We start from the raw sequence: 72,089 nt of genomic DNA on the forward strand, positions 1-72,089 counted from the left end.
CTTGATGTAAAAATTAATCTATCCCCGACCCTGATAATAATTGGCTGTGACGAGAAACTAAACATAAGTATCGAGGCTGAAGCCTTAGTCTTTATCTCTGTAGCAGTTTTTAGGATTCTAATTAGCGCAGCCTGGAAGGATACAGAAGCCCCTACTTTTCAAATGTGGTTGTGCAGATTGTTGGGTATACATAATATCGAGGAGGCATTATATGATTTAAAGGGAGCAAAGTTAAGGGATGTGGGTAAGCGACTCTGGGCCCCAGTGGCTACATGGAGGACAGCAAAATTAACCACAAACGAATGATATATTGGCTGCATTGTTATTTAATATGCTAATTTAATTTGTTTATTACTCTGTCTGTTTTTACTTTGGATAAGGGTATAATGCAATGTTCCATCATATTTGATTTTATGTATCTATGTATCCATTCAGTAATATGTATTGGCCGATACGATCTCTCAAATAAATATAATAAAAATAATTAAAAAAAAAGAATAAAGTATACCCGCAATGCTCCTGCAATTGCATTCCTAATAGTAGGACAGAGGGGGGAGCGATAGACGCTTCCTCCCTATGTCTAGATACTCAGCCACCTCTCAACCTACATGCTGTACCGCAGGCAGCGCCTGCTAATATATTTAACCCACCCCTATTACAACATGATGCCAGGCCTATTGATAACCAGCATTCAGCTTTTAATATCACAGGAATGGCTCCACCTGCCAAAGATAGTGTCAATGGAAGGCTGGAACAAAAGGGAGATAAGGGAGAGGCACTTAGGCTTACCCCGAGACTTGATTTGCCCCCGGAAGCAAGCCCCTATTTGGTTGTCCTTACGGGGGTACCTGAATTTAGTGACACTAGTAGTGAGGGTTTCACTTCCCTAAAGAAGAAGACAATACAATGGCTTAGTATTCATAGGCCTTTGCCCCCTCACGTCAGAAGCGAGATCAATATGGTCAGAAGGGTGGGCTGGGTAGGGCGCACTCCTAAAACTCTTAATGACGATTGCGTCATAGTCAACTTTAGGGACCCAAGGACAGCAGACTATATCTGTAAGTGGGGATCTCCCCGCTCAGATACAAAAATAGGAGTACGTCTACTTATCTTCTTTTACCCTAGCGAATCTCTGATGCCACAGGAAAATGGCTGGACCCATATACCATATCTACGCTGGGGAGGAGGCGGGAAGTCAAGGCGAGATGCCCAGGCTCTGACACGGTCCTACATCCCCTGTTCAAATAGGTTTTGTTACCTCGACCAGGTCGATTGACTGGCCAGGTCTAACCAAGAAATTCATGAGAAATATGAGAGTGAGATCATGGCCCACGAGACAAGCGAGGCAACAAGGGAAAGTAATCTGCCATCTCGCAAACGGGAGACCTTCTCCTATTCTGCAGGGACTAGTACTGCTTCCCCTCTAGAGAGAATCAACTGTACCACTAGTGAGCACCACCCTCCAGCAAATCTAGACAGTATTAGCATTGTCTTATCGCGGTCTACTGATATACAACAACAGGGCTGTCTATCCCATCCACTAGACCCCCTACCCCACACCCCGAGTCATTCTGAGCACATGATCATTACATCTTGGAATGTGGCGGGTTTGAATAGCAAGTTAGAGTGCCCAGAATGGGGTACCTTTGTCGACTCTTCTGATGTGATCTTATTCCAGGAGACCTGGGCTAGGGAGGAAGCTCACAGATTGGGGTTTGTGGCTTTCAATATCATGGCTCGCTGGGGAGGAAAAGGCCGCCCTTCTGGTGGCCTGACAACGTGGGTCGGTATACACCTGGGCTGTAAGGTGGAATCGATCCAGACCAACTCGGACGACATTCTATGCATCCTTATGACATGGCCCTCCCTGTATAAATTAGCAGTAATTAATGTCTACTCTCGTCCAACTGTACTGGCAAAGGAATCTAACACCATCGGGGAATTATCAGTCTTTCTTGATTCTCTAAACCGGGACATCCAGTTTGTGATTGCAGGTGATTTTAATTGCCATTATGAGCCCCTGCAAGGGCTGAATGAGGGGGTACTGATGGGAGAGGATGAGTTTTGGGGAATCCCTCCCTGTAAGTCCACTCCCGCAAAGGCATGGACACCACTGGCCATGCAGATTATGACCCTAACTTTTCATAACTCGGTCAGGGCGGTCAATGGTAGGAAGCCCTCAGATATCCCCTCCAAGTGTACTTACAATAGAAAAGATCATGAATCCCACCTAGACTATGTTATGGTCGAGACTAGGTTGTGGCCAAAGATAGTGGATCTGGAGGTACTGTCTAGAACGGATAGTGACCACAACACCCTGATTATGAAGATGGAATTCCCCAACATTCCAAAAAACCTTACCGAAGTGTCTGACCCCGGCCTTGTCATCTCCAACAATAGGCGGCGGGTCAAATGGGGGAACTTGCGTGAGAGGAGGGATGCATTCTCCAGCTTATACACACTTATCCTCCCACTCCTCACTCTGGCAAGTGATATTTGGGCTCAAGGGTTGCGCATAGGTGCATCTGAGAACCTGCTTACTGTTCACCAGGATCTGGTGGACACTTTAGCAGATATTTTCAATCCAATTGTCCCATCTAATAAGACTAGAGTGCCCGCCCATCTTCTTGGTATAATGGCACCTGTAGGAGGTCAAAAACCGACGTGATAAATGCCATTAAAGATGGCACTGACAGGTCGACTATTCGCGCTCTTAGGTACTCCTATAAAGAAGTAATGAAACAGGCAAAAATAGATTGGGATTGGGAGAGATGGCAGAACTTAGCCTCCGCACTTGCTAATAAGGAACCGTGGAGATTTTGGGCCATCGTGAACTCAGGGTGCGCTGAACCGCGCAACGCGATTGAAGCTAACTTAGATGCGGGGGTGTGGGAATCCCATTTTAAATCCCTTTACGCAGCTACCTCTGAATTAGATCTTTTGCCCCTGCATACACCTATATCTGGGGACGCCGAGGTTTTGGAGTTCTCCATTGAGGATGTTAATATTGTCCTGGGGAAATTGATGAGTGGCAAAGCACCAGGTATTGATAAACTCCCTGGAGATATGTTTAAAGAACAACCAAAAATTTGGGCACCGTATCTGTGTGCTCTATACAATACCATATTGCGTGGTGCAGAGGTCCCGGGCACGTGGTTGGGAGCAGAGATTGTACCAATCTTTAAAAAGGGCTCGCCTTTGCTCCCAGCAAATTACAGGCCCATCAGTCTCATTGATGTCCCCCAAAAAATATTTGCACGACTTATTTTAGATCGTTTGCAGGAGTGGATCAATGAGAATGAAATTCTTTCCCCCTACCAGGCCGGTTTCAGGAGCAAAACATCCACCATGGATCAGATCTTCCGTTTAGTTATGCTGTATTGGAAGACTGTGCTAATAGAGGGTGGCAGCCTCTACATGGTGTTTGTTGACCTCCGTTCAGCTTTTGACACTGTGCCCAGGGGGAAACTCTGGGCTGTCCTTCGGGATTTGGGAGTCCCTAGTACATTACTGGAGATATTAGTGAGGTTGCACACTCTGAATTTTGCACAAGTTAGGTGTGCGAGAGGAGGAGTATTGTCTGCTAGGTTCCCGGTAAACAAGGGAGTTAGGCAAGGGTGTGTCCTCGCCCGACCTTGTTCTGTTTATATGTAAATGGGATGATATCTTACTTGGATGCAGTGCCAAACAATGATGCACCTAGGTTGGCAGGCAAGAAAGTCGCGGCCATAATGTTTGCCGACGACACTCTTTTATTATCTAAGTCACCCATGGGGATACAGCGCATATTGAACGGCTTTAACAACTTTTGCTGTGAACATGGCTTACAGATTAACGTAGACAAAACCAAATTCATGATATTTAATTCCTCATCGCACACCAGACCTCCACCTATCTTGGATTCAGTTTCACTGGAGAGAGTCCAGACATTCCAATATCTAGGTGTTACACTGAGCGAAAACCTTTTCTGGGGCCCTCATCTTGCCAAATCCCAACTTAAATTGACCCAAACAGCGGGGGGAATATTAAAAATGACTAATGCCTCAACATTTAGGCCCATAAGCCCAGGGCTTGAAATATATAAATCTAAGGCAAGAGCAGCGGCTTTGTATGGCGGGGAATTATGGGGGCATGCCGCCAGACCTGAAATCACCAAAGCTGAGAACAGATTCCTGAGGCAGCTGCTGTTGCTTCCCCAAAGTACACCCCTTTTACCGCTAAGGCTCGATTTGGGTTTACTCCCCATCCAGGAGGAATTATCCATTAAACCCCTCAGGTTTTGGAGGAGGATATGGACAACTCCCGAACTCCTACAGTACAGAATTGAATTACAGGAAATACTGAGCTCAAGTAAGGCAGTGCATATCCCCTGGCTCTCATATATCAAACAAGAACTATTGACAATGGGCCTTGTAGATATGTGGCATAAACCGGTAATTGCCTGCAGTGAGATCTCAGGGAAAACATTCACTGAGTGCTACAGATTACCATGTTGCAGTGCATGGCTGCATGATTCGCAGAATGGCACTTTGGTAAAATCATTCCTAGAGATTAAATCTGCATATCTCTCTGAAGACTATTTGAATGTGATTTATCCTGCACTGGCCAGGAAGCTTTATATTCAATTGAGGTTCGGTTCTCTTCCATTAGCGAGCCTCACCAGCAAATGGTCTATGTCTGGGGACTCTCATTGTCCAGGCTGTGGTGCTGACAAAGAGAATGAATGTCATATTTTATTTTTCTGCCCTCTGTATAGTAGAGCCCGGAAGCATTGGATAATACCAATTTGTAGAAACTTGGGCTTCCGGAAATGCTCAGATGCATTTAGAATCTTTAAATCTGACACTGCAGGACACATTGTGTTTGCTCTTTCCAAGTATCTGCATGCTCTCTGGGTAAAAAGGAGTTTCTTAATTTCAAATAGAGCTTAGAATCACTGGTTTTTCATTAGATTCTGAAATTCCAGCTACTGTTTCAATGCTGAATGTTTTTATTGTATTATGAATTAACTGTATCTTTTATGGCTGAAATACTGCTGAAATAAAGAATTATTGATTGATTGATTGATTGAATACAGGTCTAATTTTTAGTTTGGGATGGGAAAATGCTATTTATCAAAAATTCTAGTTTACTGAATATGATAGAGGTTTTATAATATTAGTGTAAATGCATATTTTAAAATACATATTTTGCGGTGTCCAGGCATCCGCAAGTCCTAAACAATTCAAATATTTCAATTCAAGTATTTATTAAGATTTGGAACTCATATGAGGTCCACATAAAAGTGCATACAATTGATACAAGAAAGAATTAAATATAACAAACTCATTTCACAAACAGCAAATGGGATAAAGTGGCAAGGCGTATCCTAAGAAATACAAAAATGTACGAGGAGCAGTAACTAGCAACAAGTTCAAGTACAGAATAAAATCCAGAATTCATCCTCAGCAGAATGTTCGGTTTGAGCATCAAAAAAGGAATTACAAAGCATATCCTAACCTGTGCAAAAAACAATTAAATAGCAGCAGTACATGTGCAAAAACGCAATCTAAAATCTCACTTTGGCTGAGTTTTTAACTTAACAGCAGAACAAAAGATGGGAAATGAACACAGCATCTCTCTCTTGTGCAAACAGCGGCAGAAAACAGCAATTAAAATATATACATAAACTCCTTAAACTAATTAAATAATTACAAAGTTTTATACACACTGCTTCATTTTTTGGACAAAATAGAAAATCGAGGGCTGAAGCTACATTTTTATCACTATTTAGTAAGAACATTAGGCAAAGCCATCGACGACGGCTCAAGGCCAATGCTGGACATGGAAATAAGACATGATTCAGGGTCTGAAAGCTCAGTTTGCAAAGGTTGCAGGTTTTTCCATTTCTCAAATTCTGGGACCAGTTTGCTGTTAGATCGTTTAAAGGTAGAAGATTCATGCGACATAGTGTGAGAAATCGTCGGGTTCCATGCTGTAAATTCCAGTATACATATTTTTGGAAAGTTTTGGGTGTGTTTGTCCTTGCGATTAACTCTAGTCTCTTTTTGGAATTACAGAATTCAATGTCTCTATTAAAGATAATCTTACCACTAGAGGTTTTTAAGAAAGATTTAAATTATGATGGAAGAAGAGTAGTCACTTGTACAGAGAAGTCTTTTGGTGCAAATAAAAAATTGTGAAAGAAGGAATAATTACTTGCCTGAACAACGAATATTTCTTGACACATGATCCCTATTAATGAGTCTTGCTCGCTATTTTTTAAAAGGTATCCTAAACAAGCTCTACTCACCTTCCTTCCCTCCAGTGGCATAAATTAGCATCCTGAGGAGATGTGAAAAGGTGCTTTGCCAGAAAACAATAGAGAAACTTTTAAACGCAGAAAGATTGGACTGGGGCACTCACTGAACACTTAACTTGGATGTTCTGTTTTGGAGTGGGCAGTAACAGATTAAGGGCCAGATGTACAATGTGCAAAATTGTGCCTCAAAAATTGCGGCTCTTTTGCGAGTCGCAATTTGTGAGGCACAATTAGGTATGCACAACAGTGTGTTTAACACTGTTTGCGATTCCCAATGGGGTGGCAAATTGCGAGGCTCATTAATACTAATGAGCCTCTCGCAATTTGCGAGCCCATTGGGAGTGACAGGCCCTCCCAGGATTGGTGGCCTTCTGGGTTCAGCAGACCACCTTGTCTGGGACTGCTTTTAAATAAAGCAGTTTTTTTTTTAAATGCAGGCCGTTTTCCTTAAAGGAAAATGGGATTCATTTAAGAAAAAAAAAAAATTAAACGTTTTCGTTTCATTTTTCCACATTGTGACTGCATTACCACCCTTTTTAAGAGGGTGGTAATTTGCAAGTGTTTTGCCACCGCAATTGCAGTCGCAAAACATTCCTACATGTCTATGGAGTCGCTATTTGGAAGGGAACGCCCCTTCCAAATACCGAGTAGCAAAACAGTATTTTGTGAGCCACAATTTATTTGCGACTGGCATAATAATGTTTGTACATGGGCCCATGGTTTTTAGCGTGGCCAAACGGGTCTAAGACCCTATTGCGCGCACTAAAAACCATCGTACATCTGGCCCTCTAGCAGAAAGGGCCCAAGGCATAAACCTAGCTGTTGACATAAATATATCTGAGAACTCCAGATGTGTAAGAACCTTTTCATCATGGAAGCCCCTTAGATATTTGTCTCTGCTCCTACTAGAGTACGATGCTGTGAGTATAGGGACTATGAACTCTGGAGAGGGGAGCCTAACACGTGCCATTTTGGACATGGTGAGGGGCAGACCATTGTTTTAACTCCTTCACTACTAGGCATGCTCCCTACACCCATGCTAAGCCTTTTTTTTGGCTATTTGGGGTTGTTTGAGAATAGGCCCCTGTATTTTTCTGTCCGCATAACGTAACCATGCTAAATTTGTATCCTTTTTGTCCAACATCTTGAGAATTCTCAAGGTACCCAGGGTTTGTGGATTTCCTTGGAGGGAACAGCAAAATTGGCCAAAATACTGCTAATTTTTGTTTTTTTTCTTGAAAAAGGGACAAAGTGCTGCAGAAGAAAGTGAGTTTTTTCCCTGCAAATGGTATCAAATGGTATCAACAAAGGGTTTTTGGTGCTAAAATGATCATCTTCTCAGCATTCAAGAACTGGCAGACTTTTGTCAGAAAACCAAAATGTTCTATATAGTTTTGACATGTTAATGGGACATAGCCTATTTTTCCTATTTTTTGTGCTTTCAAACTCCTTCCAGTTAGTGGTTCAAATGGGTGTAAAAGCAGTAATGGATCCCGGAAAACTATATATTTCTGAAAATTAGACACAATCAGTAAGGCACCATTTGAGTAGATCCTTCAAGGTGTTTGTATAGAGCTGCGGTCCCAAATCCACAGCTAGGCACATTGAAAAAAAGGATACAATTTCTGTGGAAAATTGTCATGTGTACTTGTTGTGTTTTGGGCCATTTCCTGCCGGGGTATCTTTGACCCACCCACACAAGTGAGGTACCATTTTTATTGGGCGACCCAGGGGAACACTAAGTAGTAGGAAATTTGCATCAGCCCGTTGAGCCCACAACTTTCCCACACAGAAATGTGAGCAAAATGATATTTGTTCAGCTAAATTCCAGGTTTGCAGGGGAAAACATTGTGGATCCATCTCTTGACTCCCCTGACTTTCTAGTTTTCAGAAATATCTGGGTTGGGTAGGTTTCCCTAGATGGCTGCTGACCCGGTACCAAAAGAGCAGGTAACTCCCCTTGCAAAAACAAGTCGTTTTGTGATAGGTAATTTTAAAGTCTTCACAATAGGTTTTGGGACCTTTCCTGCCGCGGGTACTTGGGTCACCCACATAAGTGAGGTACCCTTTTTATCGGGAGACCTGGCGAAACACTGGAAAGTAGGAAAGTTGTGTCAGCCCCATAATCCCACAACTTTCCCACACAAAAAATAGATTTGTTCAGCTAAATTTTAGGTTTTAGGGGATTCTAGTTAGAAATGCATGGATGGTTCAGTGTATATAATGTTGTCAACAAGAGATTTCACACACATGAAATGCACTGTTAATAATTGAAAGGTCTAAAAAAGACACTACTGACTCATTGCTCATGAGCTGTAAATCCACATCAAGGCCCCAACTGCTTAACAGGCCATTCACACACATTTTGTACGTGATACGCACAAGACCATTGACACCGCCAGGTGGGGAACCAACACATTACAACATTCACAAAAAGGGACAAAGTACACCCTGCCAGAGAAAGACAGAAAAGTCTAATATTACTGCACAACCATCTATTCATCCTGTTCACACACATACTGGTTGATTTGGCAAGAGGGTTGGTGATGGTTCACTATATAAAATTTAATTAACAAGGGATTTCACAAAAATGAAATGCACTATTAATAATTGAAAGGACAAAAAACAGAACCAGTGACTCAAATTCAAATTCAAAATAACTTTTATTCGATTTAAACAAGTAAATCATAAAAGCACAGAACATAAAATACCAGTGACTCACAGCTCGTAAGCTGTAAAGGCACGACAATGCACCAACCTCTTTACCGGCTATTCCTACACTGTTCATACAATTCATATTCATAAAGGGCCCTTTTGGTGTGTGAGGGGTATTTAAAGAACACTATGTGCATCCCACCATTGTAGGAGACACATCCCTTTTCCAGACCTTGTTATACAGTCTTTTCACCTATCTTACATGGGTGGATTCTCTTTGTTTATTAACTGTAACTGGCGAGATTGAATCCGCCCTGTGTGTCTGTGTAGACAAGTTCCCTCTCCACTCCCTCTTTTGATATATATAGTCCATGCACAAAGCCAGCCAAGCGCCAGTCCACACACATCACCAGCCAAGCGCCAGTCCACACACACCGCCAGCCAAGCACCAGTCCACACACACTGTAAGCCATGTGCCAGTCCACACATACTGCCAGCCATTTTTTTTTTCTAATACAGAAAGAAAATACAAACACATTGTAAGTAGATACAAAACTGCAAACGCAAAAGTTGAAACTAAATATGTCACACTAATTCCAACCTTGAAACTGAACAAAAAATATAAAAACAATACAGACTAGGCAGTTCACTTTACCACTCACGGATGCTCCCAAAAATTATTTTGCATGTGGAACATTCTAAAATACCCAGGCACACAAAGTGCAGGGTTAGAAGGACACTCGGGGCAGTACATATGAGTCTCCTTCCACAAACCTCTTCGCCAACAGACTCTACGTCTCCTACTGGGAAAGTCTTTTGTGGGTGTGGGTGTGGGAGGAATGTGATCAGGAAAGTGGCAATCTTTCAATCTAGCCACATTCTTCACCACTCCAACTCAAGGAACACATGCCTGTTACACTACTACAAGGCTGTCCATCACAGACTCCTGAAACTTAACAAAAGTCATTGTTGACTAATGAGAACAATCCTTAAATACATCAAAAGGATGAGAAGTGGAAAAGATAGATAGCCAACTTATTTTACAAAATGTAAGCCTTCCGAAGAGCAGTGTAAGGTTCTGACTCTATCAACACCACCCATGTGCCTATTATAGTCTAAAATGCACACAGGTTTGTGCACTTCAACAACCTGACACCAAACAGTCACCTGCGAAGTACTATCATCATGGATGGTAGTCAGCATGTAAACATCTCTCCTGTCCTCAAACTTCACAGCTAGAAGTGCCTCACTATGCAACACACTTCAATGTCCCTGCTCAAGCTTTTGACAAACAAGTTCTTTTGGGAAACCTTTACGGTTAGAATGGATTGTGCTGAAAGCAACAGTGTCCACTTTGGCCAATTCCCTGAACAACTGCATACCAGTGTAGAAGTTATCTACTTATAAATGGTGACCTTTGTTAACAAGTCCTCTACCAAATTCCCACACAATTTTGTCACTCACTACGAAAGTCGACGGACAAACAGGGAAGTCAATCCTGGAAGCCTACCGGTGTACATCCTGAAATTAGAGACATATCCAGTGCTACTGTCAAACAGCAAGAAATAAAACAATTAATATTATACCACGCTATGTCACTGCCCAAATGGCCAATCTGCCACCAACGGTGATTGAAAAAGATCTGATGATTCCCCTCGGATAGAACATTTACTGCCACAATCTTCCACTCCCTCCTCTGCCTCAAATGCAGATGCAGACTAAGTCAGAGTTCAGAGGAAGACTCGAAAAGCATACCAACATCCTTCGACTAGTCATAATCCTTCCTAAGAAAGGAGACTTCAGAAACAAGTCAACAACCAACAGAATAAGTAATAAACAAAGTGTGGCTTTATCACAAAGATCCATATACTCAAAAACTATACGACTCCCTTGCCAGAGACAGCTACACTCACCAGCACTTACTCTGCAGATACACACCAAAAACTAACGATATCTCACTAGAAAGAAAAAAACAAAACAAATTACTCACAAGACAATAAAATATCAAATAACAAATAGAGCACAAATGCAAAAAGATTTTAAAATAAAAAAACAGTAGCTAAACATACCATTTAGAGTAAATCGTACAAAAAATGTTTTCTTACCAAACATATACAACTACACAAAATGCAGAACCACGAGAGATGAAACCACAACCTGGAACATCAGTCTAAAGAACAAAAGCCTTGAACGAGAATAAAAGGAGAAATAAAACATTACAATTGTAATTGACAAGAAATAACACAATTAACATTATAACACACTATGTCACTACCCAAATGACCAATCTGCCACTAAGGGGGACAGAAAAAGAGCCAAAAGTAAATAATAACCAATGGCCCATCCCACTGGGGCAATGCTTACCCAAGGAGCCACAACAAAACATAAATATTTACAAATACCTAGTGATAGTGGGTTGTGTGCCCCCCTCCCGAGGACAGATGGGCCTCAAAATAGGGCCAATATGGCCAACAGTAATTTATAAAACTGATTTGTGCCAATAGGGGCGACCATTACCAAAGGGGCCACCCTGAAACATACATATATACATATCCCTGGTACCAATGAGTTTTTGAACCCACCCCCGGGCAGATGGGCCTTCAAATAGGGCAGAAAATGGGCACAAGCATCAAAAGAAACAATTAAGGGGCGATTCTTGCCCAATGGATTGTCCCCATGCACAAACATTATAAATCCCTTGTGCTAGTGGTGTTTTCTGCCCTTGGACCTCAAAATTGGCCCAATCTGTCCCCGGGGCAGAAAACAGCCGATACAAAATTGACTCATTTGTAAATTACCCTTGCCCAATGGGTCGCTTTTATTTACAAAAACCCCCCAAAAACCTGGTTTTAGTGAGTTTTCTACCCCCTCTCCCTGAGGGCAGATGGCCCTTCAAAAGGGTCGATCCGTCCCCGGGGGGGGGACAGTAAACAGCCACAAGTATAAAATAGAAAATTGTGGTTGATCCTTGCAGAAAACAGCCACAAGTATAAAAGTGTAAAAAAAATGCGATCCTTGACCAAGGGATCACCCCCATGCACTTTTAAAAAAAATCCCTGGGTCTAGTGGCGTTTTCTGCCCCCTTTGGGGGAAGAAAGGCCAAACAAACAGGCGGATCAATCCCCAGAGGGGTGGGGGCACAAAACAGCAATCATACATTAGCCCACTTGGAAGTGACTCTTGCCTAAGGGGCGCTTGGCAAAACAAAAATCCCTGGTGCTTGTGTGGGCATTCCTGCTGCACGATTGTGACCCCATGCACAATCCTGCAGCATGAATGCCTTGCACAGAGACATCAGGGGAAAGGAACAATTCACTGACATCATGGGATTGATGAGATGGGTTTGGGGGTGGTAGCAGAATCTCTTCCCGCTGCCATCCCTGTTTGGGGGGTAAATGGGCTGCCTATGGGGGGCGCCAGCGTTTCCCCCATGGGTGGGTGCCATGATGGAACTGTTCCGTCCTGAGCACATGTCCACCATGGATCATGACGGAACCGGTTCATCGTGAGCATGGAAGGGGTTAATGAAAGATCAAGTAACTAAACATCAACTGTATGGTTTTATATTGGTCTGCCTATTGGGGAAAACGAGGAAGTACAACCCAAACTGGCAAACTTTCAAGCAGTTGTTGCTCTACATTTAATCATGTGAAGGATTGAGCCCCTAGGCCATGACTGTAAAGAATAATAATCTATGTATATTCTTTTACACCAACAAGCAATGTGGTGACACGTAGACAAGCATAACTTACAACACCCTGTGGTCAATAATGATTTAAGTGATTTTTACTGGGAATTATTGTATAGAATGACATTGTTTAAAGATTTTTGATGCATATAACAACTAATATAAAATTATTCTACCTAGGACAACAGCATATTTTTAAGGTTATCACAAAGAACACTCAATACTAACATTTAGTGTGTTCTGCTGCACTTTGGCTAGGCTTGCACTATAAAAATACCAGATACATATATGGTGACCCGCGCTCTCCAGGTCATTAGGGGAAACTCTTTCCAGTCCTGTACTCTTGCGTAACAGCCTTCTGGGTATTGCAGCTTTGCTTTGAGTCCATTGAACTAATTAGACTAACACACCTTAGATCAATGATTTGTATGTGAAAAGTTCAGGACTAGAGACAGTGTCTGTAATAACCTGGAGTGAAGTGGTCAACTTCCCTACTTTGATACAACAATGATTATTAGTGCTTGAAGCATTAATCTATGTGCACATACACCTGCAGGGCACGTGAGACATGTAAGTTATTTCCTAGTTGTGTTTCACAAATAGTTCTACTTCACTTTTAATACTTAATTACTAGTGATGTATAGTATTTAAAGCTCATGTGACCATGAACCTTATGTGCAAAGGAAATTCTCTACACCAGCATGAAAGTGCTTGTTGTTAGTAGTGGAAACAATATCTTTTGTGTTAAATATACACACACATATATACATATTTTTGTGTGTTTTATATTTGTTATAGAATAATTGCTAAATACATTTTGTATTTTTGTATCCTACTTTATTTCCTGATTCCTTAAACTCCATTAACCCCATTGCTATTTTTTATAGTAACTTATTTTAAATATTAATTTATCCCTATTGGCTTATCAAGTATATACAGTTAAATAACTTCTATGATTATAAACTAAAACCTAAAGTTCCAATTTTTGGTTCATTTTCAAAACCATTGTTGGACGATATCTGGCATACAAACTCTAAATTCTGTGCACACAGGTCAAACATCATCCTTGTTGTAAGAAATTACATCACAAAAAATATATTTACATCATTAGTGACTTGTTATCTGTATAATATAACATAGATACTTTCCTATACTTACTTGGTATATTGGTGAACAATATAATAATATCTGATGCGAGAGATCAAGTCAATATAGTAGCATGGTGATACAAGGGAGGAAAAATAGTTGGAGTACAAAACTTGCAGTTCTGCTTAAAAAGTACATTTGGCCTCGATATCCTAAGGAAACACAGAATACCTACTCAATAAATGAGCACTCTATCAAGGCATTATTTTCTGAATGTTAAATTAAGTTAGTTTTGAAATATATAAGAGTAACACCACAGATGTATAAAGCTTTCATTAAAAAACAAAAGGCTGAGACCACATTGATAACAACCTCTATAATTCAGCAATATTGTTGGTGCATGTTCGAATAGTGCTTGTAGAATTGATCCAAATATCATATAGAATAGTACACAAATCAATAACTAAAGGACTTGGAAGTCCAGATATGTTCAATGTGAACTCAGTGTAGGTGTGGACCTCCCACCCCATTGCATTTATTAGTTTCACTAACCTGCATTGGAGATCGCAAGGGTGAGGAGACAGGCAGGGGTGGACCTGCAGCCTAGAGATGGGGCCGCGGTTATGGCCTTTTTTGTTCCCTCATCTAGCCATCTATGGTGGAGGTGTGACCTCCCACTGTGCATCTGGCCCACCCGGATAGGTCAGTCTGAGGCCCCAGCTCTCACCCAGGTCAGCTGCAGCACCACCATCATCTCTGCACTCCCCTACGCGCCACAGAGCACAGGAATAGATCTGTCTAGCACACTGGAATGCTGCTTGCCTGTAGACAGAGCCTACAGATGCCACCTGTGACCCTTAATGGACAGTCCCTATGCTTGGCCGTTGGGTGTCAAGCTACCCCATGGGATTATGAGAACTTTGCCACAATTTAATATGCCTCCTTCACAGTCTTCTCTGCCTCACTCGCCCTACCGCGGCCAGCCATCGGAGGCCTCAGACGATGCCTTTTCATTGCTTCATTTAGCTGCCTGCTGGCCTTCTCCTGCTTGGTTGGTGGTGGCAGGCGAGGGGTCCCAAACTCACCCTGTTATGAGAAATATAGCTGTTGCCCTACCACCACTGCCTCTCATTGCCTGCAGGCTCCCTTTGCTTGGTTGGCCGTGGAAGAGGAGCTGGAATAAACACAAGGATCCACACTTATCAAGATCAAGGAAAATTCAAAAAAGTGTCCTTCCAGATTGTGTGTCACTCCTAACCTCTGGGGGAGCACACAGCTTTGTTAAAATAAACCTCACCCACTAAAAGGACCCTTGGTGGCATGCTTCATCATCGGGTTCTTCCCGCTCCACTGCGGGACGGGCGTGCCATGACTTACAAAGAGTTACAACAAACAAATGATGGACGGAATGCTGACAATGCATACATTCTCCCCCAGTCAAGAGATCTGGGTTAAATCCATCGTTCTTTTGCCCACTACACCACCCCAGTTTAGACATGGCCATATGCAAATCCGTCTTGACCCTGTGCCTCATGGGAGCAGTCCAGCCCGAACTGCCAAGCCATGTCTTCCCTGGACCGGAATCAAGCATCCTAGGACCGGTTTCTGGCTATCAGCCGTCATCAGCCAGGATAGCTTGACTCCAGTGGCGTAGTGAGCACGGGTCCCACGTCTGGGAATACCCATCCCATTTAGGGCGAAAAGCGTTACAACAAACAAATGATGGACGGAATGCTGACAATGCATACATTCTCCCCCAGTCAAGAGATCTGGGTTAAATCCATCGTTCTTTTGCCCACTACACCACCCCAGTTTAGACATGGCCATATGCAAATCAGTCTTGACCCTGTGCCTCATGGGAACAGTCCAGCCCGAACTGCCAAGCCATGTCTTCCCTGGACCGGAATCAAGCATCCTAGGACCGGTTTCTGGCTATCAGCCGTCATCAGCCAGGATAGCTTGACTCCAGTGGCGTAGTGAGCACGGGTCCCACGTCTGGGAATACCCATCCCACTTAGGGCGAAAAGCGTTACAACAAACAAATGATGGACGGAATGCTGACAATGCATACATTCTCCCCCAGTCAAGAGATCTGGGTTAAATCCATCGTTCTTTTGCCCACTACACCACCCCAGTTTAGACATGGCCATATGCAAATCAGTCTTGACCCTGTGCCTCATCGGAACAGTCCAGCCCGAACTGCCAAGCCATGTCTTCCCTGGACCGGAATCAAGCATCCTAGGACCGGTTTCTGGCTATCAGCCGTCATCAGCCAGGATAGCTTGACTCCAGTGGCGTAGTGAGCACGGGTCCCACGTCTGGGAATACCCATCCCACTTAGGGCGAAAAGCGTTACAACAAACAAATGATGGACGGAATGCTGACAATGCATACATTCTCCCCCAGTCAAGAGATCTGGGTTAAATCCATCGTTCTTTTGCCCACTACACCACCCCAGTTTAGACATGGCCATATGCAAATCAGTCTTGACCCTGTGCCTCATGGGAACAGTCCAGCCCGAACTGCCAAGCCATGTCTTCCCTGGACCGGAATCAAGCATCCTAGGACCGGTTTCTGGCTATCAGCCGTCATCAGCCAGGATAGCTTGACTCCAGTGGCGTAGTGAGCACGGGTCCCACGTCTGGGAATACCCATCCCACTTAGGGCGAAAAGCGTTACAACAAACAAATGATGGACGGAATGCTGACAATGCATACTTTCTCCCCCAGTCAAGAGATCTGGGTTAAATCCATCGTTTTTTGCCCACTACACCACCCCAGTTTAGACATGGCCATATACAAATCAGTCTTGACCCTGTGCCTCATGGGAACAGTCCAGCCCGAACTGCCAAGCCATGTTTCCCTGGACCGGAATCAAGCATCCTAGGACCGGTTTCTGGCTATCAGCCGTCATCAGCCAGGATAGCTTGACTCCAGTGGCGTAGTGAGCACGGGTCCCACGTCTGGGAATACCCATCCCACTTAGGGCGAAAAGCGTTACAACAAACAAATGATGGACGGAATGCTGACAATGCATACATTCTCCCCCAGTCAAGAGATCTGGGTTAAATCCATCGTTCTTTTGCCCACTACACCACCCCAGTTTAGACATGGCCATATGCAAATCAGTCTTGACCCTGTGCCTCATGGGAACAGTCCAGCCCGAACTGCCAAGCCATGTCTTCCCTGGACCGGATTCTGGTCCAGGGAAGACATGGCTTGGCAGTTCGGGCTGGACTGTTCCCATGAGGCACAGGGTCAAGACTGATTTGCATATGGCCATGTCTAAACTGGGGTGGCGTAGTGGGCAAAAGAACAATGGATTTAACCAAGATCTCTTGACTGGGGGAGAATGTCTGCATTGTCAGCATTCCGACCATCATTTGTTTGTTGTAATGCTTTTCGCCCTAAGTGGGATGGGTATTCCCAGACATGGGACCCGTGCTCACTACGCCACTGGAGTCAAGCTATCCTGGCTGATGACGGCTGATAGCCAGAAACCGGTCCTAGGATGCTTGATTCTGGTCCAGGGAAGACATGGCTTGGCAGTTCGGGCTGGACTGTTCCCATGAGGCACAGGGTCAAGACTGATTTGCATATGGCCTTGTCTAAACTGGGGTGGCGTAGTGGGCAAAAGAACGATGGATTTAACCCAGATCTCTTGACTGGGGGAGAATGTCTGCATTGTCAGCATTCCGTCCATCGTTTGTTTGTTGTAATGCTTTTCGCCCTAAGTGGAATGGGTATTCCCAGACGTGGGACCCGTGCTCACTACGCCACTGGAGTCAAGCTATCCTGGCTGATGACGGCTAATAGCCAGAAGCCGGTCCTAGGATGCTTGATTCTGGTCCAGGGAAGACATGGCTTGGCAGTTCGGGCTGGACTGTTCCCATGAGGCACAGGGTCAAGACTGATTTGCATATGGCCATGTCTAAACTGGGGTGGCGTAGTGGTCAAAAGAACGATGGATTTAACCCAGATCTCTTGACTGGGGGAGAATGTCTGCATTGTCAGCAGTCCGTCCATCATTTGTTTGTTGTAATGCTTTTCGCCCTAAGTGGGATGGGTATTCCCAGACGTGGGACCCGTGCTCACTACGCCACTGGAGTCAAGCTATCCTGGCTGATGACAGCTGATAGCCAGAAACCGGTCCTAGGATGCTTGATTCTGGTCCAGGGAAGACATGGCTTGGCAGTTCGGGCTGGACTGTTCCCATGAGGCACAGGGTCAAGACTGATTTGCATATGGCCATGTCTAAACTGGGGTGGCGTAGTGGGCAAAAGAACGATGGATTTAACCCAGATCTCTTGACTGGGGGAGAATGTCTGCATTGTCAGCATTCCGTCCATCATTTGTTTGTTGTGATGCTTTTCGCCCTAAGTGGGATGGGTATTCCCAGACGTGGGACCCGTGCTCACTACGCCACTGGAGTCAAGCTATCCTGGCTGATGACGGCTGATAGCCAGAAACCGGTCCTAGGATGCTTGATTCTGGTCCAGGGAAGACATGGCTTGGCAGTTCGGGCTGGACTGTTCCCATGAGGCACAGGGTCAAGACTGATTTGCATATGGCCATGTCTAAACTGGGGTGGCGTAGTGGGCAAAAGAATGATGGATTTAACCCAGATCTCTTGACTGGGGGAGAATGTCTGCATTGTCAGCATTCCGTCCATCATTTGTTTGTTGTAATGCTTTTCGCCCTAAGTGGGATGGGTATTCCCAGACGTGGGACCCGTGCTCACTACGCCACTGGAGTCAAGCTATCCTGGCTGATGACGGCTGATAGCCAGAAACCGGTCCTAGGATGCTTGATTCTGGTCCAGGGAAGACATGGCTTGGCAGTTCGGGCTGGACTGTTCCCATGAGGCACAGGGTCAAGACTGATTTGCATATGGCCATGTCTAAACTGGGGTGGCGTAGTGGGCAAAAGAACGATGGATTTAACCCAGATCTCTTGACTGGGGGAGAATGTCTGCATTGTCAGCATTCCGTCCATCATTTGTTTGTTGTAATGCTTTTCGCCCTAAGTGGGATGGGTATTCCCAGACGTGGGACCCGTGCTCACTACGCCACTGGAGTCAAGCTATCCTGGCTGATGACGGCTGATAGCCAGAAACCGGTCCTAGGTTGCTTGATTCTGGTCCAGGGAAGACATGGCTTGGCAGTTCGGGCTGGACTGTTCCCATGAGGCACAGGGTCAAGACTGATTTGCATATGGCCATGTCTAAACTGGGGTGGCGTAGTGGGCAAAAGAACGATGGATTTAACCCAGATCTCTTGACTGGGGGAGAATGCCTGCATTGTCAGCATTCCGTCCATCATTTGTTTGTTGTAATGCTTTTCGCCCTAAGTGGGATGGGTATTCCCAGACGTGGGACCCGTGCTCACTACGCCACTGGAGTCAAGCTATCCTGGCTGATGACGGCTGATAGCCAGAAACTGGTCCTAGGATGCTTGATTCTGGTCCAGGGAAGACATGGCTTGGCAGTTCGGGCTGGACTGTTCCCATGAGGCACAGGGTCAAGACTGATTTGCATATGGCCATGTCTAAACTGGGGTGGCGTAGTGGGCAAAAGAACGATGGATTTAACCCAGATCTTTTGACTGGGGGAGAATGTCTGCATTGTCAGCATTCCGTCCATCATTTGTTTGTTGTAATGCTTTTCGCCCTAAGTGGGATGGGTATTCCCAGACGTGGGACCCGTGCTCACTACGCCCTGGAGTCAAGCTATCCTGGCTGATGACGGCTGATAGCCAGAAACCGGTCCTAGGATGCTTGATTCTGGTCCAGGGAAGACATGGCTTGGCAGTTCGGGCTGGACTGTTCCCATGAGGCACAGGGTCAAGACTGATTTGCATATGGCCATGTCTAAACTGGGGTGGCGTAGTGGGCAAAAGAACGATGGATTTAACCCAGATCTCTTGACTGGGGGAGAATGTCTGCATTGTCAGCATTCCGTCCATCATTTGTTTGTTGTAATGACTTACAAAGAAGCGGGAGCACTGAATAGTGGATACTATGTGTGATGTAGGATTGCGAGTGGAAGGGTCAGATGTGAATTAGTGAAGTAAGTGGAATAAATAAAAAATACCTGGCTATGTCGAAAAGTAAAATTTAATGTTCCTGCTAGCTGGTATCATTAAAAATGGGGAGAAAGCGGAGGTACTATGCTATTATGGGCGGCACTTCCTTAGTTGACATGTTTCGAAGCCTTCCCCTGGCTTCTCATCAGGACCTATGCAGATCCCTTCATCACTCTTAATGTTAGTGATCAATAATTAAAATCTAACAGTGAAATTATTTAGTATGCATATCGCATTCAACATGCACATGACACTGTACCCTATTAGGCATGATTCTCGTTTTAGGTCTGGAAGAACAAAAACAACATTAGGTATTAAAAACCAGAAGCAGTTACCCTATACACCCTGTGGTGGCATTATGTAAAAAAGAGTGATACATTTATATGATGGGTGATATATTTCTCTAGGTAACTTTACATGTTGTACATAGTACCGTGCTGTACTACATATGTGAACGAAACATGACGTCACAACACATATCATCAATCACCCACTCAGACCCTGCCGACAGCCACCGACACCCCAGACTCACCAGCCCCCAGTCACACCGGGCGCCTTATCTCCTAGAACCTCGTCAACGTCGAAACACCGTGAAAACCATGAACACCATCCACTCCGGCTCACTATCAGACCCCTGCCCCCACCACATCTTCAACAAAGCGAGCTCCATCATCGCACCTCAACTCCGTAAGATCTTCAACAGCTCATTCGAGACCGCAACCTTCCCGGAAAGCTGGAAAAATCGCAGAGATCAGCGCCCTACTCAAAAACCCAAGGCAGACCCAAAGGACCTCAAGAACTTCAGGCCCATCTCCCTGCTCCCGTTCCCGGCGAAGGTCATCAAGAAGATTGTCAACAGACAACTAACACAATTCCTCAAAGAGAACAACACCCTAGACTCATCCCAATTCGGATTCCGCAGCAACCATAGCACCGAAACCGCCCTCATCACCGCCACCGACGACATCAGGGCCCTGCTGGACAGCAGCAAAACCGCTGCCCTCATCCTCCTGGACCTCTCGGCCGCCTTCGACACTGTCTGCCACCGCACCCTGTGCACATGAATCTGCAACGCTGGGATCCGCGACAAAGCCCTGGACTGGATCACCTCCTTCCTCACCGACAGAACCCAGAGTCTATCTCCCTCCATTCCAATCCGAAGCCACCAAGATCACCTGCGTCGTACCCCAAGGCTCATCCCTCAGCCCGACCCTCTTCAACGTATACATGACACCGCTCGCCAACATCGTTCAATCACACAACCTCAACATAGTCTCATACGCCTTTGACACCCAGCTGATCCTCTCCCTCAGCAAAGACCCTGCGACCCCCAAAACCATCTTCCACGCAGGGATGAAGGCCGTCGCTGAATGAATGAAGAGCAGTCACCTGAAACTGAACTCGGACATGACGGAGGTCCTCATCCTTGGTCTTCCGCCTGGGACGACTCCTGGTGGCCAGCCTTGCTGGGAACCACGCCGACACCCATAGACCACGCACGTAACCTGGGGTTCATCCTGGACTCAACGCTCTTATTGACCCAACAAGTCAACGCCGTCTCCTCCTCCTGCTTCAACGCCCTCCGTATGCTTTGCAAAATCTACAAATGGATCCCCACCGAAACCAAAAGGACAGTCACACAGGCCCTCGTCACCAGCAGGCTGGACTACGGCAATGCCCTCTGTGCAGGAACCACGGCCAAACTCCAGAAGAGACTCCAATGCATACAAAACGCCTCAGCATGCCTCATCCTCAAAATCCCCCGCCACAGCCACATCACCACCCATCTGAAGGACCTGCACTGGCTTCCGGTCAACAAGAGGATTACCTTCAAGCTCCTCACCCACGCTCACAAAGCACTCCACAACCCGGGACCAGCATACCTCAACAAGCGACTCACCTTCTACACCCCCAACCGCTAGCTCTGCTCTGCTGACCTCGCCCTCGCCACCATTCCACGCATCCACCGAACAACCACCAGCGGCAGATACTTCTCCCACCTCGCCACCAAGACATGGAACAGTGTCCCCATTCACCTATGACAGACCCAGGACCTGCTGACCTTCAGGAGACTCCTCAAGTCCTGGCTGTATGATCAGAAGCTGCCTCTCCCCAGCGCCTTGAGACCCTCACAGGTGAGTAGCGCACTTTACAAATCTGTGATTGATTGATTGACACACTCTATGTCTAGGAACAGAGGATTCTATAATTCAGAAAAAAGGCAGTAAGGGTTAAGTGCATCACTCGTGATACATTGTATGTTATCAGGCATATTTGTATGTACATCTTTTGTACCCATCTAGTGTCCCATAAGCCTGTTCACGGGAGGGGAGGAGCACCTGTAGTCATACATTGTTGAGGAAGAGTATGCAATATGGGGTTAATCTTGTGACCGTATTATCTAATTTACTCCAGGAGCATGTGCTCGTTGCCTAGAGGGCGTGCGGCTATGCCGTACTCACATCATCAAGGTCACTCTCTCACCTGGATACTCCCTCAATGCGGCTCTATGGAACAAGGAGACAGCGAGAGGAGGTTCAGTTATAAACCCAGTCAAAGTCGGCTAATTGACAAAAAAGACTAGCGCGTTGAAAAACAAGATGGCTTCCGCTAGTGGGACCTTTATGAGAGAAAGTTTTACCAACTTCCTGTATTACGTAGACCCAGTCATTATTGCATTTGCGCAGGACACCGGCTGTTTGATGACAAAGACTAGCGCTTTGAAAACCAAAATGGCTATCCTAGTGGAACTATTGTGAGTGAAAATTAAAACAACTTCCTGTAATTCGTATTGCAATAAAGTTTTATCCCTTTGAACTTTGTCTGAGTAATGGAATATGTAGGGGAAATAATTAAGGACAGAATGGCAAATGTGACTTGTTGTTTCCTAAGTTGCTCAACAGGATGACCTAGATACATTTATGTGCGAGTGGATACGAGTGATAGAGATCATATGAACAAAAATGATTATGCTGTAAGTGGGAAACTCTTACTGTAATAGTGAATAAAGGATCATTCTCCACAGTAGTAGAGTCCTGCAGTCTGTGAAGACTTTCATATAATACTGTATTCCTGGGTAATACATCTACATGTATATTATAGTGATCAGAGCCCCGCATGATATGGGGAGGTGGTTTATGTGTCCATGTGAGTTGATAACAAATGAGGGTTATGTCTGAAACTTGTTGTTGATATTAGTGTGTAATGATACCATATCGGGGATGTCTGGACATTTTAGAACCATGCTGAGGGGGTGGTGCATGTAAGGATCCTGTATCTCACCATGTGTGCATCACCCAGATGTGTGACCACTGAGTCCCATTGTTATAAAGGCAGACATATTTATCTTAGCTGGCCCCATGGTATATCATCGTTTAATCCTGTTAGGCGTGTCCCCAAACGGAACACCCAACGTTGTTCCTTTTTGAAGAGGCCATTTTCATTGTTCAATTGTTCAATTACGGTTCAGTGCAGATCTTCCATCGTAAGGTGCAACTCCAGGTAATGGGAGGCCATTTTAGTAGTGCTTTTCTTGAGGAGCAGGTGCAGGACTCATCCCCGTCAGGGAGCACACAGCTGCAGATTCCTCCCAGCCCCAACAATATTGCGCTCTGTGCCAGGGGAGTGAGGCCAAGGATCCCCCCTATCTATCCCATGCGTGATCTGCACCTGAAGGGTACTCCTCTTTGCCTCCTGCTGCCCCTCACATCTTCCTACCATGATAAAGAGAGTGCCTGCCACATCAATGCCTCTTTCCCACGGGCTGGTGGGTTGGAGGACAATCTCCCCCTTCCTTTGAACTGGGCTCAGCACTGGACTGTGACCAAGAGGTGCACCTTCCTGCCTCCTTTGGTCTCCAGCTCCTTATTTCCACAGTTGGGGGCAACCCAGTGAGCTGGGGATCTTCTATGCCCGTGCCTTTCAAACCTTCACCTTCTGAACACTGTATAGTATACTCAGTCTCTCCTGGTGCCTTGTTGATCCCTAATTGGCATATTTCATTTACTTTTAAGCCTCCAGTAAAGTGATACCCCGTGTACCATGAGCCTGTAAATTAAACGCTGCTAGTGGGCTTGCAGCACTGATTGTGCCACCCACTAAAGTAGCCCTTTATGTCTCAGGCCTGCCACTGCCATGATGCCTTGGCATAACAACCCTTTTTGCCAGGCCCAAACCTTTCCTTTTTATACATATTAGTCACCCCAAAGGTAGGCCATTTATAACCCACTGGCAGGTTGCAATGTATTTAAAAGGCAGGATATGTACTTTTAATTTTTACATGTTTTGGTAGTGAAAAACTCCCAAAGTCATTTTTCACTACTACAAAATCTATCTCTCCAGTAGAATAACTTTGGGATTACCTTGTTCCATTTTATAACTGTAATTTCCAATTTGAAAGTGATTAGACCACCCCCACCCCCCAAAGTCGGATTTTAATTTGCAATTCTGAAAATGCCACTTTTAGAAAGCTGGTGTTTTCTTACTTTAGCCATCTGATGCCTGCTGTCTGTCTCTGATCAGTCTGGATTGGGAGACAGCTGGGCTGTGTGTACTCCCTCTAGACAGCCACACACAAAGGAAATTTAAATGTGACCCGATGGACCATCGTGGGAGATAGGAGGGAGGAGCTGAGCACAGTCTCACACTTACACCTGAATAGGCTGTGTCCTGTCCAGAAACCATAGGGCTGCATACCCCTGTGTGGTGAGTCTGGAGCCAGGGCAGGAAGTGAGGACCTCTATGCACTTCAAAGACCCTTCTCTGACCTCTCCCCCACTTCAATGGCACAACTGGGTAAAAGTACTGGACCTCTGACACATTGACTTCAGTACACTTCTGGACCTGTGACTTCTTTGCCGGGAAGAAGAATTGCTGTGCTGCTGACACGAATGCCAATTTGCTGGACTGTATCTTTGCTGCCTTGCTGGATTCCTGCCTTGCAGTGCTGCCCTTCTGCCTGCTGTTCCCTTGCCTGGTAGAGAGTGACTGGACCTGCCTCATTTGAACCTAGAGTGAATCTAAGGGTTTGCTTGCTTGCCTCCTGATCTGAAGTCTCAGGGACATAAAAGACTTCCAAACCTTTTGCTGCTGCACCTAGACTCTGTGAGTCTGCGCTGCCAAGTGGTGCCACCCCAGTCTTGGCTGTCGGAAGTGAGGCTTAAGGTGCTTACTTTAACCAATCCTTCACATCCTCTCTGGAACCGGCGCTTCAACAGCATTGCGTGGATCAAAACCGGTGAATCAACACAGTTACATGAATCAAACCTTTGTGCATCGCATTCGCACCTGGTACATCGCACTCTCAATTGACGCATCCTCTGCTGAAGAAGCAGTAGCAGAGTACCTCAATCTGAACCAGCGCATTGCACTCAGAACCGATGCATTGCCACTGTTGCATGGAGAAAATCGACGCATCTCCTATACTATCTAGCTCGAAACCGATGCATTGCTTTGGCTGCACCTCACATGCTCTTAAAGGGCGATCAAGGTACTTTTTCAGCGTCCCTGTATCTGGCCCGTGCTCCGTCGTGGTTGGCCTGAACTTTTGACTTTGTCCCAGTCCAGCTTGACCAGATAACCCACATACAGCCTCATGCATCAAGCCAAAATCCAGTCGGTAAAATACCGATTCGGTAATAGCTCCCGGTATTAAGTAAAAAATACCCAATCCCAATGCATCAACCCAAAAGCAGAAATCGCTATTTAAGGAATCCTTAAATAGCGATTCTTTAAATAGGGATTCCTTAAATACCGATTCCTTAAATAGCGATTGCATTTAAGGAATCCCAAAGTGAGATTCCTTAAATGCAATGCATCAAAGATAAAAAATTAGCGATTTCGCTAATAGGGGGAGCAAATTACCATGAAGATGAACTGCATGGTAATTTGCAAAAACTTTGAAAAATGCACTTTTGTGCATTTTTCAAAGTTTCATGCTGCGCACACACATGCCCTTAGAGCATGTGTGTGTGCAACATATGTGCACATATCATTTTCAGGGGTGCAACAGGGTGTCCTTTTGACACCCTGGCACCCTTGAAAGTGCTCCCGCTATTAGCGATTCGGTAATACCGAATCGCTAATACAGACTGGCTTTACATTCATTCCTATGGGCCTCCAAGCCCATAGGAATGAATGGGTAGGTATTCCTTATTACCGATTCGGTATTACCGATTCGGTAATAAGGAATATTAAGGAATCGCTATTTGAATAGCGATTCCTACATGCATAGCCTTTTGCTATTCCTTATTAGCGATTCCTTATTTTTCGCTAATAAGGAATCGCAAATGGCATTGTTGATGCATAGGCCCCATAATCGCTTACTGCTTCAGGGTGCTATTTTACAGTTTATTCTTTAAAAATTATTTTCTAGATTTCTACTTACTGGATTTTTTTCATTCAGGTTTTGTTTCATTTATAAAATCGAGCGGTATTATTCTAACCTGGTGTAAAGTGTTTGTGTGGTATTTTCATTGTTTTACTGTTTGAAGTGTTGAACAAATACTTTACACATTGCTTCTCTGAGACAAGCTACCAGAAGGTGAGTACAGGTTAAATTATGGTGTGTTTGTGACTTACCCTAACTAAGATTGGGGTTTCTGCATGAACAGGGTGCATACCTCTGCCAATCAGAAACTCAATTTCAAACACTATGAATAACCAATTACATATCTTTGAGGTCATCTGGAGCCCTTTCTTGTCTGGAGTGTAGGATTCTCTTACCCAAGCCTCACCCCAGCCCACGGCACACTGACACTGTATGCTGAGCTTCACCTGTGCATTCTGACAGCAGATGGCAGCTACCAATTCATGGACACTGTTTGCTCCTCTGCTGGCATTCCGACACATTTATCCCTCGTTTGGCTCTCTTCCTCCCTTTCCACCCTCTTCTGTTCCCCTAACTTTCCCACTACTTCTTATCACTACTAGTGCTGCCCCATCGTCCCGAGAGAGTGTACGCACGGTAATCATTTCCCACCCCCTCCAAGGATATGTCAGAAGGTGACGTCTTTGCACCCATTCTGTGCTTTGTGCATGCAGCATGTTTTCACTGCTGCCCTCCTTTTGATTGCTGTAGTGTTTCCCCTTTTACCCCTTCTGTTTTCTCCCTCTTACTTCTGTGTGCCATGTATGACATCCCTATGCCTATTCTAGTTTCATACAAAATTTTGTACAATGTACAATTTGATTTTAATAAATAAAAGTTGCAAAAAAAAAGATTAACCAGTTCTCATTCCCCAGGCAAAAGTGCAGCAAGTCAGCACAGCAGGTTGGCAGTTCCTTTAGAGCAGTAGTCCAGCAGATTGGCAGTCCTTATAGCAGCACAGCAGAGTATCCATAGGTCCAGAAGTGTACTAAACAGTTGGTGTCTGAGGTCCAGTGTGACTGTATACCCAGTTGTGCAAGTGGGGGAGAAGCTTCTAGAGGTTAACCTTTAAAGTTCCCAGGTATTCTGCCTTCTCTGTCCTGGCTCTAGACTAACTACCGGGGGTATGCTGCGCTTTGTGGGGAGGCAGAAAACAAGCTATTCAGGTATAAGAGGGGCTGTGCCCATCTTCTCCTTCCAATCCTTCCAGGATGGCGCAACCAGGCGCACCTAAGCTCCCTATTGTGTGTGGCTGTCTAGGAGAAATAAACAAAGCTCAACTGTAAGCTACACCCAGTCATGTGACCCTAAATGGCTAAAGCAGGAAAATGACAACTTTATAAAACTGGTATTTTCAGAATTAGAATGCAAAATTTGACTTCACCATAAGTTAGGAATTTGAATTGTACTTCCAGGGACACCAAACATGAACTGGTTACCTACTTGCATTCAGAAATGACACTTAAAGAATGTAACAAGGTAACTCCAATGTTATCCCACGGGAGAGGTGACTTTGCAGTAGTGAAAAACGAATTGAAGAGGTTTTGACTACCAGGACATGTAAAAAGTGTCTAACTGTACAGTTCCAACTTCATAAATACATTGCACCTTGCCCTCTGGGATGTCCAGGGCCTACCCTAGGTGTGACTCATATGAATTAAAAAGGAAGCTTTGAGCCTGGCAAAAGGTTTCTTTTGCTAGATTGAAATGGCAGTTTCAAACTGTACACACACAGCCTGCATTGGCAGGTCTGAGATGCGTTTAAAGGACTACTTCAGTGAATGGAAAAATCAGTGCTGCAGACCCACTAGCAGCATTTAATTTACAGGCCCTGGGCACATGTAGTGTCCCTTTACTAGGGATATATAAGGAAATTAGATATGCCAATTGGGTATAAGCCAGTCTTACCATGTTTAGAGGAGCGAACACAGCACTTTAGCACCAGTTACCAGTGGTAAAGGGCATAGAGTCCTAAGGCCAGAAAAATGGAGGAGGAAGGCAGAACGTTTGAGGGAAGACCACCCTAAGGCTGACAGGTGTAAAAACTCAAATCATATTATAAAAGGACAAATTAAAATAAAATAACATAATCTAAGCATGATAAGATGAACAAATGCCTCCCAGACTTAGTCAATTTGGGTGGCGGGGTACCATTGAAAGTTCCTGGTATCACAAGATCCTCTTTCTTGCAGATTTTTGACATTCACATAGTGTGGTAGACCACAGGGTATTGGTGCCATTAAAATATTTGTTTTTGTGAGGCTACTTTAGAGGTGATTAGGGGACATCCTTTCTTTCTTGACAGTGGACACTTTGCCAAATTACTTCAGTCATAATCTGGTGAGGGATTGCTAGGTAGGGGCTTATGTATTTCCTTTGTAGTGTATGTTGAAGAAGCATTGTGAATAGTGTGCATTCCATGCCTATGTAAAGGTATCTGGAGGGATAATTGCTGATCTGAGATATGAAATGCCCTTCTTAACCCAAAGTACAAACAAAGTTGTAGAGATTGTTAGTACTATGTTTTTATCATGGGTGTGAAGGATCAGTATTTACACTATATCTCTTCGATTCCCGAAATTCTAGCTCACAGTTATACAGCAACTGTTAACGGTGGATTTTGGGTACTCTTCGCATGTTTCAAATATTGACAGTGAAGCAAATATTTGTTGCAATGGTTACTGATAATCACTTATAATGACTATGATGCAGCGCGGAGTGCAAAATCCCTCCCTACTGCCATGGACCAAAAGATCTCACACATGCACACTATCCATATATTCGCTGGTGGGGCCCATAACACCAACACATACTCACCATCAGTCCGTGCGAGAGGCGATTAACATTCCAAGCGCTGAATAATGAGGAAGGAAGATACCACTTTACCCTAATGAGCATTAAACCTACAAACCCTGCTTATACTCATTAGGCACTAGACTCCACATTTGGTATTCCCCTCATAACCGGGACAGATCTGTTAGCTGTAGTTTTAAGTGAAATTCTAATACTCTAATTAACCTTTTCATTAACACATTTCAATGAATAAACAATCCAACTCATTTCTGTAGATGCTCAAATCCAAATTTATATTAATATTGCAGATTAAATCATTCATTTAATCAAGTTGCCATTCATATTTACCTATTCTGGCCAAAGTCGTCCTCTATGTCAAAATGTTGCAGTCTCGCAAATCTATGCCCATCAATTTTAGCAGATTCAGTTCATCAGGAGTTTGGGCATTAATTCAGTTCATCAAAGATTCAGGCTAACAGCTTTCCTGCAGTGTCACCGTCCTCTCCGTCAGCATATCATCAGGAATTGAAGGAGCGTCATCGAATCATTCTAATCACCTCTCTATTCTACCATAATTTATAGTAAAATCAATGTTAAAATGTATCAAAGTTTGGGCATCTGAGTTCGCTGATTGGACAATCAGGGAGCATCCTTTTGGTGTCTCACGAATGTGTCTTTTGGGTTATGACCCTTGTCAGTTCAGGGTCACACAACAGTCTTTGTTTGGAATACTTGGACGACGTCCCAAACTGTCCTTGAAAGGTACATGTTCATCTGGGGTCAAGTCCAGGCCACTGTGTATCTGTTGTCAGAGCAGGCGCACTTCACCCAAGCCTTGATCAGCGTTGGCAGTCGGGTTAGGCACCTAAGTCAGCCATCTTTCGGCTGGCCAAAATGGTCAACTTAAGCACAGAAACACAAAAACGTAATTAATACATAGAAATGATTAATTAAATGTTATTCCCTTGCTAATACCCATATGTGTGTGTATTTATCTAGCTAAAAGCAACACCCAATGTGGTTTATACTTACTAAATAAAGCACAAATCACAATTACATCACCAAAGCGACATATATCATGCAATGTTCTAATTATCTATCATTAGTATGCGTACAAAATTTAGTTTACGTAATTAATTAGGCCATGCAGATGCAAATCCCACGTGTATTTCGGTAATTAATAAGGTTGATTAGTTATTTCCACATCACTCCAAACAATTAGTACGATTATAATTAATTAATTAATCTAATTAATAAATTGACATGCAAAATAGGGTGGGTATACAAAATATTGCATAACCCGCTCCAGCAATCCCCCCTTTGGTGATTTTATCACCACACCACCCAAAATTTTGTTCTGTCTTTACGGAATCTTTAAAATGTTTTCTTGCTCTTAATCATAATTCAGTTTCACCCATTTCTTCTCTTTTTGCAGTTTTATACATACTCTCCTTCCATTCTTATGTTTTGATCCTTGTCTTTTCTTTTTAATTTTTCTCTTTTTATTCTTTTCTTATCTTTCTTATTTTTACAGCACATACAACATACTCTTATCATTAAAACTATGCAGATTACACATGTTAATGGAAACAATATTTTACCTATAAGTGTACTACCTATTTTTACTAAGAAATTCTTAATAGCAGCTATTTTCTTTTCAATTCTATCCCAAACACTTTCAACCTCCAGTGGTGCAAGTTCATCATGCAATTCAGTAATATTCTTAATATAAGTTTTCAGATCTTTCCTTTCGTCAGGAATGTAAGTAAAACAATGTTGAACTTTCAGCATTCCACAGACTCCACCCTCTTTTGCCAATAAAATATCAAGGGCAAGTCGATTTTGCATTACCATAGCACGCATGGCAACCATTTCAGTGTTAACCAATAAAAATACTCCAGCGGTGCTTGTTGACAAGCGATCCACTACTGTTGATAATTTTCTAATTTTGTTTGCCTTTAGAGTTATTCCCACTGCTGGTATCAATGCCTGAAAAATATCACCTACAATTTCTGCCCAAGATTCTCTCTTGGTTCTGGCTAAATGATTACTTAAGCTATGTACAACATCTTCTCCTCTATCCATATGAAAGATTTTGGGAAAGACCATGCCTACGTAACATACTAATGGTCTGGCAAACGATAACATGCCCTGTTCCCGCAAATAAAATATAATCCAGGAAAGACTGGATCTCTTCCACCTTTCAATTCCCATCCACCCATGATTCGATATGTATCATGGCACTCACTATTATCTAGAAAATAATTATCATACGCCGTTTGATTCCTTCGAATGCAAAATTTCCCTTTCTGAGGCCAATCTAAAGCCATAGTTGGACTAGCTTCTCCTTTCAAATGTTTTTCTTTCTCTATATCCCAGATTGTTTTCTCCACTTTCCCTTCTGCTGCTTTTCTTTGCATTTTCAATGTTATTTCCTCAACCATGTCTAGGAATGTCTTTCCCTCCTTCTTTAGACTGCATGTTAAATTGTTTCTAAAAATATACTCTAATGTTAGTTCCTTAGTTTCTAAAAGGAATTCACCTAATACCTTAGCAGGCTTTACTTTGTTCAATTTATTATAAGAAGGCACTTGCGCAAAAATGTTATCTACATCTGAAAAATAATATTCTAATTTCCCTGTCTCATAAAACAAACTAGCTATTACACTACATGTTATACCATACGTTGCCGGAAGGTGATGATATGTCACTCCCTCAGAAACAGATGCAGGTAACTGCATACATACGTAGCAGTCCCGTACGTCCATTGTCTTTACATATTCATACAATAATTTTGAAAACACATTATTAGAAAAATCTGTTGTTGACCTGTCTTTATGTAAACAATTTTTATCTATTCCAGTTGGAACTACTTTTGGAATTTTCCCTATATTAGTTTTATTCTCACTATGTCCTTCTAATGTGTCTATAGTAGCCTTAAAGGAAATGACAAGATTAAGGATGCTCCATAAAAGCATTAATAATCCTGTACAACAACAACACATTTTACACCATCTTTTCATGAATGTACATATACCTTTACTACTTTCTATGTTAGCCATCTTGTTAAAATGGACCGTGTCTTTTGACTTAGCCTCTTTCACTTCACATTTAGTTTTTCTAACCTAAGGTTCTAACACCTATTTGGTTCTACCAGCCACTTTTTTTACTTCAATATCTTGTTTTCTTCATTAATAATTTTCTTAACTTATTCAATTTGGCATCTCATCATTCTTCACTCTCGTCTCGTCTTCCAAATATGGATTTTCCTGAACTTCAGTTTCTTCTTCTCCAATGTCGGACAAGAGAACTCTCAGGATTTCCGATTCTATTTCATCCTCAACCACTTTCAGTACAGTCTCCTCTGGATTTCCTTGACTATCTGCCTCTTCTCCCTGTTCAGGCAGAGCCACGTACGTCAATTCTGGTGACTTATACTTCTGGTTAGGTTTCCTTGTTCTTCTACTCTCTTTGTCTTCAGTTAATTGTCTTCTTTTGATTTTTCTTGACTTGTCACTTCATTCACCTGTTCAGCACTCGGTGAATTCACTCGTGTCAGTCTGTATCTCAGTTTCCTTATTTTATTGGGCCAAACATCATCTCTTGCAAATCTTTTTACTTTACTTCCTTTGTCATTCTTTTCATTCCTCCAAGCTCTCTTTCTTAGAACTCGACCTTCAGGTATTTCATTTTCACTCTCTTCAGACTCTGTCTCAACTTGCATTGTCTTTTCAGCAACTTCTTCTTCCACCACTAAGTTTTGTTTTCCCTACTTCTGTCGCTCCTCGGGTCTCCAGCACGCAATCTTCCTGCTGACTACTTGTCCCTTCACCTAACTTGATGTTGCAGTTCCCTACACCTCCTCGGGGGTCTTCCGCAGAAATCTGTCCCTCTCTCTCTGTACCTGTCCCTTGTTCACTTAGATTTTTTATTTCAGGTGGAATTTCTCTCAATCTCTCATCTGGTACTTCCTTTTCATGAATTTCTATTGTTGCGTCTTCAATACTCTTTCCTCTTTTCTTCCTGTGTTCCTTCTTGGAACCCTGCGCTTCTTGCTCGTTTCCAGAATCGCTAGATTCGGAAATCTGCAATCTTCTTCTCAGAGCGATACTTCTGGGGACTAAAGCTGATCTTTGTTCTGTTTCCCCCCTTTCAGAGTTTCCTTGTGTCTTTGACCCTTCGTCATCTGATTCAGTGCTTGATTCTGATTCATCAAAATATTATTTTCCTGTGCTGTCCACCGGATTTGGAATTCTCAATGTATGACTGGCATGGATCCAGTTTTTCAGTCCAGCACACTTCACAGCTGTGGTCATGGTCAAAATGAAGTGTCGTGGTTTTCCCCACCTTGGAACCAGACAATTTCTTCTTCTGTGGACTTTTATCCTTACCCAATCACCTGGGCTCAGATCATGGGCTTGCTTCTTTTCAAGTATGGTGGCAACTGGTCCAACCTGATGAAACACAGAATGAACTGCGTCAGCCAGGCCTTTACAGTATTCCAACACCATGTCATCAGAAATTGTCATCAGCTTGACTGATATAAACACATGTCTTATTGCACGTCCCATGATTATTTCATGAGGACTCAATCCTGTAGTTCTGTCTGGAATTGACCTTATTGTCATTAGTACTAGAGGCAAGACATCAGGCCATTTCATACCTAAGGCCAAACATATTTTCCCTATTCTATTTTTGATAGTACCATTCATCTGTTCAACCACACCAGAAGCCTCTGGTCGGTAGGCACAATGTAGTTTTTGTTGTATATTCAATGCTTCACAAATTAATCCTACAATCTCATTATGAAAATGTCCTCCTCAGTCTGACTCAATTGTCACTGGGAACCCGAACCTGGGGATGAATTATCTCAACAGTAGCTTGGCTACTGTCAACCCATCATTTCGTCTTGTTGAGAATGCTTCTACCCACCTGGAGAATATGCAGACCACTACCAAAACATACCTCAGTCTGTTACAGGGAGGCATCTCAATGAAATCTACTTGCATCCTGATGAAAGGTCCTCCTTCTCGACCTATTGTTCCCAGACTCACTACTGTCTTTCTTCCAGGATTGTACTGCTGACATATTAAGCATCTCTGACAAAGACTTTCTGCCACAAGTCTGAATTTTGCATTGTACCAGGTCTGCTTAAATGACCTGATCATGGCATCTCTCCCAATATGTCCCTGGCCATGATACATCCGTGCCATGGTAGACATCATGCTATCAGGCATAACTGGTCTTCCATCTCGATAGACCCACACATGATTCTTTTCCCTTGGGGCACATCCTGCTTTTACCCACTGTCTCATTTCCTCATCTCCTGCCTCATCCTGCAATTGTTTTACCTCTTCCCAAGTTCCCACAATGTTAGTGAACATCAATGAGCAAGAAGACATTTCTCTTTCTTTAGCCCGATTGACCGAATTCTGATTTTGTGCACAATACTGTGCCATGTCATTGGCATACCTGTTCCCAGTGGCAATATAATCACCACCTTGACTATGTGCAGCACATTTTACAACAGCCAATTGTTTAGGCAGCTGTATCGCCTCAAGCAACTTTCTAACCACATCTGCATTCTTAATGGGAGTTCCACTCGAGGTCAGGAAACCTCTTTGTAGCCATAGTTGGCTGAAGTCGTGGACAACCCCAAAGCTAGACTGGCTGTCAGTTATCACAATCACTCTCACACTCTTCCCAATCTTGCATGCTCTAGTGAAGGCCACAAGTTCAGCTACCTGGGCTGATTTCACTCCTTTCAAATATGATGCTTCAATTACTGCTGCGACTGTACATACTGCATACGCTGCACTTAGCACTCCTTCATCCGTTCTCAAACATGACCCATCAATGAACATCACAATATCACTTTCTGGCAAAGGTACATCTTTTATGTCTGGTCGTGGTTTAGTACAAAAATCAAGCACATCCAGACAATCATGATCAACTTCATCTCTTACCTCCACAATCTCAGCATCAGGCAACAGTGTTGCGGGATTCACATTCACACATCTCGCAAGACTCACAGTAGTTGTACCCAATATGACCTTCTCATACTTAGTCAGACGACTGTGGGTCATATACTGAGTACGACTCCTTGTCAACAGGATCGCTACATCATGAGGTACAAACACTTTCAATGGATATCCCATCACAATTCCTTCACTGTGCTCCAAACTTCGACATGTTGCAGCCACCGCTGTCAAACATCCAGGTAAACCTACAGCTACTGGATCTAGCATTGTTGAAAAATATGCAATTGGTCTTCTCATTTTACCATGTTTCTGGGTCAACACCGAAAGTGCACATCCATTTCTCTCACTGCAATACAACTCAATTTCTTTTTCATAGTCAGGCATGCCTAATGCAGGTGCTTCACACAAACCATCTCTCAACTGTCTAAATGCTGCCAATTCTTCTCTATTTAATTCAAGGGGATCTTTTACATCACTTCTCGTCAATCGCACCAAAGGCTTTGCGATCAAGGAAAAGTTCCCTATCCACTGACAACAGTATCCAACCATTCCCAAAAACATTCTCACTTCTCTTTGAGTCATGGGAGCCCTCATTCCTTTTATTATTCTGATTCTGTCTATGGTTATTTTCCTTAGTCCTTTCTCAATGTTGTGTCCCAGATACTGCAATTCCTTCTTTCAAAACTGAAGTTTCGCTGGTGACACTTTAAGTCCTCCATCTGCCAAATGATTCAGCAAGGCTATTGTATCTGCCTCACAGGCTTCACGTGTTTTTTACGCCACCAAAAGGTCGTCAATATACTGTACGAGTACAGAGCTTTCAGGCATTTCTAGACTCTCCAAAAATCTCTTTAACAACTGATTGAATATTGAGGGGCTCTCTGTACACCCCTGTGGGATTCAGCACCATGCCAAAATACGCTCACCAAAACGAAATGCCAAAATTTGCTGACTGTCATGGTGCAATGGGATGGAAAAGAAAGCATGACACAGATCAATTACTGTGTACCATTCTGCATCATGGGGAATCTGATATAAAATCACTGATGGATTTGGTACAATGGGACAACATAATACCACAATTTTGTTCACCTTTCTCAAATCTTGCACTATCCTGAATTTCCCATTAGGCTTTTTTAGTCCCATTATCGGTGAATTACATGGACTAATCATTATTTCTCTCAAGATTCCTTGTCTAATCATTTTCTCTATTATAGGAGTTACACCTTCAATTATTTCAGGTGTCAATCTATACTGTGGAACATTTGGATACGTTACTCCTTCTTTTACAGTTATTTTGACTGGATCTACATTTCTCATTAGTCCTACATCCTCCCCAGTGAAATTCCAAACCTCTGCCTTTACAGAGTTTCTCAGTTCTTTTGGTAATTCATCAGGGTTGAATACAGCATATGTTTCAGTAACTTCACTTTCTCTGTTAGCTAGGGTCATCTTATACAATTCATCATCATCTGGTGTTTCAAAAGCTATTCCATCCAGAGTACAAAATATAGTGCAATTCATTTTGCACAACAGGTCCCTACCTAACAAATTCACAGGACTGGTGTCACACACCACAAAGCGGTGCATTTCTGAAAAATTCCCTATGCTGACTTTCACTGGTTCTGTAAGATATGTCTTAATTTGTCTGTTGGACACACCAACTACTTGGATCGTTTCATCTGAGAGAGGAAGATTCTTAACATCAGCTGATCTAACAGTTGATCGAGTAGCACCAGTATCCACTAGGAAAGTAATATTTTCATCATTAACCCTCCCATCTACAAAAGGTCCTGTCTGGTCTACTTCTAGAGTTGCGCCAAGTACGCACTCTTCTTCCTCCCTTTGGCACCGTCAATAGCTCTCTTCTGCGTCACTCTCATCACGTTGCAGCCAATACTGCGAGACAGCGCTAGCGCGTGGCAGCTTATGTACCTGTTCTTCATTGTAGAATCCCGATTCACTACTATACTTCTGTGTGTTTCTGCTCTGTGGAAAAGGCGGCTTTGGCACCTGATTCTGGGGGGGAACAACTTGCTGCTGTTGCTGCAGTTGACCACTCACCTCATGCTGCACCTGTGTGTTCAATGATGAATTTTCATTGTTAGTACTCAGGGGAAATTTACACTCGGATTTCCAATGCCCTATCCTGCCGCAATTATGACACGGGAATTTCTTTTTAGCTTCTTCAATGTTCCCTTTGTACTTCCCATTATTAAATTTTGGCTTAGTCCCTGCTTGTTCCACCAATTGTGCTTCCTGTCTCACCGCTACCTTTACCTGTGCCCACATTGCTTTCTCCTTTAACTTCCGCTGTTTTGCTTCAATTTCATCACTGAAGTATTTAGCATGTCTCAATACTCCATCTATTTTCTTGTTTTGCCAATCTACCGTATGCTGTTTAATCATATCACCATTTTCTGGTCGTAAACCACATACAAATCTGTATACAAAATGGCTCAAATCCTTTTCACTCAGATTCTCGTCTCCGCTAAACTACTTAAAATCTTGTATTAGCCTCTCATAGTATGCATGTACGGACTCTTTAGTTTCCTGGTGTGTTCGATCAATTTTTACCCAGTCTGTTTCTTTAGGAGGCACTTTATTTTTCAATAATACCATAACCTGCTCATATTTCTTCATTACCTCGGGGTCTGGTGCTCCTGTTTTAGGATCCCTAGGATATTCATTGGTTAGCCAATTTATCATCAATTTGCACTCTGACCATAGATCTGCTGGTACTATTATGTCAAAGAAACTATTCAAATCAATCCACAGTACTTTAGACAATTTCCCAAATCTGTCTACCTGTCTGTACCACTCGACGGGCTTTTCGCGTAGTCGAGGGAAGTCATTCGTAAATGACAAAATATCCTGTCTCGTCCATGGAACATGTACATATCCTCCTCCTGGAATCTCTCTCATAGGGCATTCTGTCACTACCTTCTCCTTTTCTCTTACAGGAAAGGCTGAAAATGTCTTATCTGAGGCATCATCGCGTTTTCTATACCACCTGCTTCTCCATTTATCCACATCTCCCCATTTTCTCAGCAAAATGATTATGTCCTTAATTTGACCTATTCGTCCTGTGGTGTTCATATTTTCAATATCCTTTTCAGTGAATTCTACTCGATATGGTTTCTGTAAGGCTTTTACCTTTTCAATATCAATACCCATTTAATTTGCCACTTCTTCTAACCTTTCATGTAAGTTTTTCGCTCTCCAGGTTGCACTTTTGCACAGAAATAATAATTCTTCATCCTGATATGTTTTTAATTTTTCTGTCGGGATAGTCCCTACAATTAATTCTTCCAATACCATTCATAACTTGGCCACATCAATTGATTGGGATTCTTTGTCTTTCCTCTGCAAACTTCTCAACCATTCACCTAGCTCGTCTGTTGATGGTCCTACTGGATTTTCTACACTTCCGTGTCCAACATCCTTCTGTGTTTCTGACGCTGTCTCTATCATTGTCATACGTTTTTCTGCACATTTCTGATCTACAAATCGATTATTTGTAAAATTTGGTTCCATTACACTCATAGTCTGTCTCCATGGATTCTCATTCTGACTCACTGTTGGTTGTTCTACAGAGTTACTATTTCTGTAAGGGACTGTCAAACAATGCTCACTGTCCTTCTGTTTTTCAAAAATAGGCATTACTGGACCTATCGTTACTGGAACAGTTACTGCTTCTAGATTTTTGGTCAATTCTCTTATTTTCTCAGTTAATTCCAGGGTTGTTTTTGCTAATTCTACAGAATTTTCTCCATCTGTTCTTCCTTCTGATCTCTTTTCTACTTCCCTGGTACTACTGTTTTTACTCAAACTTAGGGATTCTGGTTCCGATTTTATAATCCGCATTGTTTCTCTCATTGGGGCACTTGGAGTCAACATTTCTGGTTCTGATCGATACGGTGGTGGATTTTTATAAAACATATCATCAAGAACATCCTCCTCAGACTCATTTGTGCCATACCCTCTCGATTCCAAATTAAGCCTCTTTTCTGCACACTTTCGACCTTCATTCTCTCCTACAGTTCTTACAGGGAACACACCCTCAGTCATGCTTGCATCTTGCCATCTTTTCATTCGATCACTATGCGTTTCGTGTCCGTATGGTCTTCCAAACCAGTACCTATATCCTCTACCACTTCTTTGTCTTTCTCGTTCATGCATTTCGTCTTCCCATTCTGTCAAAGCCTCAAACTGTGTCGGTCTAGGTCTTGGTTCCAAATTCATCATTTTTTCCCTGTAAATTTCTTAAAACCGCCAAATTAAATGAACCATGCTCTGGAAAAGCCAATACTCCATCGTCCTTGGTGTATCTCACCCAGTTATCTAACCAAATACAAGTATGATACCCATATTTTGCAATCATAAAGGATGCAGGGGTTTTCGGTGGAGGAAGTAACTGTCCTTCCCTAGTCTTAACTGGTTTGTCTTTCTTAAACCACTTCTTAATTCTCCCTAACCAGGTTTTCTTCTCCTTCTCTAGTGGGTCGTAATAAATTTTCTTGTCTTTCGCGCAACGCTAGTCTCTCTTTACAACTGTACCGCTAATCTATCCAATCACAGCGCGACTTCACACTAATGCACCTATTCTGAGCGTCAACGTCACTGTCCTCGAATCCTAGTGCGACTCACACTAATGCACCAATAAGGAGCGTCTACGTCACCCTGTTTCTTCTCCAATCCTAGCGCGGCGTACACTAACGCACCAATCTGGGGCGTTTCACAGTTCTGACCGACTGTCCAAACCCAGCGCGGTCGTTCCGACGTCAGCAGCCGCTGCGGCAGCTCCTGCTTCTGTCTACCCTTCCTTTACAAATCCACTCAGTAAGTTTTTGTTTCAATTTCTACACTTCTGTTAGTAACAACATAGAAACATCTCCATTGTCCGCTTCGCTAACCAAAGAACAGCAAAAAGACCTTTCTCACGAGAATTCCGTCTTTCCCGAGAGCAGCGCTTACCTATGCCCTACTACAGAATCAATACTTCCGTTGATAGAGTAGCACCTCCCTCTACTTCACCCTTCTAACAAGAATTAGCTAATTGTTTCTCCAGTATTTAAGACACATAGTTGGAGACCCAATGCTCCTGAGAAATAAACCTAGAGTTTCGCAATCAACCCAAATGCCTTTACATTCACACTCGTTCACACAAGAAAAATGTAGTATATTCATACAGAATCCTGTCTTTCCCGAGAACAGCGAACAGTCTGTCCTACTACAGAATTATGACATACGTTAACAAAGCAGCGCTTACCTCTCCTTTGTCCTTCTAATAAGCTCAGAGAGTACCTATTACCTTTCCAGTGATAAGCGTTATTAGGATGCCAGTTGGATCCCTGGTACCTAAGACCAGAACTTCACAGGTAACCTTCGCAATCATACACACTTCTCTCACACAGAAAATGTCTCTAATGGCAACACACGACGATATCACCGAATCGAACCCAGACAATGCGTTGTGCAACTTCAGTCGTTACACGTTTTCCCTGTGTACCTACAGGGCAACAACAATTCCGTGTTTCCAGAAGCCGTACCAGCAACATTAAACTCGATGCAACTCAACATAGAGTGTTAGTACATAAATCATTACCAATCAAAACCAAAATCAATAAGCAATGTACAAGCAATAATCACTAAACCAATCAATAACAAACCATCATACTGCGCGGAGTGCAAAAATCCCTCCCTACTGCCACGGACCAAAAGATCTCACACACGCACACTATCCATACATTCGCTGGTGGGGCCCATAACACCAACACATACTCACCATCAGTCCATGCGAGAGACGATTAACCTTCCAAGGGCTGAATAATGAGGGAGGAAAATACCACTTTACCCTAATAAGCATTAAACCTACAAACCCTGCTTATACTCATTAGGCCCTAGACTCCACATTTGGTATTCCCCTTATAACCGGGACGGATCTGTTAGTTGTAGTTTTAAGTGAAATTCTAATACTCTAATTAACCTTTTCATTAACACATTTCAATGAATAAACAACCCAACTCATTTCTGTAGATGTTCAAATCCAAATTTATATTAATATTGCAGACTAAATCATTCATTTAATCAAGTTGCCATTCATATTTACCTATTCTGGCTAAAGTCGTCCTCTATGTCAAAATTTTGCAGTCTCGTAAATCTATGCCCATCAATTTTAGCAGATTCAGTTCATCAGGAGTTTGGGCATTAATTCAGTCCGTCAAATATTCAGGCTAACAGCTGCCCTGCAGTGTCACCGTCCTCTCCGTCAGCATATCATCAGGAATCGAAGGAGCATCATCGAATCGATCTAATCACCTCTCTATTCTACCATAATTTATAGTAAAATCAATGTTAAAATGTATCAAAGTTGGGGCATCCGAGTTCGCTGATTGGACGATCAGGGATCATCCTTTTGGTTTCTCATGAAAATGTCTTTTGGGTTATGACCCTTGTCAGTTCCGGTTCACACAACAGTCTTTGTTTGGAATACTTGGACGACGTCCCAGACTGTCCTTGAAAGGTACGTGTTCATCTGGGGTCAGGTCCAGGCCACTGTGTATCTGTTGTCAGCGCAGGCGCACTTCACCCAAGCCTTGTTCAGCGTTGGCAGTCGGGTTAGGCACCAAAGTCAGCCATCTTTCGGCAGGCCAAAATGGTCAACTTAAGCAAAGAAACACAAAAACGTAATTAATACATAGAAATGACTAATTAAATGTTATTCCCTCACTAATACCCATATGTGTGTGTATTTATCTAGCCAAAAACAACACCCAATGCGGTTCATACTTACTAAATAAAGCACGAATCACAATTACATCACCAAAGCTTCCTATATCATGCAATGTTCTAATTATCTATCAATAGTATGCGTACAAAATTTAGTTTACGTAATTAATTAGGCCATGCAGATGCAAATCCCACGTGTATTTCGGTCATTAATAAGGTTGATTAGTTATTTCCACATCACTCCAAACCATTGGTACGATTATAATTAATTAATTAATCTAATTAATAAATTGACATGCAAAATGGGGTGGGTATACCAAATTTTGCATAACCCGCTCCAGCAATTACACTTGAAATGTATGAAATAAGCTACGGCCTTTGATTCGACTAAATTCTTTATCAAACAAAATTAATTGTCTGATTTAGAGATTGGTGAACGGGCACTCCATCACAAACATGATGGCTATCCCGCCCACCCCATTACAAGTGGAATAGGGTACAATGCCCTTGAAATAAGGCGGGAGGCATAGCTGTCAAATTTGTTACAGAATAACCCATCAGCCAAATAGCTTTATGTCTACCTGCATAAAACTGAGGTACCTCCAAAGAGATTAAAGGGATTTTTAATACTTGTGGCATGCACACTAGAGAATACCACTGAACCACCCTCAGTGTATGGGTTTATGGAATGTACAAATTCAACCCTCAATGATTGTGCTAAGTAGATGGTAGCAGAACATTGGTCATTGATGCCTGCAGGTCAATGTTGCGGTGTTATCACACTACATCACATTTCTATAATCTAGTGGCTTTCCATCTTGAATCCCATTGGTCAAAGTGCTAAACTTTATCATGAGGTACAGTTACAGTCTATACACGCACTGCCACTAACTTCAAACATGCCAGCTGGCTATCAGATAATAGAACTCTCAACAAGCTATTGAACCTGGACTTCAAAGCAATAAAGGGCGTCACCTACCGCTCTTCAGCCATGAGCAGCTATGTCCTGGTTGTTAATTTGTTCTAAGCCAGACTTAATTACTATGCCCAACCTAAATATCCACGTGCTACGTCCAGATTTCAATCATTCTATGTTCAGGGAGTCTTCCACTGAAACGTTCTCTCGGTTAAATGTCATTCTATCTCTTTGTTTGTCACGTTAAAGACCGTTCTAAAGAAACACCTCATGGTACAAGAATTAACCACTCTCTGACCCTATTTCCACACAAAATCACATATGAGATATCACTTTCCATAATCCAAAACTAGCCAGTTCCCCAATTTTCCTTCCACATTTCCTTCCTGATTGTCATGTATTTACCGAGTAACTGTTTCTGTGTGCAGCACTTCCTGTTGACTTGCTTTAGCTCTAGAGTAAATAAAGGAAAGAACATGGAATAACATGGAATGGGAAAGGCTTTTTCAAGTGCTTCCTTGGAATAATGCCATGAAAGCATAAAGCACATACATGAGTTCCTCTGTAGGATTTAAGGACACACATCATTGTTGAAACATCTCCTAAGTTGAAGTGAAAAGTGCAGTCAGTTCAAGAAAGAAATAATAAGGTAGGTTAAAAGAGCAGTGAACTGTAGTGGTCGAGAATGGTTGGTAGCGAATATGGATTGTTTATATAAGGTGGACTCAGTAAAAGAGAGGCGTGAGGCATGCAGGTTAATGAAGGGGGCTGTCCTTTCGATGCTGGTCCAGCATACGTAATAAGCAGGAGGTGAGTGATAGAAGCATTCAATTGGTCAATCTCGATTCAGACAGGGAGAACACTACATGGATAAAGTAAAATCCATAATCCGGGGTGATGGAAGAGGTTTTTGATTTGCTGAGAGGAAGTGATGCTTCGTAGTATGCTGATGCATGCCGGGGGTGTGCCTGTATCCCTAAGCTGACCAGTAAAGTCACCTAGGTATTGTGTTCCCACATACACAAATCTCAAAAACTGTATGTCACTATGGCAGGGCTGTAGTTCATTTCTAAGAAAGAGAGAACACTCCAGAAAAGTGGAATGTATGAGTCCAGTTTTATTCCATTGAGAAGTGATAAAGTGTGAAGTGCCAAAGAGTGGGTGAAAAATAGTGCCTGGCGCGCGTCAACCAACTCCCAACCTTGGCAGAGGAGCTCTTAATCCGCCATTTTGGAGACGGCCATATTTAAATAACCAGTCACATGATCACAGATCTATAGCAATAACAAGATGCCATCCCATAATGCGTCAATGAGTGTTCTGCAATATCACCTGGATTGCCGGACTTTTCTTACATACTAAATTCACAAATTGCTAAAACAAGATCCAAAGTTTTTTTGTGGGGCTTGGATTGGTAAATGCATCTCAAAGATCTGGAGGGCAGAGGAATGGAAGAGGGGTCTTGACCATTGCAGACTTATCGAAGTATATGAAGCTCGGGGATACCCACTTAAATATAAAAACATTTTAAAAAATCCAGTGCGTGGAAGAACTATAATGTATTAGACCCCTTAGAGAAAGGAAAAAAAGGGAAGGGTAACAAGTGGGACCTAAAGAAAGGGTAGCGTGATAATGTGAAAAGAGAGACAGAATATGTCCGACTATATTGTCCATAATGCTGTCATTTTGTTGATGAGAATACCAATAAGATGCTTTTTATTAAAAATAAAAACGGAATCAAATGCGTGACTAGATCCATAAACAAAAAAAATTACATAAAATAAAAATCTTTCCCAACCAGGGACCGCAGTCATCGCCGGTGGAGCCGCTGTCCTTCCTGGGCCCGGGACGCCGATTTTAGAGGCGCCTTGTTTTGCCAATGCGACAAGGCACAGGGGTTGCTTAGCAACCATCTGCAACTGTTGAACAATGTCTTGATTTAAAGCAAACCTCCCAAACTGAGGGTTTTTTGAAAGGAACATCGCTCCTTTCAAGATCGCATTTCTACTTGAGAGAGAGGAGTTTTCTTGGCGCTGCTTTCACTCCGGGCACAGCTCCTGCGCCCCTTTCTTCTCTGCCTTTCCCTCGCATCTGCCCACACAAAGGCAAACAGTGTTGTGTGCCTTGGCAATTTGGGAGCAAAATGTTTTTCTACTCATTCTTGTGAGTTTATGCGCCAATTTTACCATCCGAGAATACTAATGTGGCTGGAAAAGCGCACACGGGCCTTTCTGAAGGTGTGTTCTCCTTTAGGATGCCATGTAGCTCATGTTGAAGGTTATGTTTCAATTAATCACTGCTATCCAGTTCTAAAAACCACAAGCCCTACATCAAAAAGAGCCACGTTCAAGAAGAAAAAAAAAAATACGATGAATGACGTGAGGTCAGCGCGAGGCTGCGCGCTCTCTGGCACGATGGCCCAGCAGCCGGCGTCTCAGGACTTGGCGCGCATTATTTTTCTCTGAAAAGGTATCCTGCGTGCTTCCGTTGCAGGCGCTCGTCCACCCGCAGCACAATATACACTTTGTTGATGTCCTAGTTTCTTCTTGCCCCCCTCCTTTGCTTGTTCCCTGCCGGCCCCAGCCGAACGAAATTCAATTCTGAAATCATTGAAAACAGAACATATTGCATGTAATGGCTGTCCTGGAACAAGCTTTGATTTTTAATTTTTTTCTACTATCATTGCAAAACGAGAAAAAAACGAAAAAGAAAAAAGAATGTTTTATTTGATTGGTGACTTTTCCCAGTAGCCACCTGTATCCGCCCGAAGTGGCAAAAGAGAACATAGTGCCAATATCGGCCACACTCACCAGCCCTCATGCAGCAACATACAGGTAACATAAATAATCAGACAAGACAACTTTTTGGTGGAGAAAATTGCTGCAGGTTTATTAGCATGCCAAATATGCCAACATGGTGGGTTATCTTACAGGCGATCCAAAGGCAAGCTGCCCCTCGCGGTCTACCACCTGATGAGCCAACTTGCAGCCTTAGCCAATCGGTGCTTAGCGGTTGTGGTGAGGGGATAGCCGCTCCCACTTCCGGTGAACCATCGGTCCACCTCCTTACTCAGGCCCCCCCCTATGAGGAGCGGAGCGTTCAAGCGACCCCCGGTTGTACAGGTTTCCAACCGCCTGTAGGACAGATGGGGCGCTGTCGCACCCCAGGGTTCACCGCACAGACTTCCTGGGGATATTCGGCCTCAGCACCCTTTGTGCTCCTGAAGAGGGTACCCCTGAGTACCTTTCTGCCTCTGGATCGCCATGTAACTCCGCCACAGCCCTGGGTGTGGCGACCGTCGCAGCCAGGGCCCCCCACCAAGGCCGGCATTCCTACTTACATCCTGCTATTTCTAGGGCCTCTCCCCTATCCAGCAAGAACAGGTCCATGCTTATAGTTTACAGATGTACCCATCGTCCTCAAAGCACCCTGTAAATTTGGCGTGTAGTAACCCATGTCTAAGGAAGTCAAATCCCCTCTGCTCAGTGAATTTACGCATAGCGCATATGACCCTCCTGCATGCAAGCTCCATCGCCTCCCCCAACCGAGCTCCATGCCATGGGAGCTGGGTGTGATTTCAGACCACAAAAGTTCACCTGTCCCCAACTGGTTGCTAATTTGCACATTGTGGTCTTCATGGGTGCATTACTTCGCCCCATTGAACAGACAATTTTACAGTTCTTTTGGATTGCTCCCTGGCGAACATAGTAATGGTGTCAAAACAGGTTTGAGGGAATATGTGTATGGTGCCCGTTATTAGACACTGCACCATTTCGTGGACTGACAACTTACTCAGCCCACCCTGCTTGCTGAACCTTCAACCGGTCACAGATGCCCAGTCCCTGCTATCCACCTGTGACCCTTGCTACTTACACCAGTAATGGTGTCGGACTACAAGGTTCTGTGTCACATGTTTAGCTGTAGTCCCTTCGGTGTATCCGCTGGGACCCTTCTGCATCCCTGCAAATGCTGTGTAACGCACTACAGCCCTTTCATGCCCTTGCCCGTCCCTCAAAGACACCTGACAGCCTGATGCCCCCCGCAGCTTTGGTGAGGGGTTTTGGCCCAGCACAGCCCAACATTTATCCTCCCTAGAGGCTCCAGTTAGTGTGAGTGGCTATCCCTGTCCTGGCAAGGCATGTCAATGGCCATTCCCCCCCCCCTTGGTGACTATCCTGCCAAGGGATATGTGACATTAAACACGGGTGTCCTCGTGTGCCTAACGTGTAAGAGGGGGAACAACATGAATGAATACTTGCCACTTCTTGAGCAGTGGGAACGCCAAAACAATCATTCTTCAATCAATGTAGCCAAATTATGCTTTGACCCCATGTTCCCCTCAGCTTATTGCACCGCAACCCAATAGTTAGCTGGCAACTTCCATACATGCCTGGCTCCCTGGCTATTGGGAGAGTGTATTTGTCTGTCCTGGATTGTCTTCTTGAGGATCCATCTCTTGGTGCATGCTTGCAACCCTTAACCTTATCACATTAGTTGGACAAGACCACTGCCTGGTCGCAAGCTTAGCTAAGCCCCTGCGGAAATCGCCTGCCTGTGGGAGCAGACCAAGATTCATCGCTCCCCACTCCATCAACATCTTTCTTGCTTCCCAACATTGGCGTTATGCCGTATATGGTGTTTTGCTGCCCTTTGCTCCCGGTGAGAGCAGCCCTGTCTGGCGGTGTGTGTACTGAAGGAGATGTTTCCTGGAAGTACCATTGATATGAGTTCAAATGTCACTTCTTTCACAGTACTTGGTGTGTTTAATAAAACTAATAACAGGTCCAAAAAATCACTCGGGCATTCCCCGCTTACTTTCGGCATGTTGGATTGAGGGGATCCCGTGAAATATGCAAGCTGTCTCCCTTAGCATACCATCACTTTAACACAAGGTTTACCTCTTTAGACATGTCACTAATTGTCTCCATCATGCGTTTAAGGCCAGTTTGAGGTCTGCTAAGACAACATCCCTTCTAACACACCGTGTTGAGTAACTACTCATATTTATCTCTTGTACAAGTTGTCCCCGATTGCCTGGCACTCGTTGGACCAAAGGAAGCTTTTAACAAGCACCCTATATAAATGTATATATCATGTTGCACAACTTGGGACACTATTACTTCCTCACTACGTACTTCCAGGCATGTATATACTGCAGAAGGTATCCCCACCTTAGTACCTGAATAACCACTGAATAAATACTGTCTAAGGGGAAAGATTACCAGTGCACCTAGGCAAGGGCCCTCCACTGCGTGTGAACCCCTGTTGTTGTGTTTTAGACTGTTGTTTCTGCCTGCCCACATCCAGACCCTTCAAGTAAAACCAGCCAAACCAAACGCAGGCCCTCCTGCTAAGACACAACCTACTTGGCCATTAACGTACCAACATGTGTCTAATGTGATTAAACAAGTTAGAGGCTTTATTGTATCAGCCAGACCCAAAGTAGAGCCAGAACAGAATGGTCTTAGTGTGGGTCAGATTGGAGGAGGTATGTGTGGCTAATGCAATGCAGGCCCAAAGATCTGTGCAAATTGCTGCTACATCACCCTAGTGCCAATGGGCCTGAGTATAAGAAACTGGCGATGCTGTGATACAACTTATGTAAATGTGGGCAGTATTAAAACCGACTGTCCATATTCAGGTACATGTAATACTTCAGATCGAACAAAGTATAGGCTAACAAGCCTGCTCCTCCTATTTCCGAAATCTTCCCTGCCTGCTGGCCCCTGTGTTCTAATTGTGTTTATGTCAATATTCATAGTTCAAGCACTTGTGTAGTTCGACCCTAAAGTGTGTATCACTGCAACTCTATTGGGAGGGTGAAAGTTGATGAGTCCTTCCCCCTGCAGGTTCAAAACCTTATTGTATAACACGTATACTAATCTGTTGATAAAGCATGGCAGTCATCTACGTACCTCACATTGTTGGACCATAGCCGCAGCCCCCTGATATTACCGCAAATATTATCTGACACCCCCCAATTCTTCATAATTGCTGGCATTACTGCCAAGTGTGCCCAGTTCATACACTGCTATTCCTTTACAGTTAATTTCTTTCTATAATTGAAAATTGCGAGGAGATTGTAGGCCCCAGTTCCAATGTTGAAACAATTAAAATGCAAGCAGAACTTGTCCGGGGACCTTCAACCTCTGTCTTTGAAGCTCACCAACGTGGCCAGTCCAATACAGAGTTAGAAAGACCCACTATTTACCCTGAACTTAGATGCCCCAGACTGCTGATCCTATTACCTGGAAAAGTGTAGTGCTTCCCCCGCTGGTAAAGTGTGGGTGCCCACAGTCTCTGTATCGTATAACCTGTGAGGCCCACGCTGTTTTAGCAGTTCACTCCAAGTTTTCCAGCTATAAATATAGTCAAAGCACCTCAAGTGTAACTGCAGTGACTCCTCATGGCAGGTGTACCCAGCGACACCTCCTGTGTAACTGCAGACAATGATATCTCATGTGTAACTGCACCCACTTTCCCTCTTGTGTAACTGCACACAGCGTTACCCCTTGTGTAACTGCACACAGCGAAACCTCATGTGTAACTGCACACAGAGGCACCTCATGTGTAACTGCACACAGCGCCACCTCATGCGTAAATGCACACCGCGTCACCTCATGCATAAATGCACACCACGTCACCTCATGCGCAAATGCACACCATATCACTCCATGCACAAATGCACACCGCGTCACCTCATGCGTAGTTGCAGCCGCGTCACCTCATGTGTAATTGTACACGTCACCTCATGTGTACCCGAGGGAGCATTCATTTTAAGACACAGGGAGCTAGAAGCAGGTGCACTCTTTTGTCACCGCCATAGAGCACACTCTACATTCTAAACCTAGTAAAACGGATAGCTGTTTCTCCCTCGTTGAAGCTCTTCTCAGTTTGGGCAGAGTATAATAACTTCAAGTATGAGGATGCTGGATGAAATGCCTGAAATACTCTCGGACACCGGAGGTCCATTCCCCGACCATCCTCGTTTGCCGAGAGAGTCACCTCATGGGTGCTTGCACCCTGTCTAAATATGTGTACTTGTAACAGGGTCCCCTCCAGTGTACTTGCAAACCGTAACACCTCGTGTATACTTGCCCTGGTGACATCTCTAGTGTGAAGCCCCCGGTGTCCCTTCATTGATTACACCTATGCCATGGAGACATAGGGGATAGAGGGAGCTGCACCCAAGTTCCCCTGCCCTAGAGCACCTGCACGTACTATATATGGGAAATCGTGCAGCTTACACGATCGTGTATCTAGAAATCTCTGGGGACCGGTGAATTTGCTCTCAGCACCTGAGCCCCCAACTCTGATGTCCAACATGCACCGGCAAATAGAACCCATTTCCGGTGGCAAGATTGAGGTCACGCGCTGCTGCCAATGGCAAGCCAAACTAATGCAATTGGCGGCCGCACCAAATGCCTCCCCCGCTTCTAATAATTGAGTGCGATATAACTGATGGCGTTATTACTATGAACGAGTCACAATGGATGCAAGTTCAATACTCTCGCACCCCCTCTGGCACAACCGAAAACAGCAGATACTTAAGCAGCTGAGTTAGGAAGAGCTCCAGCAGGCAGAGAAAGCCTGCCCCTTAACAGAATATATGACCCAATTTCAGCTCTTTCATGCCCTCTTTGGCCCGGTCCTTGACAGGCACACTGGTCCGAATCCTACATGAGTTGGATCTAAATTTAAGGAAGAGACCCATTTCAATATTAGCTTATGCAGCAGCTGCTCATTAATAATATTGCCATCTTTGTTACCCCCATCCATTTTTACTTGTGAGGTCCTCTTTTTGATAAGGAAACTTGTTCTACCGATGTTGCTGGTGAAATATCTCTACAAAATGTCTTTAATAGACTCTCAGCCATCACCTATAATATTCAATGAAAGCGAACTCTGAATTCCCTGTGAATTCTTCACTGCTTCATTGGTCCATATAAATCTCCCTATCTCGTTACCCAAGCAAACATAACGTGAGGAGGGAGCGCACATGCACCCGTATATGACCAGGTGCTGACGACAGGTGGTTCATGTTCCCAACTCAATGGTACTCTGTTAGACCTGGCACCTTGGCGTGAGTTTCCCTTCCACTTTTTGCTGATGTGTCTCATTGTGTTTTGTTGATGTTAGCTGCTCAGGGCACTGTGCCACTGCTAATCAGTGCCACAGTGCAAGTGCTCCCTTTGTAATGTGTACATATTGATTGGTGTCCATGATTGCTTAATTTGGTTTACTGTCAGCCCCTAGTAAAGTGCACCAGGAGTGCCAGGGCTTGTAAATACAAATACCGCTGGTGGGCTTGCAGCACTGGTTGTGCCACCCACAGAAGCGGCCTAGTAAAATGTGTCTAGGATCTGCCACTGCAGAACCTGCGCGCAGTCTGGTACTGTCGCGCTGACTGCGCAAGTGCACCCACTTGCCAGTCCCTAAACCTTCCCTTAACTACATACTAGTCACCCCTCTGGTAGGCCCAAGGGCAGGGTGCATTGTAGGCATAAGGTAGGACATGCCCTGATGTGTGTGGCATGTCTTAATAGTGAATGACAGCCATTTTCGTTTTTCACTATTGAAGGCTACCTGCTCTCCATAGGCCAGAATGGGCTGGTGGAATTACTACACGCTGTAATCCCAGTGGACTCATAGAGCATGGTAGAAGGTTATATTTAGTATGCCTGAACTCAGAATAATAAAATACTTCTTTTAGTAAAGTTTATTTTAATATCCTGCGTTTGTAAATACTACTTTTAGAAAGTTAGTATTTACTGACCTGGCCATTTCAGTCCGCCTCTGCTGTGTGTGTGTGTTCTGCCTAGCAACAGTAAGGAGCAGGGTTGGGGAATCCCCAGAGACAGGCTGGCTGCCAGGTGGTGGGTAGAGAGATTACACCAGGATGGGTGGGAGGAGTTCACCCTTGACTCTGAATAGACCTGTGCTCTGACAGCACAAAGCCGGCTCCGCCCCCTGTGGAGCGGCTGATGTCTCTGCCCTGCTGCTGAAAGTAAAGAGCAGAGTCACCACAACAAAGTGCTCAAAAACTGGACTGAGCCAGGCCCAGGCCCCCTGGCGCTAAAGAACAAAATAATCGCACTATAAAAGTAGGAGCCTGGCTCCTAAGAAATCAGATCCTGTTTACGCAACGAAGAACCTCTGCCTGAAGGAGAAGGACCGGGAGAAGCTGAAGGAGGAATACTGTCTCTCTGCCTGAGAGACTGGCCTGCAGTGGGTGCCTGTCTGCTGGAAGGAGAGGAAAAGACTGAAGGAAAAGACTTTGAATCAACTTGTGCTGAACAATCTCCAAGGGCTTGCTTGTGAACTTGCCCCCTGATCTGCGCCCCAGGAACAGTGGGCGCAACCTACCCCCAGAAGAGGAGGAGTAGCTGGACGCAATTCCGTGATGCTGATTCCCAGAGAACCTGTGTGCCTCTCCCCCTTTCTCTACACCGTGACATCTGCCCCCTGGGACTACCACAAGCACCGCAAGGACCTGCCTACCTGGTCCAAGCACCGCAAATACCAGCCCCTCCGAGCCGTAGCTCGCAATGCGGAGAAAGGCACCTGAAGGCTTGCGCACCGAGCCCTGGCGACCCTGTGCCGTCAAGATCACCGCGAGGCCCTGTGCACACTTGTGATCTCCTGAAAAGCTGATCGCGCTGCAACAGCGCTGTGGATTGCCCCGGAGCTGCTTCCCCCTCCTCTGCCCTTGGTCGTGTGGCTGAGACCTTCTTCGGGTGCCCCACGAAGCACCGCCGCCCTCTGACTGCGAGGGACGACACCGCGACGTGGGACACCGCTCCGTCGAAACCCGAGGCCGCTGGGACCATCCCTGTGCGAACAAAAAGGTATTGGTGGCTTCGCGCGCTAAATCCCGGCCCGTACTAGCCGTTGTACGAACCGTGCCAGCATTAGAAGTAATTGTGACTGTGCGCGCAAAAGTATATTTGGGGAGTTTGTGCGCTGTTCGACTCGCACCTACGTTGGAAATCATCACCCCGGGCCGTAGTTCGAGACGTACTGCCTGTGGAGCATCTGCGCTTTGAGAACGTACTGCCTTGCTTTGAGAACGTACTGCCTGTAAAGTGCCCCGGGTTCGCACTGTGCTGCCTTTAAAGTACTCTGTTCGCCACCGAACGTACACCTGAAGTGTTTTGAAACATCTTGCCTGTGGGCTCACATTGGAAGCAGCTTGTTGGATCCGTACTTCCACCTGAAGCTCAAGTTTGCACACACTGTTCGCACCGTACTGCCTTTCCACAAACCCGTGTTCGCACCGTAAGGGTGCTTCAGTCAATGTACGGTGCGTCCCTGGCTGTCCGGACCGTACCGCATTGAAAGTCATTGCCGGTGCTCACGCGAGAAGCGTGGGACTCGGCAAGTGTACTCCGGCTCACGTGGGAAGCGTGAGAAACGGCAAGGCACTGCATAAACCTTGCCCAGAGCATCAGAAAGGCGCCACGAAGTGCGCAGAAACCCTAAGGAACTGATTTTAAGTAGAACTGTGCCATTTTGAAACCTGTGGCTGCCCTTAACCCTTTACAAGTAACTGGAACCCTAATTTACCAAGAGAACTGTATTTATCATCCTGCCTGAGTAAAACCTTTTATATAAAGACTTCTATTTTTGATAAATACAGCCTTGTGTCTTTTGTGTGGTGGGGTGGTGATTATTGTGTGGGACAACCTGAACGCTTAACCTATATGCCCTCTGGAAATTTAGCCTGACTGCTCGCGCCACGTTACCTAGAGGGTGAGCAGGGGTTATTTTTAAAGAGGTGATCCTTTGCCCTGACTTAGAGCAAAGGGTCCCTGCTTGTCGCAAGTGCATACCTGCGCCAACCAGAGACCCCGGATTCTAACATACTCCATATAACGACCTCAAGTGAATACAAGGCTGCGTGTCCTCACAGGGCTAGTGCATAAGACCCAGAGGTCAAACACTGATCCCTGCAGAGTAACCCTGGGCGCAGTTCGTGTAGTCGCGCTTCGCGAAGCTACGCGAAGATGTACTTGCACTACGCGTGCTACGCGTAGCTTCGCGAGCTTGCGTAGTTGCTTGGGGCGCCCGTTCGCGATGGCTTTCTCTTGTTCGGGAGCGTGGTGAGCGTGTTCGGGGAGCTGTTTGCATGCTCGGGGGATATATCTCGCAATCTTACCCATGCAGTCGCCAATGGGCGCAGCCATCTTGTTGTTCAATTGTCCCGCCCACTCGCGATGCCTTATTTCCTGTTACGGGTCACGGATAGCGTGTTCGCGATGTGCATCGTCGTGTTCGGGAGCGCATTTTACTTGTTCGCGATGAATAGTGCATGTTCGCGAGAAATATCACGCGAACTTACCCACGCGGTCGCGAATGGGCGCGGCCATCTTGTTTTTCACTCTATGCTATGGTTCTGGGCCTACTTTTCTATCCTCCCTTTATCTTTATAACCCTTTGTATTTAAAGCATTTTTTCTGACTTTTTTTAATTATCATCTATCTCTCTCTTTGCCTAAGTTTATATTTTGCATTTTATTTCTACTTTTACTGTGTTTTTTTTACTTTTATAAAGTTCTTTCTTTCTTCTTACCCCTAACTTTTTTTTCCCCTTCTAACTTTTCTTTTCCGCCTCCCACCCATCCCAGAACCATGGCCAAGGGCACAGCTAGTGCCAAGGGCAAGGGACCTGCAGGAGCAGACAAGGGCCCCCAGCCTTGCAGCAGAATGCGTCCTGCAGGGGTGCAGGCCCGGCAACTGTTTGGGGAGGAGGAGGTGGCCGCCCTTGTGTTTTTCATTCAGCGCCACCTCCCCTTGACCTTGGCAGCAGGCGGCAGGCCCGGTTCTGGGTACGCTACCCAGGAGCGGCACCATCGGTGGGCGAAGGTACGCCGGGCAGTGTTCCAGTGCTCTGGGGTCCGGCGCACCCATAATCAGCTGGCTCACCGGTGGTCCGACATCCTGGACCGGGAGCAGGACCTGTTGGACCTGGTAGGTGTTGAGGTCGTCGGGCTTGGTGAGTAACTTATTGTGTATAAATTAAATTTGACGAACAACAAGATTACTGCTGTGTGCTACGCGTTGCTGGTAAATTACGTTCCAAAAAGCAAAATATTCTTTGATTTAAGGACCCAGGTGCTCGGTGGTACTCTTACTTGTTTGCAACTTAGTTTGCGCTAGCTTGTGCCGATTATATAAGTTTTTTTTAGAGAACTGAAGTTAGGTAATGCGATGTGCTAGAGAGACTCTAGTCCTTCCATTGTCCTACTGTGAAATAGTGGTGGATGGATATTGGATACTAGGTTTAGTTTGTTAGTATTAGTTAATAATTGTTTTATGCGGTCTGCGTGACGCCTCCTCTATCACTGAGTGCTGCTTACCCCAGTCCTCCGTAGAACCTTTTGTACTTTGTTTAGTGAGTGGTAGGCTTAGCATGGTCAGTCAGTAGCAGAACTAGATCAGAATCATGCAACCAACCCACAATTTGTTGTATGTATTTATGCACAAATGTATGCATGTTTCCTCCATCTCATCTGTGCATTTGATGGCTGAAAAAAATGGAAATGCAGACTTAGTGAACAATTGGCCCGTCTGGAATAGGTGGTGTAGGTCAGGTGGTACTTACTAGGCTTTGTTAGTATTTGTAATCAAAATGATTATGGAACACTGGAGTGTTCATAAATAAGTAGACGATACGTGAATGCAGGAAGAAGCCAGTAGTCAATCCATCTGATTAGGTAGGTCAAATTTATTGCAATTGTTGTTTCCTAAAATGTTGTTTGACTTATTTTTCCAAATGATTTATTATTATTTGTTTCATAGCACTCCTTAATGTTTGTCTCTTTCTTTATTATATTTTACATGATCATCAGCACCACCCAGGGGCAAGAAGACGGGAAGACGGGGTCGGAGTCGGCGGGGGAACCACAGGACCGCTCCTCTACCGAGGCTCCTGCTGCTGGCCCCAGTAAGTCCTCCAGTGGTTATATTGACATTTATATTTCCCTAACTTTTACTGCATCTTTTTTTTCCGAACTATAAATTATGGTTCCACTTTCTAATTCTATTTTTTACAAAAGCTTCTTTGACCTTGACTATCTGTTTCCAAATTCTGTTTATCCCTGCCTCTAACTAAGTTCCTTCTAACTGCCTCTGCTATGACTCTCTGTACTACTACTATTACTATTTCTCTGTCTGTAGCGAAGCTTGCACAGTTGCCCAGTCTTTATTGAAGGTTTTCTTTGGAATAATAAAACTCTGATTGACCAATAGCTCAAAGCCACTGTGTCCTGTCCTTTGGGTTATCCTCTTCTAGTCTTCTCAGTGTTGAGGCTTTGACAATTACCACAAACAAAATGGCAAACCAGATATTTGACTAGTATTTTGGATTGAATAGTACATGATACTACTATTGTTTTAGTGATTTTGCAGAGCCACATACAGAACTATGCACAACAAAATAGGATGTTGGTGATGGGAGGTTGGACCTTACTGATCACACCTCAGTCCGAAGAACCCACGATCCCCTTACCGACTAGCTATAGTGTCTCACATTAGGGTCCCACTCCCGCCCCCCCCACGAAGAAGATACACAATGTTGGTGATGACTGAGACAGTCAACCCAGAACATAATAACACCATTTTGCTCACTCACTTATGTAAGTCCACCCCACAACACCAAATATCACAGAGTCTATGTGTAAGTTCGAAAGGTTTATTTGAAACAAGTAACAAACTCTGTACATCGTTAATATGAAATTTAATTTACTACAGCCATCGTCAATAAGCCAGCAAAAAGCCTAAGATTAAAACAGTAAACATTTACAAGTGCATGACAACAAGAACAAGAGACAAGATCTTTTAAATTCTGGAAGACCCCTCACCGTAGAACGTAGAAATACTGGTTACATCATGTATCATAACTTCATAAGCTCTGTAAATCTCTGGTTTGTAGAAGGGAATCTTCCGCCTATTATATGAGAAAAATGCTGCGCGTTAGCCGTTAGATAGTATATTGGTGAATGCAAGCATTTTGCAGTCATGGCAAAAAAGTGTAACATGTATGTGATGGCTAAGCAATACAGACTAGCCAAACTCAATAAGTGGGTTGTTTTTCGACCTCTTCACTTGTACGCAACAGTCAAGTGGCCTCAAAGGCGTCTACTACTGCACATGTCAATAAGCTGGCAGGTATAATTAAATATGCGCCAAAAGAGTAGTAGTCGACATGATGAATCTAAAAGGGTTACACATGGCTCAGGCTAACTTTCAAAAGAGTAGAGTAGGACTAGATGACCCTAGGAACCATATCAGTACTAGTGTCTGTCTACTGACTGTACTTACTGTCTAGTGCTGATGTATGTTGTATTAACTTTTTTCAATGTTCCAAGTGAACACTAATAAAATAGGGAGAGTTTTCCAGGCATCTAAAAATGTGTGATTTTTTTTCTAGGCACACTACCATCCACCAGTGCTGGCGGGGCCAGCGGCGATGTGGCCATTCCGGAGGGGGCAGTAGAACTGGCGGCACCTGCAGGAGAGACGGGGGGGAGCCAGCAGCAGTGGCCGGCGGCGGTAAGTTATATTCATTACTTCTTGACATTACTACTAGATGGAAGTGTGTTCACTATTTCACTGTACTGTGCGACTTATTAAGTTGTAGTGAACATTATACAATGGTTGAAGAAGACACCCTTTACTTAGCATTAGCAGCGTGAGTTGAGTAACCAATGGCCTCTTCTATTTGACTCCAAAATCAGCTGTGAAGGTTTTATGGAGAAGACAAACTCAGATCAGATGACCTTGATGGATGTGTTGAACAAAGAGGGAAAGAAGGGTGGAAGGACGGGCGAGATAAATAATATGACTGACTGGCAGAGAAGGATATGTTGTTGGGAGTATGCATAGGGGGCTGATTGTAATCAGATCAGATGCATGGGTTGTTGATGGATGGGTGGAAGGTGAAAGAGAATGCCTGCCTGGGTGGGTGACACAGTATGGGTGGATAGTGCTAGATAGCAAGAATCAGCGGTGTTTGCTTCAAACTCAAAGCCAAGGCAAGCAAGGAAGGAGCGGAAGCATGGGTGGTTGTTGGTGAAACCAACTAAGTATGAGATATATAAAAAAGAAGGATAAACGTTTACTTTAATGGATGTATGGCTGGATGTACTAGCATCAATAGACAGTATAGGTGGAAAGTGTCACTGGAGAGTCTTACTTTGAAGAAAATGTAAAAGAAACTGCGCCACAGTAGCAAAGCGTAGGGGAATATAGGTAGTATTATCAGAATACAGTTGACTCGCAGTAGTTTGCAAGCTCATCATATATACATATATATATATATATATATATATATATATATATATATATATATATATATATATATATTATCAAGCGGCTTCCGACTCAGGGGACCACTCCCTACCTATTAATGTATTTTCAATTGGGTCAGCCAGCCTGCAAAGGGTGGCCTATCTGTTGTTTATGGTTACACAATCAATGAAAGCAAAGTACCCTCTGCAGTAGCGATTGGTGGTGGGAGTGCTGGTGGGCGGTGACATGGGGAGGGGCAGGGTGGGTGGCACTGGGAAGTTAAACTATGTATTACGGCCAAATACAGGTAATCAACATAAAAATAAATAACATTATTTTCATTGTGCGCACTGCACCGCCGAATGCGATGCAGTGCGTGCAACAATTTTTTTTTAATGTATTGTTTAATTACCTGTGATTGTCCTTAATCCATAGTTTACTATCCCCACCCTGCACCTTCCCACGTCACCGCCTGGCAGCACTCCCACCACCGACCAGTACTGACCTGATGTCGTATTACCATCTATATTATGAATATATGCAATGATCATTGGATCAGATAAATAATCAGTCTTTTTGTAGTACCAAGGGCAGTGTATAAGTGAAATTGTTCATTTGCCCTCATGTAACAGACAGAGTGTGGCCAGTGCCACCGGCCGTAAGGCGTCATACAAAAATATGAGCTTCCCCACCTGCAGACAGTAGTAGTAAATAAAACTAACGTGAGTCTGCATCATGTGGCTCATATCTGTTTCTCTTGGGTGCAAGCTTAGCTGACTGAGCTGGCATGCCGGCTACAACAAGGTTATGTAATTGCGCTAAACTAGAGATAAGAACAACACGACTGGTGTACCGGTTTACATAGTATGATTATAATGTCGGAAACTCCCACAAATGTTAGTGTCCAAGTAGGAGTAGAGATACTTACCTCCAAATCACACATGTTATGAACTGTGCTTGCTAGTGATACTGTGACACTATGTGTTGAATGATTTTAGTGTTTCTGTTTTGCTAAGAGTATTGGCTACAACATGTTCTTTTTCTTTCTTGATATATATACTCTTTCCACATCCACACCAAAACCATCTCGGAAGGAGTTGGCCGCCAGGGCCCGGCGCCGTAAACTAGAGGCCATTTGCGAAGAATATCGCCGGCTGGTGGCTCAGGCGGAGGAGGAGGAGGAGGCAGCTGCAGCCTCCTCCAATGCCCCGGGCCCCAGTCAGGCCGTGCCTCCAGTTTCGCGGCGCCGTGGTCCAGCAGCCGCCCACCACCGCGCCTCCATCTCAACCACTGCTGCCCCCCACCCTGCATGTAACTGCAGGGCATTTCGCCACCAGCTGCTCCGCCGGATGGCCCGCTTAGAGGAGAACCTAGAGGAGCGGGTAAAAATACTGGTGGACAAACACCTGAAGGCCCGCCGACTATAGAGGACCTTGTCATTTGCCCCTTTTTTAATTCCTTTTGTTGGTGGGTGGGTTTTTGGGCATTGGGGATTCATTCAAACATTGGGACTTGGACTTTCGTTTCATTGTGGACATTGGTTGGGGTTAGGGAGGGGGGTGGGTTAGGTCAGAGTGGGATAGTTTATTTTTGTTAGGGGATATTACATTTTATACTATTTACTTATACGATGTTAATGTTTTGTGTTGGGTTACTGTTTTCCGAATTCAATCTAAGTTACATGGTTTGTTACTTTGTTTCCGTGCTGCTGCATGCCCACAGCCAGTGTTTGATTTAAAAGATCTGCCGATTTTGTAACACACAAACCGATAGATGCAGTACCCCTCACTGAGTTATTTTTAATTGTCATAATAGTACTGTCAGTATCTCCTCCTAGTCCATACCTCCCACCAAACTTACCTGTGATTGATGATGAAGTTCGGCACACTGATGGCTGCATGGTTGGTTTCCCAAATGAACGGAGAAGATGCCATTATTGTGGTGGTAGTAGTAGACACTGGTAATAGCATTTGAAAAAGAGAAAGTCACTTGACTGAGAGACTGTGGGAGGAGTAGTAGAACAAAGTAAACTACAGCATGGGTGGGCAAGCAGAAGAAGATCCTTGCCCTGCCTTAGTTGAAATTCAATTAGTGTTGCTTTCACCACATCTGCCCCAGCAAGCGTGTGATCAATTGTTGGTGTACATTTAATGTAGTCACATCACACCTCAATATAAATCACACAGCCCGAGGGAAGAGGGTTAGGGATTGATGAATGGATGGGAAGTGGGGTTTTGGGAAAGGTTTGAGAAAGAAAAACAGACAGTATGCATGGACACAACAAAAGTAAAACACAATCTTGTAAGACGACCAAGATCCATTATCAAAGAAAATCAAAGTATAAAGTGAGAAAAAGGAAATGCATGCATGCTGAGGAAGAGAACTTGATGGTTAATGATAATGAGTTGTACTTACTAACTACCACTACCCAATGAGACAGTACAGGTAAGAAATTATTAATATGAAATTTGCCTTGCCTGTCTGCCACCCTCAGAGCTCAGACCGAACCAAATTGCATGCTGTACCGGGCTTACTTTTATTTTTCAAGCTAGCAAAGGAAATGAAAAAATAGTTGTAGGGATCAATTACCAAAAAACCACAACACAGTCGTAATGATTGAAGAGAAAAAAGGAATCAAATAAATTTAAAGATGAATGATGAATGATACTAAAGTTACTGTATTATCCTGGTCCAAATGTGGAGTTGCATCATTCTCGTCATTCCTCTTGGTCCTCCCTTCATGGACACTCCGCACATCAATCTTGGGTACCACTGCCTGCCTGATGCGGATTAGTAAGTGTGAGTTGTTTCTCCCACTATAGCATAGGTTAAAGGCCGGCCTGTAAGTGTAGATGGAAAAACAAAAGGGGTATTGAAAAATTACTTCATTTAAAACAATAAACTCAATTACAGTGGAGTGCAAGAAGAGAATACAAGACTCTGGAGAGAACACTTTCAGACTGAGGCAGCTTGGATAGGATACATAGTGTCTACTCTACAGCCTTAAGCTACAACAACAACGGGACATGACTCAGGAGCCAGCACAGCCACAGAACAGGAGAACCGCGGCACAGTCCAGGCACCCTACCCCTTACTTACATTTTGACCGAGCCAGACAAATGTCATATGCACTGCAGCAACCTAGCATTTTCCAAATGAAGTGACTAAATCAATGCGCCACTGTCCCTCATACCAGTACACTCTACTCCAGTCCACACCACTACACGGACATCTAGCCTAGGTCTGCTGTGGTTCTTGTTCAAACTGTTTACCTTTTAAGTCAGCCCATGAAACGCAGTTATTCCATCAATTATCTCCGATCCAACTCACTGACTGTGTGCAAAGATAGTATGCTCAGCAGCATCATGATGATGACCGTGTGGTATGTGTTCTCCAACACCAACTCAGTCTGTAGTAACTGATTAAGTTTATAATATATTCCATATTACAAAATTGCAATGAATATTGGCCGGCACCTGCAGTGGTAGGAGTACAATGTGGTTATTAAACAACAATGAAACATTAACTGTCACTTGACCTGAGTCACTTTTACTTTGTCGATAAACTAGTATAGTTCTACTTCATGCACATTCAGTCGTAGTCAGCATGCATCCAATGCAATGCATGCGATCTTTCACTATAATCACTCATTACCTGTCTTGCTGTTCTCTTTGGCTGTCAGATCTGATGCCTGCCTAGCCTTCTGACAGTCAGTGATGAGTTTCTTTCGGGTTGGAAACAAAACGGAATATAGCTGGAGTCATGTTTCACTTCTTATGGAGGGACTGTTAGAGGCAACATGTATTGTACTATTCTCCATCTCCATCCAATGGCTGGCTTGCTTGAAATGTATTTAGGGAGAGTAAGGAAGATGGAGCAGGACCCTGAGGAGTGGAGTGGACAGTTATGCACAGACGTGCAACTCCAATAGGGAGATAAAAAGAGGAGACTGTTGATGGATTTGTTGTGATTAGATTTTGAACCAGAAAAACAGATACACAGTCACACACAAATAAAGGAAGGGAGAACAATTTGAAAGCCTAGTTGTCAGGCAAGAGAAGCTCGTCCTCAAACTCTGGTGGTTCAGACAGAAGTACGTCTAACAACCCACTAATTATGTCATCGAAGTCGCTCTCCTCTTCCTGCTGTGATTCACGTATTTTGTACTCCGGTGGTATAAAGTGTTGATTCATTTTGATCATGGTTAACCTCTCCACGCTTTTGGGCGAGAGACTGGTCCTTTTCACAGTAACAATGGCACCAGCAGCACTGAAAACACGCTCTGAAGAGACACTTGCAACAGGGCAAGCCACATACTTTATCGCCAGCCTGCTGAGCACTGGCCATTGGCTTCTTTTCCCACACCAATACACCAATGGGCTTTGCTCCATGAAGACCTCTGTTGTGTCATCTAGATAGGCCTGAACCATCCGCTCAATGTTCAGGGGTTCTCTGATTTGCTTGGCCTTCTTTGCCTTTGCATCAGTCATGGATGTACAAAACCCTTTCCGTAGAAACCAATCACCTGCCGTTTTTTTAAATGTGGCTGATGATCCTGTTGGTGCTGTTGATGTTATTGCTGGCAGTGTTGTTGACTGCTGGGAGGCAAACGTACTGCTCTCGGCCTCTGAAGTAGAACTTGACTCTGGGTGCCCTGCAGTACATTTCTGCCCTTGGGTGGCGGGCCTCTAATTAAGATCCGTTCATTTTCAAAGTCAGTGGCTTCCTCAGCTATCAAAGTTTTGTACTTGGCAACATCCACTTCTGAAAAAGGAAATACTTCATAACTGCGCAGCAATAATTTGTAACGTGGATCCAAAATTGAGGCAGTAATGTAATGTGGATGTGACACAATGTTATTTTGAATCCTTGTATTGTCAGATAAGCGAGCGACTAAGGTGTCTGCCAAATAATATGCGTCTACTTTGTCATCCACGCCTGCGTACATTTCTGATACCTCCTTCAGCTCTTGCTCTAGCATGTACAACAATGGGATAGCTTGGCCCATAGTACAGTCCTCCCTGCTCAGTTCACGTGTGAAGACCTCAAAAGGAAGTAGCATCTCTGTCAGGCATTTGACGAGGTCCCATTGGGCCATCTCAATGGTCATGCCTTTCACAGTAGGATCTCCTGACCTTTTCATGACATAAGCATTAAGTGGTATGTACTGCTCAAACAGACGCTCAAGCATGTAATACGTTGAGTTCCAACGTGTTGGCACCTCCTGGATGAGTGCTTTGACTGGCATTTTATGCTCACGTTGAATGACCCTCAGCTGCTTCCGGGCTTTAAAAGAATGGTTGAAATGTGTGCATATTCTTCTGCAGGTGGTCAGTAAGCTGCTGACTTTGCTTTCATTTTTCAGAAAGTCTTGAACCACAATGTTAATGCAGTGTGCCAAACATGGGACCCTGAAATAGCCACCATCTTTCCTGGCCCTAACTACATTACTGCCATTGTCCGTGGCAACAAAACCAATGGTAAGCCCTCTTGGTCGCAGCCACTCAAACACCTTGCTGTTAAACTCATCCAAAATGTTTGCAGCAGTATGAGATTTCTCCATAGCAAACATGGCTACAGTTGCATGTTTGCAAGTGTCTTTAAAAATCTCAGCGGTGTCAACAACTCCGTCAGATATCTTATCTTTAACACCCAAAAAAGGGACCCAGTGTTCAGTGATGCACATGTAATCAGTGGCTTGGCAACTGGTCCACATTTCTGTTGTCAGGTGTATACTCTGAACAGCACTCTGTTTTAAGGCTTTTCCATGCAATCCCAGCACGTCGTGATGTAGTGCTGGAACAGCAACTCTTGCGAAATAGTAGCGGCTGGGAACTTTCCATTTTGGGCAGATGGTGGTCACAAATTCAAGAAAACCCACCCCTTCAACAAAAGAAAAAGGGAGAAGGTCCAGTGCTAACATTTTAGCCAGCTTCGCATTGTACAAACGTGCTATTGGGTGGTTGCGTTTGTACTGCCCCTCCGGCCTAGTAAACATGCTAAGAATGGTAGGCTGCATGGTATTCCTTCCTGTGCTCAACGTCGCACTTTTTTGGCAAACAGTACTGCTCGGTGTCTCAGGCTGACTCTTACTCTTGTGCCAATGAGATGTGGCTGAGGATGTGGGCGTTACCACTGCAGTGCTGGGGACAGGGCTACTTTGTGTACCACTAACACAGAGAATGTCTCCCTCTTCTTCCTGTTCCACCGTGAGCGGAATTTCTACTCGTTTATGCCCAACAGCAATGGTTCCAGTTTTTATGCAACTAGGGTGCTCCTCCCACTGGATTGCGTGGTGTTTTTTCAGATGGGTCATTTGGCCTCTGGTACCATAGTTTGTACCAAGCTTACCACGACTAACAGAGGTATGACAAACGGAGCATATAGCAATGTTCTCCTCCTTTCTGCTAACCGTAAAGAAGTCCCACACTGGGGAGCTTAACTAGTGTCTCCTGCTGGAGGTGCCTCTTCCAATGCCGGATGAACTGGAGGGTGTGTGTTGAATTTGACTCTGTGCATTACCACTACCTACTTCTGCTGAGGTAGTGCTTGTGCTGGATGTAGAACGCTGGCGGCCCTTTGCTAATCTAAATATGGAAGCTGGAGGTCGTGTTGGTGTTACCTGTGTTGGAGGTATGCGTGCTACATCCCTCGCAGCCATTTTGGATAGTGTAAAAATGTTGGTCTCCATCTCCTCAGGCCCGTGAGTGATGTTCGTGATGACTGGCTCATCTTCATCATCATCATCCTGCTCTTCTACATCAACCTCCATAAGTGTAAGGCTTTCTGGAACCTTCCTTTTCCCATGCCTGCTCTTGTGATGTGTTTCCCTCTCAGACTCAGTTTGTGGCTTCCAAGTGGTATCTAGATCATCAGAAGGGGGGCTTGGTGAAAAACTTGATGTACTAACCCTCCTTTTCCTTGCTGGGGATTTGGAAGCCAATGCAACTTCTAAAGGAGTGGCTTCCTCTTCTTCCTCTGCATGAGGCTCAATTTCCTGAACTGCCCCTACTTCGGGAGGAACTACAGCTACTATTGCGGGCGGTGGTTGCGGATGTTGACCACTTATCTGCTGTGTTCCCTCCTGCGTTGATTGTGTACTACTTTGGGATAGCGATAAGTTTAGTTCAGGCTCAGCATCACTGCTTTCCACCATAAGGCTGGCTACCTCTTCCACACTCATCTGCTTGGGCCTGGGTTGGTGGGTTGGGCCCACTGATGTTGAGGTGCTGCCCCCAGCTTGGCCCCCCGACACCGCTGCTGCAGGCGTCATTTTTGGTGTCCCAAAAAAGGTTTTAGGAGGCACACCAGACTTAAGTGACACTTCCTTCTTCTTCTGTTCCTTCTTCTCCATGGCAACTTTCTTGGTACCGGAGGACCTGCTACCTGCTTTCTTTGGGGGCATCTTCTTCAGATGTCAAAACAGCACTCAGTTGCACAAGTTGCAGAGATGCCTGGTCAGGTCACTCACACGTCACGTCGTGTACAGCAGCAGGACGTCGGTCTGGCACCACAACGGTCGATGATGATGATGACACACCTCCTCCGTCTTTTGTGCACCTAAAAGCAAAAAAGCCAGAAGAACACCAGTCAAAAGATCAATAATACAGTATAACTTCTTAGTGTCTGGTGAGTGGTCACAATTATTAAATTTTATGAAGTCAGTGAACAACAACAGTATAGCCATTTATAAGACTGACAAGGCCAGGGCTCCTGGTGTACTTGTACTGTGTACACTCAGGAAGAATAATAGCAAAGAACAAAAACATAAATGTAGTGTAGCCTGTTTGCCCTAAATAAAAATGTGTGCATCTTATGGGATGGATGCAGCACCAGGGAGCAACAACAACGAACATATACACATACAAACTAAAGGCATTTATTTACAACATCCAAAAAGTGAAATGTACCCCGAAAAAAAGTAAAGCCCACATTTTACAATTCAATCCAAAGCCATACATGATGTTGAAATTTCACGCACAACACAAAAACAGTTGTTTAAATTCCATGCACCTGTGATGATTGATGAGTAGTACCCCTGGGCCTACTGTACGACTAGGCCACAAGCTTGGAGGCCTATGGTACCACTAAATGGCCGCCACCACATGGCAAGGCCACTCACAAAAACAAGAAAAGGTCAGGAATACAAGACAAACAATGCAGGCCTATTGCAAAAGCACAATGCCTGCCTCCACAAACTGGCCGTCACACATGCTCAGGCCACCCACCACAATAATAAAAAAAAGTGATTACAAAGGACATGAATAGGAAGTTGTAGTCTCTGTGGGGCTTACTTCCTCTCCTGAGGAGTTTTTTTAGCAAAATGCACAAAATCAGCGTTTTCGAGAAGGATTTATGTTGCTCGCGAGATATTGTTTGCCAGATTGCAAATCTGCGTGTTCGAGATCGCGAACTGTTCAAAAAGGCTTTATCGCGTGCGCGAACACGCATATTGGGAGCGCGAAAATGACAAAAACTGTAAGTCCGCGTTGTCGCGCTGTGCAGAGTTACCGAAAGTTCGCAAGCTGAATCCCTAGGGTTACCTACTGGCTGAAAAGCCCTATTTATTTAACACACACCCAAAAACTGCTATTCCACCCCAAAAAAGACCTTTTGCAATTCAATCCAAAGCCATCCATGGTGTAAAAAAAAAAATTCAACAGACAACACAAACTGTACCAAAGATTTGAGGATGACTACCTCTGGGCCTACTGGCAGACTAGGCCACAAGCTTGGAACAGAATGGCAAAAGCAAGCACACTGCTTGGATGGCTCCACAAAATGGCCGCTACACACCCACAACAACAAGAAATGGAAGACAGACAATGTAAGCCTATGGCAAAAGCACAATGCCTGCCTTCACAAAATGGCCGCCACACACATGGCCAGGGCACAACAACAACAAGCATAAGCCAAGGGGAACAAAGAAATAAATGCAGGCCTTTAAGGAAAAAGAAGCACACACTACTAAACTACCACCACAAAATTGCCACAAGCCACATGCCCACTCACAGTCACAACAGGCCATGGAAAACAATGAACTGAAGCAGGCTATGAATGGACAAAGGAGGCCTGCTAAACAACACAGCTTTAATACAAAAATGAAAATCAACAGGGCTACGAAAGGATTGGAAAGAAGTTATACATCAAGCACACATATCCAACAAAGGTATTTCACACACACACACAAACCGTGAAATACACCACAGCCACATTTAGCATTTCAATCCTATGCCATCCATGCCCTACATGATATTGAAATTCAACAGACACCACGAAACATGGACCCATGGGTACCCTACTGGCTGAAATTGCAGAGAAAAACAACTAGGCCCCTATTGAAAGTACAGCCCACCCACAACAATATATTTTTTTTAAATGAAAATCCCAGAAAAATGTAGGTACATTACAAACAAGCCCCAATGAAACAAACACACCAATTCTCCAACTTACTTGTAGTAAGTTAAATCCCAAATCAGAAAGTCCTCAAATAAATCCAATCCAATGGTATATGATGCAGCAGACAGACACAAAAAGTGATCTTTCCAGCTCCAAATCCAAATGAAAGTGAACAGCACATGGACAAAGCACTGGGAAGAGCCTGCTGGACAGGAACAGGAAGTTGGAGACTCAGGGGCACTTCCTTCCTCTTGAAAAAAAGAGTAAAACAAATTATAGGACTTACACAAAGGACTACAGCAAAATCACAATCTGAGGAGTTTTTCTAAAGCAAAATGATCATTTTAGAGAAGGTTTTATGAAGCTCGAGAGATATTCTTCGCCAGATTGTAGTTTTTGCATGTTTGGGATCGCGATCTTACCAAGACAGCCGCCGGAAGTCAGCTCGCGCGCCTGAATGACGTGTTCGCGTTTGCACAATCTCGCGGGCTTGGGCAGCCATATTACAAATCTCGTGGCGCACGCGAACGGGCAGAAAAGCAAGTTGGCGAATGCAGAATCACGGTAAGACGTTTTCGCGCGCCCGAGAATGAATATTGAGCGCGCAAGGAAGCAAAAACACTACGCTACGCGCTAGATTGAGTAGCAATCTGCAACTTCGCGCTCTACGCGAATCGCGAAGTTGCCTAAACTTCGCAAGTTCCGCGAACGGAGCGTAGTTCAATGCCCAGGCTTACTGCAGAGGAGGTCAGTGCAGAGGTGGAATAGAGGCAGCATTCGGCATGTTATTGCAGTCTGCCTCTTAGTACCCATTAGGAGGCGTCTACTACCTCCGGACGGCAACCACTGATTCCCTACACCAGAAAACCATGTTATAGTCATCCACGCAAGAACTAAACGCTCAGGGAAGGCTGCTCAGAGAGTCAGTGACTCCACTCAGCATCGGCAACAATAGCTCTGGCGTTGACTCTTGACAAAGGCATTCATAGTAGTTGTGTCGGGACAAATGTAGGGTGGGGTGCTGGCCACTGACAACCATGATTTGAGTTGAACTGCTGCCCAGCGGCATCCTGTCATGGTCCCTTGGTACCTCATACAAGGACAAACCAGGCCCTTCACACCGTGCTATCCCCACATGTGGCAGCCAGTCCCCCACGTGGCAATCGCGCAGAGCGGAAGAGGTCCCCCCTGGAGCACCCACCCGTGGCATTCTCATGCAAACAAGGTATGGATTTAGCCTTTAAATTGGACAGTCTAAATAAAGAATTACAGCTATGCACCAAAGCCAGTTGTGTTCCGAGTGCACACACGTAGCATCCCAATGCGATCCCACAACGGCAATGCAGGGGCTACTACTGTGCTCTCATTGCCAATCGGTACCCCTGCGCCGTGTGTCCCGATCGACAAGTCGAGGCCCCCTGCCGCAGGGACCCCCAAGCCCCAGCACGCTGACGTAGGACACCCCGCATGCCGGACCACAAGCCCACTACGTCCCGGGAGCCATGACAGCTCGGAACAAACGCCCAGTCTACCCTGCTCTCCACCCCACTAGGAGGACAGCAGACCCACATGCCGCAAGGGCCGGGGCAAGGTATGGCACGATGGGCCCTCCCATCCTCTAAGCTAACTGCGACTGACACCTTCGGCCCCCAGAGCGCACTTGTGGAACAATCGGAACCTCGTTCGAGTCATGATCCATGATCGGATCCAAATGGGCTTGCGGTGCACGGCAGGGTTGCCACACCGGGAGGGCCTCGCTCGCCGCCCCCCCCGCATTTACTCGCCCTCCAACACGACCTCATTCCCGGGTGGTGGAGGATTCCAACAGTTGTGATTCGAATTACGATCTCCCGTTAGATGTACAGGAGCATAAACCAACTAAACCACAGTGCCAACTGCTGCTAAGCTGGCCCCCAATCTGAGTGAGTCGCAGAGACCAGGAGCTGTCCTTCCCAGCAGCGGGGGGCCAGCGGCACCAGGTGCATGCGGGTGGGGCCTGAGCCCTGCCCACACAGCTGGCCCAAGTGGGCCATGGTCAGTACCAGAAGGAATGGCCCCCCGCAGGCAACACCGGGCAAGGGGGGAGGAGCCCAAACACAGCCCCTCTTTGCGGCAGTCATCCGCAGGCCCGGGCAGCTGGGGCACCACGGACTAGCCACTCGTCCGTCCCCGGCTGGGGTAACTCACCTATCGCCTTCGCGACTGGCCCTGCACAGGACATGTAGGGACCCTGCAGCTCAACTCCCCTCAGTGAGAGCCTGTCCGACCCACCGCACTTCCTGCCCCCACCTGGAGATGCAGCAGTGAAAACAAAGGCGCCAATTCCCTGGGTAAACCACAGCAACCCACAGGCTGGTCAGAGAAAGAACACAGCCTGCTCTCTCTACTCCCCCGAGCCGGCCGAACCCACGGCCAGACCCAGAGGATAAAGGGGGAGGGGGCCCACAAAGCTCACTGGTCCCCCCAACCCCCAGGCATCGTGCCGGTGGGCACGAAACCCCGCAAGACACCCAGGACCCAGGCAGCCTGGCCCGCCATGCCGGGGGTACTCTCTGCATCCCCTAAAGGCCCCTTCCCTGGCCCTAGCCCCCCGGGAGCTGACCTCTCACCCCCCCACTGTCGGGCTGCTGCTACGGGCAGTGCCAAGGCCCTCCCCTGTCCTCATTGGAGGTTGGGAGGGGTGGCGGGGGGGAGAATCACTCACCACACAAGAAACAGCTCCTGTGGGACACGTCGGAAACGGCGTCAGGGTGAGAGTGAGCTTTGTTTTTTAATTTTTTCTACTATCATTGCAAAACGAGAAAAAACGAAAAAGAAAAAAGAATGTTTTACTTGATTGGTGACTGTTAGACCTGGCACCTTCACGTGGGTCTCCCTTCCATTTTTGCTGTTGCCTCATGTGTTTTTGCTGGTGTTAGTTGCTCAGGGCACTGTGCCACTGCTGCCCAGTGCCACAGTGCAAGTGCTCCGTATCGTAAATTAATGCATGAATTTGTGATTCCATGATTGTTTGGTTTGGTTTACCTGTCAGACTCTAGGCTGGTACTGTCATGCTGACTGGGCAAGTACACCCACTTGCCAGTCCCTAAACCTTCCCTTTTCTTCATATCAGACACCCCTATGGTAGGCCCAAGGGCAGCGTGCATTGTGAGGATAAGGTAGGACATGCCCTGGTGTGTGTGGCATGTTCTTATAGTGAATTACAGCCATTTTCGTTTTTCACTATTGCAAGGCTACCTGTTCTCCATAGGCCAGAATGGGCAGTTTGATTATTACATCTTATAATCCTAACTGACTCAGGGAACATGGTAGAAATTCGAATTTAGTATGCCTGAACTCAGAATGATAAAATACATCTTTTAGTGACGTTGGTTTTAACATTCTGTGTTTGAAAATACCACTTTTAGAAAGTAGGTATTTTCTTGTCTAACCATTCAAACCTGCCTCTGCTAGGCTGTGTATTCCTTGTCTGGAGTTTGAGTGACAGGGGCTGGGGAATTCCAGGGGGCTGGTGAATTTCCGGAGACAGGGTGAGTCAGCACAGGGCTGAATAGAGAGATCTCCATGTGAATGGGTGGGAGGAGTTGCACCTGGGACCTGAATAGGGCTGTGCTTTCCCTCCACAATGCTGGCTCCACCTCCTGTGGTGCATCTGATGTCTCTGCCCTGCACTCTGAAAGGAAAGAAGGAGTCATGTAAACAAAGTGCTCCAGGACTGACCAGAACTGGTTTGGACTAGGCAAAGGCCTCTCTGCCTTCAGAGAACAAAGGAAAACTTTGTATAAATATCACTTTGGGAAAACAAGAAGAAACCTCTGCTGAGGAGAGGAACCAAGAAGAAACTGAGAAGAGACTATCCATGAAACTGGGGGATTGGCCTGCAGGGGTTGCCTACTGCCAAAGAGAGGAGAAAGAAACTTTGTGTGTACTTTTGCTCAACTTGTGAAGGATCTCCAAGGGCTTGGAAAAGAGCTTGCCTCCTGCTGAAGTCTCAGGGACAACAGACTTCAAACCACCAGCTCCCCAGAGTTCTTTAGAAATGCCTGCTGCTGTTTTGGGGCCTTTTGAGGGACTGCGTGTCGCAAGGAGCTGGAAGCGCTACTCAAGAAGGAGAAGCGTGCCGCCGTCGGAGCTGTTGTCATTGCATCGCGTAAAGGGGTGACGCCGCTGCAGTTGTCACATCGAGCAGAAGTGTCTCGCATCTTTGAAGAAGGGTCTCGCAACGGCGAAGAAGCGTGTCGCCATAGCAGCCATCGTAGCTGACGCATTGCACCACATCAAGAGTAGAGTCTCGCATCGAGGAAGTAGCGTGTCGCCGTCACAGCCGCTGCCGTCACATCTTGGATGACGCCACTGTAGCTGTCACATTGCACCACCAAAGTGCCTCGCATCCACGGAGAAGCATGCCGCCATCGGAGCTGTTGTCGTCGCATCGCGTAAAGGGTGTCACCGCTGCAGTTGTCGCATCGAGCGGAAGCGTCTTGCAACGTCAGAGAAGAGTGTCACCACCAAGGCCGCTGTCGTCACATCGCGTAAAGGAGTGTCGCCACTGTAGCTGACGCATCGAGTCGAGTCTTCTCGCAACCTCGGAGAAGCGTGAAGCATCTGGAAGATCTTCATGTCTTTATTTCTTTGCACCAAAATCTTCCTCGCTTCAACATCATTGCAACACTTTTGTAGCCCTGCGTGGTGCATCTAAAGGTACATTGACTTAAAGTGTTGCATTTAAGAACTAAAGAGAACTAAGCTACATTCTACATCTTAAAGTAACCGTATTGTGGATTTTTGTTGTTTAATGA

The sequence above is a fragment of the Triturus cristatus genome, chromosome 3_2 (genome assembly GCF_964204655.1).
Source record: "Triturus cristatus chromosome 3_2, aTriCri1.1, whole genome shotgun sequence".
NCBI classification, from domain to species: domain Eukaryota; kingdom Metazoa; phylum Chordata; class Amphibia; order Caudata; family Salamandridae; genus Triturus; species Triturus cristatus.